The 72,089-nt window shown below is 31.8% G+C and overlaps 2 protein-coding genes across 2 annotated transcripts; one reads left to right on the top strand and one right to left on the bottom strand.

The window, feature by feature from the left end:
• Window positions 1-40,337: 40,337 nt before the first annotated feature.
• LOC132736994 (uncharacterized) lies at window positions 40,338-47,314 on the top strand. The gene is made up of 2 exons (XM_060724225.1): window positions 40,338-40,494; window positions 44,587-47,314. The coding sequence occupies exons 1-2, from the start codon at window positions 40,459-40,461 to the stop codon at window positions 45,844-45,846; spliced, it is 1,296 nt and encodes a 431-aa protein (XP_060580208.1). The 5' UTR covers window positions 40,338-40,458; the 3' UTR covers window positions 45,847-47,314.
• A 6,234-nt stretch (window positions 47,315-53,548) lies between these two features.
• LOC132736998 (enolase-phosphatase E1-like) lies at window positions 53,549-59,815 on the bottom strand. The gene is made up of 5 exons (XM_060724230.1): window positions 59,709-59,815; window positions 56,341-56,889; window positions 54,781-55,329; window positions 54,370-54,682; window positions 53,549-54,271 (listed from the first exon to the last, which is right to left on the bottom strand). The coding sequence occupies exons 1-5, from the start codon at window positions 59,813-59,815 to the stop codon at window positions 53,549-53,551; spliced, it is 2,241 nt and encodes a 746-aa protein (XP_060580213.1).
• Window positions 59,816-72,089: the final 12,274 nt, after the last annotated feature.

Raw genomic sequence — 72,089 nt, 5'->3', positions numbered from 1 at the left:
AATTGTATACAATTGTAAGAAAAAAAACAAGGTGAAAATCGAATTAATATTGTAAGTGTGGGAAAACTAAACAATGTGCTGATGGTACTTGTAGAAGTGACTCGAGGTTGGAGATGCCTGACAGGCCAGGAATGAAACATTTTTATACGATTTCCGAAAAATTAAGGGAGCCAGAAATTGCACTCCCTGGGAAAAACCACTTAAGAAACAGATGATTTTAGTTGACTGGTAAAGTTATGTTAATTTAGTAGTTTGAACTGGAGGTCAAAATACTACTATCACATTCAGCTACTTTTAAGACAAATCAATTGACATTAATCACAACTTTTTCAGGTAATATTTGTCTTATCCTTTTCCATTTAACCAATTCCTTCGCAGCCATTTTACGCTTGCGTAAAACCTAGTTTGTATTTATGGGCAAGACATTTCCTAAGCCTCTGTTGTAATTGTTGCAAATATGGCGTTTGAATGTAAGACATATTTAGCTGCAAATTATTTCCAACAAAAAGTGATACGAAAATAGAAATTGTTATTTGATATTTAGAATCATATTTATAGAAAGGACATTTTAAGCCTCTTATTGTAATTGCAGCATTTTGAATGTAAGACATATTTTGCAGCAAATTATTTACCAACTTTTAATGTAATGAATTAGAGATGTTCACAATCTAGTTAGTATGGTCACGATTTACATTTTATAACCGCCTCCAGATGAGATAAAATATTTTAAGTAAATAAACTTTGAGAAAAAAAAATGTACTTATATTTTAAGACAGTGAAAATATACACAGTTTAAGAATAATTTACACGTTATATGCCATTAATGGCCGTTTTCTACTATTTATTATCCTATCTATTACTAGTATCCTATTTATTATTATTACTGAGGGACTACTAACGTGAGAAGGCCTATTTTTTCATAATTATTCCGACCTATTATTTGTTTGTAATTTTCCATGTTTAAGTGGCATTTGTAATGTTTATATTAATTTCTTCTTTCCCTTGACAATATCTTACTTTAGAAAACATGAAACTAAAGGCATGCTGCTGAAATTAAGCGTCAACTTTTTTCTGGAGAGAAAGAAAACCAAATATTTTATAATCATATTTCATTATTTTTTATTTAAAATTGTAATTATAGATGTATAGCAAAACATGTGCTTATCATATGACGAATGTAACTGAATATCAAATAATTTGTTCCTGAGCTAGACAAGACTAGACAAAGTAGTATTTTACCTAACTGTTTATTACTGAAATAATTCCAAATTGCAAAAAAAATGTGGATACCTTACCAAATTATTCCTACGCACAGGTTATGTTATATTCAGATTAAGTACTATTGAAGATTTTTTCCGAATGTTTTGTAAACCATTTTTTGCATAATTATACTTATCTTATGCACTGTCCATAACTGTCCATCGTTAAAAAGAGGGAAAAAATATTTAATATAAAAAATGCTTTCACTGATGCCTACCTGGTAAGGAAAGTAATTCCATTGAATACAAACAAGACTTGCAAGACTTGTAAATGTTTTGTGACATGACTGTACTGTGTTCTGTTTCAGTAACAGAAGATAGATGATAGAAATATCAAAGTCTGTTATAATTGTTACAAATATACAAATAGTAACAAAAGGGACTATATTATAACATAGTAATATTACATATATATTATTCATGTCAAATTAAAAAAAATGGTTTCTTTCAATACTGAAAGTAGAACACACTCTGGAATGAAAAAATGTGATGAATTTCCAAAAGACCAAATTCAGGATTTTTTTTGTTTGTTATACACGCGTTACATGGTGATACAGTATTTATCAATATAATAGAAGACTGTTACCTGAATTTAAGGTAGGTATGAGGAAATTCACTTATATCATATTCATGCGAGACAAAGATATGAAAGCTATTTGACATTGGTTATATATAAAAAAAAAACTATTGTTAATTAATTTTTAGGGAGATCAATATATATTTTATGTTGAATTGCTTTAAAACCATTCATAAAAAAACATTACACTTCATGTTCAAACTGCAGATGTTTCTGTTTTTGTGATGATATCTATCTATAGCCTATGCTTAAGGTGATTCCGCTTTGTCAGTCATGTTTGTTTTAACTAAAGTCTGTTCAAAGTGAAAGTAGGCCAAAGTTCATATAACAACAAAGCTCTTATTGTAAAATGATGAACCATTTGAAAATACACTTCCAGGTTTATATTTTAAGGACAATTATAAACAAAAATAAAAATGATAAGAATAAGAACATTTACCTTGAATTTGCTACATTTCTGAAGACCAAAAACATTCTGTTGCGAAGTTTTATGCACATTTCATGAATTGCAAAATCCTTTTAAAAGTCTGTTTTAGTGCCAACAAAAGCTTTTTTTTGCAGCACTTAACTCCAAAAAAATCAGTATCTCATGTCCTTCTAAGCACATGGCCTCCATTATTTTTTGTAAAAAGTAGTGCAAGAAAACAATCATCATTTATAGCCTTATGAACTACAATTAAAATGAAAACACAATCAAACTTTAAAATCTAACCTTTTTATGTGTAACAGTGAAGTGTGTCTGTTTGTCATGTACACAAGAAATAGGTAAATGATGTTTATTTTCATGGTACTACTTTTTTACACATGTCATTGAGGCCATGTTTTTTCAAGGTTAGATAAACTACTTTCCTAAGATTTATGTTTTTAAAAGTTTTTGTTTGTATTTTCTGCAAAAAATACCATTTGTTTGCACTAATATAGACTGGATTTTGCCATTCATGAAATGTGCATAAAGATTTGCTACAGAATGTTTTTGGTGTTCAGAAATGTAGCCCATTCAAGGTAAATTTCTTATTGTTATCATTTTTATTTTTGTTTAAAATAGTCTTTAAAACATAGAATTGGAAGTGTACTTGCAAATGGCTCATCATATAACAGTGTGAGCTTTGTTGATAATTATATTAATTTTGGCCTACTCTCACTTTAATCAAACTTTGTGTGACAAAGCGGAATCACCGTAATGAGGGTCCATCCTCTCGAAAAGATACAAAATCCAGCTTTCGCTGTCGAGTCCGGACCCCCGAACATGTCATTATTCATACCTTTATCACAAAGTGGTATGCTGTTTCAATAATGTTAATGAAATGTTAATGAAATGTAACCTAATATACTAAAGTTTAATTATTTCAAAACAACCAATATATCAACATGTTATAATTAAACATTTAATTTCATAAATATAAATTAAAAATTATTATCAAAAGCAAAATTGTTAAAATCTTTTGCCTAAAATCTTCTTTATATTGACAAACTCAATCACTAATAGTATACTTGACTTGTGTGTAAATGTATTTCAAAATGTAACAAATTATAATTGCATGTACTACTAAAAAAGGGAAATAACAAATGTATAACATTTATAGCTATTTACAGCTTTCGAATTTATGTAACAGCAGAACTGCTTTCCGGTTCTCATTCATTAATATGACGTGCTGCGAATCATCGACGGGGAAACCAATATAGAAATCGAAAGGAGTTCTTGAATGCGGATTTACTTTTAGCTGTTAATCGAAAGGATTTATTGCTCAAATCCGGGCCCATGGACAAAAAAAATAGTAAACACAAATAGCTCCGCGCCTGTGGGCGCGGAGCAATAAATATCCATAGAATGATTAGAAGCGTATGTATCACAAGAAAGTTACTTAGACTTCAATGACTGCTTATATTGAATACGTGTCAAATGTGTGGCGATATTCGAAACTTTATATGTACAGTCTTGACGGAGATTCCCCTGGGGATATACTAACAAAATTAGGAAATAAAACACTTAAAAATTATGTTTAATTGTGTCTGATCATGAGAGTTAATGATAGAATCATCATTTCTCACGAACTTTGACAGTATTGAACCTTCAAAGTAAAATACGTGGATAATGTGCATTACAACACAATAATTTTCATTACAACACAATAATGTTCATTACAACACAATAATGTTCATTACAACACAACTATAGACAGAGAATGAAAGTGGCACTACTATCATCTGTCATAAAAACAAACTTATATCAAAATTTGTCCCAGCGTTAGCTAAACTTTACATAGATAAAATGTTTAAACTTGAAATTTTCACTGTTTATATTTTGAATTATTTCCATGAGATAATGTTTTTTGTCGATGAATGTACGTGTTATAATGTTCAAAAGATCACTTTCTGATGTGTTAAAAAATGGTCATAATATTTATATTGTACAACATGTTTTTTGCATGATTTGCTTAAAATAATTTACTTATTTTATAGTGATATAGATAAAAAAGGGTGACAGTCGTATAATTTATTTGTAAAAAAATTTGTTGTTTCAGCATTGGTAATCCGTCACCACTGCAATCATTCCAGGAAATGCAAAGTTTGAACAGACGTCGGTGCTATTTTAATTCAGTAAAGCGTGTTTATTCTGGCATTCCTGCATGCATTTGCCAGACTGTCCGGGATTGTCTCATTTTCTCTTAGATGGTAATTCAATACATAACTGTCTGAAAAAAACTGTTTTAAAATGTACCCCCCCAAATTTGACAACTGAAATTTTTGAAAAAATAGCTTTTTTATCAAAATACCCTTCATTAGGGGTGTTGTAGCATGTTGATTTCAAACGGGAAGTTGTAATAAAAAAATAATGTATTTAGATTGCACTTTTTTAATTCTGATTTTTGTAAAAGAAAACAAAAAAAAACAAAATAGTAATGTATGATTTTTTAAAAGTAGTTTTCCTTCAATCTATTACTTTCTATTGATAGATTTGAAAACCTGATAAATCATTATTTGTGAGGGGTTTCCCTTGTCAAATCTATCTATCTTTTTTGTTTTTGAATTATAAGATATATTCCAGAAGTTTCTTGAGCAATCTTATGACCGCCAATATAGGATATAATTATATTAGATATGTGACATACATCTCACGCACTATGCAAAGACGTGAATAACTCTCATTAGATAATAACTTGTATCATCAGTAAAATAACATGTAAGAGATGAGCTTTGAGCGCCTAGTGGCTGTGGGGTCGAGGCAAAAGAATTGCAGTCACCGTTTATTCCGGCATGATTGTAAGAGGCATCGAAACGCTTTTGAATTACTGGAGTATATGCACTTCCTATCATCAGCAGGCGAGGTTGGTATTACACCCTGGTGTTGCTTTGAAGTTTGTATCACCCGAGGTTAGCCAAAATCATCTCTACTGTTTCAGGCTCATTTGACCTAAACTGTGTTGGTGCGCAATAAAACCAAACACACAAAAAAGAAATTTGAGCATTGAGGACGCACAACAGCTATGTAACTACTTTAAATAAAAATGCAATTAATCAAATCTACACCTATGAAAACTACGTTGTTTTATTTAAACCACAATAAGACAATTGTGAGACAAAAATACTTGTAGTTAAGTATCTATTTGCAGCTTTGGCCTCCTAGACCGTATTATTATATTATAATTGGAATGCATATCATTATTTGCTTATACAAAATACTTTTAAGATGCGTAATATTACCAAAAAAAAATCCATATTTTGATTTGCTTGTGTCAAGTCAGGGTTAATTCTATGGAAGTTCTTATTGCAAAAACTATTAGACTCTGACCTGTTACATTAATATTGACTTTCATTATTTATTGTTTCAATTTTAATATACTGCCAGAAGAAAATCGCTAAGAGATTCAGTTTTTTAAAAAATTTTTTTTGGATAGACAATTTTTAAGCCTTAAAAAAAAAAAAATAAAAAAAAATATTTTGTCCCCTTCGAAATAGCTGTTTTTTAAAAAACATAAAAAACACATGTATATCTCATTTTTTGAAACCAAATAAATGGCCGCGCCGAAAAACCCAAAAAATGGGTTTTTCACCGCATGGGGTCAAGAAGCCCCCCCACTGCCCGCTGATCAGGGTCCAGCTTTCCCATCAGTTTCTTACTTGTTTTTAAAGGGTTTTAACACAGCATGGATCCTGACAGCTGGCGGATGCGCAGGGTGGTCTGGATCATGCTGGTCGCAAACCCATTATGTTGGTTTTGTCATGACGCGGCTCAAATATTATGTATGCCAGAACTGAATTTTATCAAAAAGTTCAAGCAATAACAATCACTGTCATTTTTGCAGGGCAGTAAGTTTCCTTAGAAGAGGCATATCAAATTATAACCTGTCTATCATTAAGCGATGCCCTGCTTATACCAAGAACGATTCACGGGCTAAAATAATATCGAATACTGTGATTTAGATTTAATATAATCTATCTTAAATTAACAAAAGAATATTTGTAAAATAAATGGAAAGAAGCTTACTTGCTTTAATATTGATATTTGTGTTTATGTTTGCCGTCCGTTGTTTCGGCTTTTTTAAAGACATAAAATAAAAGATATCAGGCAACTTCTTAATACTCAAATGAGCCGCGTCATGACAAAACCAACATAATTGGTTTGCGACCAGCATGGATCCAGACAAGCCTGCGCATCCGCGCAGTCTGATCACGATCCATGCTGTTCGCTTACCAATCCTATTACAAGTAGAGAAACTGATAGCGAACAGCATGGATCCTGATCAGTCTGCGCGGATGCGCAGGCTGGTCTGGATCCATCCTGGTCGCAAACGCACTATGTTGGTTTTGTCGTGACGCGGCTCAAATGCTCATTTCCTTTTATATCCGATTAGAAACTATGACGTCCATTACAAAGAACATACACAAATTTTCAACCTGGTGTCTCCTACGGTTTATCGGATTATAAGAGACTTAAATATATTATTAAAGCGGGATAATGACATAAGTTCACAAAGATTACAAAATCCAGTCTTTATTTTAAGATATATTCTGCAATCAACTAAGTCAGTGCCAATGCACTAAGGAATATAAAGTATCAAATTCTTGAAATAGCTGTTAAATGTACTGTAATATTTTGTAATCTTCTATCCACTTACAACCATATTTGAATCTATTTAAAAATTTGATTGATATAATAAAGAGAGCTTATTATAGCTTATTACCAGTATTTATAGAATCCTGATATTATAACGTTCAATCAACGAAGAATTCTTGCGTATTTGCAAAGTATTTGAGCCGCGTCATGACAAAACCAACATAATGGGTTTGCGACCAATATGGATCCAGACCAGCCTGCGCATCCACGCAGTCTGATCAGGATCCATGCTGTTCGCTTACAACTCTATATCAAGTAGAGAAACTGACAGCGAATAGCATGGATCCTGATGAGACTGCGCGGATGCGCAGGCTGGTCTGGATCCATGCTGGTCGCAAACGCATTACGTTGGTTTTGTCATTGCGCGGCTCATTTATTTATTTATAATCATAAGACACTTTTAGGATAGACGTTTATGTCTTCTAGCCAATCTTTATCAGAAATTATTCATATAAACTACATAATTGGCTTAACGCATGTTAGGTTATCATTCTGTAGTATGTCTTATATGAACTTCGTCTCTTTTTCACAACTTTTAAACAAGTGAAAAGCAGAATCCCAAAGAAAGCACAAAATAACAAGTTTAAAAATGTTGTCCGAAAGGCAGAGAGAAGCAAATAAAACTACCGACATAATATATTATCACAACCTTTGAGTAAACATTTTTCATTTCAAAGACAGTTACTAGCGGGTTGTAATAGAATGCGAAATGGACTCCATTTCGCGAAATGAACTTACCGTCTACGAAATGGACATTTGTTTGTTTAACCGCGATGAGTAATATTATTTTTATTAATTTATGTTTAACCTTTGACATAAAACTACAGATTGAACAAATTAATATTACTATTTTCCTATTTTATTGTCATATTTATGAAAATAATCAGGCCTATACGAAATGGAGATTTCGGCCACGAAATGGAGTTTTCGCTTACGGAATGGACATTTGCTTTACAAATTATGGTGTAACTGACATGTCACAAAGGGTATCTTTTCTATTCACTTAAATTTAATCTGGGACGACAAAAAATATTTTTGTCCCAGGTTAAACATATGATATATTACAGAATCTTTCTATTTGAAAGACCATGTATAAAACACTTAACTATATATGTGGCATTATTATACGATTATTTTCAAATGTAAATCTACAAGCATAAATAATGAAAAAATATTATCAAAATTGTTTAAATAGTAATTTTATGTCATATATCACTTGTTCGTTATTAAAAAAGATATTAAATAGTACACTTAAACCAAAATTTAAGAAACAAATGTCCATTTCGTAGTCGAAAAGTTCATTTTGCGAAATGGAGTTCATTTCGCATTCTATTACTAGCTGGGTCAGAACAAGTACAAATCTAATTCAAGTTCAAGGAAAAATCGCATCTTTGGCACATTGTCATTGAATGATAACAAATTGCAACACAGAAATAATTATGTTAAGGAAACGTTAAGACAAATGTGTGTTTAGGAATTGTCATGAATTACAAATAATAATGTTAAGGAAACATTTAGACAAATGTGTGTCTATGAACAATTCAATAATTAGAAATAACCACAGAATAGTTATGTTAAGGAAACATGTGTGTAGAAACAATTCACGAATTACAAATTGCCACAGAATTTATTATGTTAAGGAAACGTTAAGTCTATTGTGTTTCTAGGAACAATTCATCGATTATGAATTGTCAAAGAAGTTATTATACTAGGAAACAAATGTGTTTCTAGAAACTATTTATGGGTACTCTCAGATTGTTACAATCGCTATACCTAAATATTATCAAATTCCATAGACAGGTATTTAGTAGATATCGTTATAACGTTTTTTCTTTATCATTCATTCATACTATCATCCAACTATTAAAATAATTTATTGATCGTTTATTCATTCTTTCTTTCTTTTTTTATTCTTTTTTCACTTTTACGCCACTTATGTTTTTCATTATATTCAACGTTGCTGAATTGGAAACAACAAATATTTCAATGTTGTAAAAACGTCTAATTTAAATTGTTTATAAACATTTATGTTATAAACGGATTCACAATGAGCAGAGAACATTGAACAGTGAGGACTATTTATGAATATATTATTATAGCCGAGCCATTGTCTCCACATAACTAAGTTAATTACTGTGAAAATACGTTGAAGGACGTCATAAAAGCATTTCTGAAGACAAATAATGACAATAAGGCTACTATGGCCAGACAATATAATGAAAAATATGTTCTGAGGTCGCATTATCATCATTATTTCAGCTAAAGTACGTATTAATCTATATGCTTATTAAAATAAAGGTATGGCCTGAAATGCTATAATTCTTAATTAATGTACCTAATATGCGTTTTATGTAAAGACAAATGATTTTGTTTGCAAACAAAAGGTATCATTAAGAAATATAAATCTAATAGCATTCAAAGGTGGTTGCTATAAAAATGTATTCAACATTACTAAGAGTGTAAATTTTTGCAACATATTATGCGCACTTGAACATCGCAAATGTATTTCTTGTTTGTGGTTTAACGTTGCATTAACACATTCAAGGTCTAGGACCGACACACATGTATATCACAGATAAGACGTCAAAAGACAAATTAAAAAAGCAGGCAGCATATCCTAAGGCTGATTCAACATTATTCAAGTAGGAATAATGGAAAAACCCAACTAGAAAAATGCCGAAAGTAAAAACCAAAAGTACCACAATCACAACAATAATAATGTCCTGCTGGACTTAAAGATATCATCACTGATTGAATGTACGGGGCGGGGCGACTTTTTACAGCCTTCACACGGCACAAACAACGCTGATGTGGCGATAAAATAGAGAAAATAAGAATCCCTAAAGAAAGTCCAAACGGCAAAATTGAAAATGTTGCAGGCTAGGTTTGATTGAGGCTGTTCATGGACGATACTGTAAACTACCGTCCACGCCCCTTGGCACTGGCTTAAGCAGAGTTCAACATTTAATCAAGGTAATGGTGAAATTTTGAATTTAGAAACATCCGCAGATGTGTCCATACGGGGGTTATCATAGAACCTTCAATGTGACACTTTCATGCCATTCCATGAAAAGCGGCGTATGGTGCCCAAGTCAAAGAATGAGTGTGTCCTAAGGGTGATTCAACATAATTCAAGTAGGAATAATGGAACCACTCAACTAGAAAAATGTCGAAAATGAAAACTAAAAGTACCAAAAACACAACAAAAAATGTCGATCTTTAAGGAGGAAAAATAACATCTTTGATTGAATGTACGGGGCGACTTTTTACAGCCTCCACACGGCACAAACAACGCTGATGTGGCGAACCCACAGCGGTACAATAACGTAGCACACAAACAAGTATGTGACATCATTTGTGGAAAATGGTGGAATCATTCAAGTAAGTCCGAATTTCATGACGTGTGTGAGGTCGTATTTGGAAATATTATTTATATGGAAACGCATCGTCTGCGTTCTCACCTTTGTCCTCTCGTTTGTTTTGCGTCTCGTTATAATCAGTTGTTTGCTTAAATTTCTATTTAAGTCTTCTATATTGTTGCGTTTCCTATCATAACATTTGTCACAAAAAATGAATAAATAAACTTAAGTTTACTAAAGAAAATGTCTCATTTTTGTTTCTCTCATTCGTCATAAATGCATTATTTATTTGTTCCAATATCAACAGGTAAAACAGAGGCATTGAGATATGTTATGCGGCGAAAAAAAACGATTACTTAACAATTAATTCAAGTTCCGTTACCAACGGTTATATGTCCAGATTTCAATTCAAATCCGTAAATAAACTTTGTTTTTATAGGTTCAAACGTCTATTTAACTTTTAATATGTTTCTACCTGAAAGGAAAGACATTTCAAACTGTTTCAACTTTACTCTTTGAAGAGTTTTTGTCTACCGATTAACTTGTTGACAGAAAAATATCCTATCGTACCTCTAAAGCGGGTTTTAGTCCATTACACTTTGTAGAAATCTCAACATTTTCCACCGGAAGTCGATCATTTGGCTCAGAGCAGCCGTGTCTTTTAGAATTTTGAACAAGACGCATGATTTACTGCGGAATAACACGGTTAATTTTGCGAGTCTTAAATAAAAATCAAAAGTATATAAAACATTCACATTAATCAGCTTTACACATCAGGACTAATTAAAAATTTCTTGCTTTGCTGCAAATCATTTCTATTAACATTTTTTTCAAGTAGACATTTTTTTTATCCCGTTCAAAAAAAGGGCTGTCAAAGTGAGTTTCGAAACCGGCTTAATTTGCATTAAAAACGTTTCGTTCATGAATGAAAAATTAAACTAAAATGGGGAAATGTTTACATGTAAAATGCAGTGGGTTTCATTGGATTTTTAAAAAAACATCTGAATTTTTTTAAAAATATTTTTTTTATTTGAAAACTAGAAAATAATTTTGTTTGAAGAAATTTTTAAAAGTATGTATTTTAAAGTTTTGTATTTTTTCTTTTTTTTAAAAATTTGGATATCTTTGCGGGGTTTCCCAAAATTTTAAAAAAAATAAACATTCTCATATTGGTTTTTTTATTTTGGTTAATTTGGGGAATGGGTATGTCCGTTTTAATTATAATTATGTTTATTCTCAAAATTTATTTTTTTTTAAGTCTTCATTTGGCATATTGAAAGTTAAAATATCGTTTAATTTGGATAAAAATAATTATGTCCAAGGCATTAGGATCAACCTTACAAGCATGACAACTATGTCTATATATAAATAAGATACGTGATGTCGAATTCCTGGCATAATACTACATTGACTAAAGGGTACCCGCCAAGTCACAGTACTACTAGTATGACATAATGAAATTTTCGTTCCATAATGCTTCCCCTCTAATTTCAACAACTGCGCAGATCTAAACAGGTCTATGTAGCAATTTTTTGTTTATTCTAAAAGTATGCAGTGCACAACTGACCATTCCTTTGCAGCCATTTTACACGTAAGTTAAACATCACTTGTCTACTTTTGAAGTTATTGTGGATGTCAACAATTCGTGTAGATTATATGATGTTGCCTTAATAAATGACCAAGTATTATAATTGGACCATTTAAACTGTCATCAGATCAAGATTCAGTGTTGCCATGAGATAAACGATTAAATGCGTCAACTAGTAACGTAACCTAAGGATGTCTGGCTGACAGATTTCATTTCCTGTCCTTGGCAAGCTGTTATTTCCTTGTGTAAGTAAAGTAACACTTATTTCATATTACCAATGGGAACTTATTCGAAAGTATGCCTTTATAAGGTCTGCTCAAACAATGTTTTTAATCAACGTTACGTTGTAGCCTTTGTTTTTGTCATGTCAATTTGTTGCGTATTATCAATTGATTGATCTTGTGGAGATATACTAAATCCATTATTTGGAATGAATGAAAATCGCAGACAATTTTTGACTAAGTCACGACAGATATTAAAAATTGCAGAATTAACACCCCCCCCCCCATAAACCCCTTTTTCCTCCTACTCTTTTAAATGATAAATCTTATATTTGGACCTGACATTAGTTATATAAAATACAGGCAGTACACGAGTAGTGTAACAAATATTGCTTTGTTGAATTTTTGCGATAGTTTTTATTTTTTTTAAGGTTTAAGATTAAAGATCACATGGACATTTGGCGAAAATTATCTTTTTATCACCGTAACCAAATAATGGCCTGCTCATCTGGTTGATTTTCTATTATGAGGTAGCATTTTGAGACTTAATTATATGGAACCAAACTAAAAAGCACAGAAAATGATGGCTTAAATCACGTTGTCTATCTATTTAAAGTCTATTTTGCATTTGACAAAACTGCATCGGCGCAGGGACCGTATATTGTTACAAGTATATTTCAATTGCTTTTAACCCTATCTATTACCCAATCAGACGTATTTTCGAATTTACACTCGAGTAGAAATGATACACAGCGAATAAAGCAATACAACGACGAAACCACTTTGCGACGGACCTGAATTTCGCAATGTGTGAGAACGCCTCCCCTTTAATTAACTCTGGCTACCATTATTTTAAAAATAGATTTTATCCAATCACCACTGCGTCACATCTGCTGACTTTCGACAAGAACACTTTAATTAATACATAATTAATTACCAGCGAAAATTTGCAATATTTAAAGAAATTGTATACATTTGCAAGAAAAAAAAACAAGGTGAAAATTGTGGTGAACTTTTATATTTCCTTTATATTAGACTGAATAATAATAATGCCCATTCCACACTGATATTTTATTTAATACATCTTATTTCCACAGAATAAAAAACTCCAATACCGAAAGTATTTTAATATTTTATTTTAATCATTTAATTCCAAATTTATTTTTTACAAAACTTAATCCATGGTTTAATGTATTTCGTAACAGTCCTTTATCACATACAAGTACAACCTTTATAAACAAGTTTCTATTCCCGCCATAAGCCTAAGAATAAACGTGAAAAGCACAAATGTCGTGGCAAGGAGTTTACAAAATATAAAGAATTTTTCCCGCCATATATCTAAATTGTAAATAACATGAAAATCATGAATCTCATGGCCAGGAGCAAAATACATTAAAAACACAATTCTCGTGATAAGGAGTTTACAGATGATAAAGAATTTTTCCCGTCATATATATTTAAATTGTTAATAACATGAAAATCATGAATTTCATGGCATGGAGCAAACGTAAAATTAAATATTGTCCCGCTTAAATAGTTAATTACCTAATAATATCGTGATTTATTATATACTTATAAATGAAATATTGAGTAATATTGATGAAATAAAATTGTATTTTCAGTTTCCGTATTTTCACTGAAAAAATTTTATTTTTCACTGCAGTGAAACATATTTTCCGTATTTTCACTGGTGTCTTGCCGGACTACTTTCTTTTAAATTCTGCCAGTACACAAAATTTAAGGGAAAGTCTTTCAAATTTTAATGTCAAAATGAGAAAAATGTATATATGTATAATATATATAAATGTAAATGTATATAATAAACAGAAAATTCAAGTTTTTTCCATAAATACATGATGTATTTTCATCTTGTGGCATGAAAATTACCATATTTCACTCGTGGCTACCGCCACTCATGAAATATTTATTTTCATACCACTCGATGAGAATAAATCATGTATTTATAGAAAAAACTTTAATATCCTCTATTTTCACGAAAAACATCGAATTAATATTCTACGTATGAAAAACTGGACACTGTGCTGATGGTTCTTGTAGAAGTGACTCTAGTGTCTAGTTACCGTGACAGGCTATGCATACATTTTTTCAAACGATTTCCGAAAAAATGGGAGACCCGGAAAAATGCACTCGCTTAAAAAAAGAAATACACCATACTTTTCGGATGATTTTAGTTGCGTAGTAAAGTTATGGTAATTTAGTATTTTGAACATGAGGTCAAAATACCACTATCACATTCTGCTACTTTTAAGACAAGTCATTTCAAATTGATCACAACTTTTTCATGCAATATTTGACTTATCCTTTTCCATTTAGCCAGTTCATTCGCAGCCATTTTACTATTGCGTAAAACTTAGTTTGTATTTATAGTTAGGACATTTACTAAGCCTCTGTTGTAATTGCTGCAAATATGGCGTTTGAATAGCTGCAGATTATTTCCAACAAAATTGATACGTAAATAGAAATTGCTATTTGATATTAAGAATCACATGTATAGAAAAGACATTTTAAGCCTCTAATTGTAATTGCAGAATTTTAAATGTAAGACATATTTTGCAGCAATTATTTACCAACTTCTAATGTAATGAATTAGAGATGATTACACTCTAGTTAGTATGGTCACGATTTACATTTTATTAACGCCTACAGATGACATAGGATATTTTAGGTAAATTAACATTGAGAACAAATGTACTTATATTTTTAAGAAGTGAAAATATTTATAGTTTTAGAATAATTAACACGTTTTAGGCCATTAATGACCGATTTTCTACTATTTATTATCCTATATATTATCTACTGAGAGACAACTAACGTGAGAAGGGCTATTTTTTCATATTCTGACCTATTATTTTGTTTGTAACTTTCCCAAGTTTAAGTGGCATTTGCAATGTGTAAGGTAATTTCTTTTTTCCCTTGACAATATCTTACTTTAGAAAACATAAATCTGAAGTTATGCTGCTGAAAGGGTACATTAAGCGGGGAAAAGAAAACCAAAAGTTTTTGGTTTTTTTCATTTTTCATTATTTTACATAGAATTTTAATATAAGATTTAAAACAAAACAGATGCTTATTATATAAAGAATGTAACTGAATATCAAATAATTTGTTGCTGAGCTAGACAAAATTAGACAAAGTAGTATTTTTACCTAAATGTTTATTACTGCATAAATTTCAAATTGCGGGAAAAAAATGGAACAAAGTGGGTGATAAATTTCCATAGAATTAGAAGCGTATTCATCACAAGAAAGGTACTTAAGACTTGATTGATTATATTGAAAACGTGTCAAATGTGTGGCGATATTCGATTTTTATACCATAACAAACTTTATATGTACGATCAGTCTTGACGGAAGTCCCTAGAGAATATACTAACAATATTAGGAAGTAAAAAACTTTAAAATTATGTTTATCACATATAACGCGGTGCGGGAGTGTAATAAAGCCATTTAATAAAAACGATATTACACTAGTGTAATAACACTTTGACGTGACGTCATTTGCGCTATATAGAAACATAGCATTAAAGCGTCACACTATATAGGCGCGTCATTGAAAAATTACCCATTTTTACAGTTTACTGTTTTTATTTTATATATGTGATAAATAGAATATTATATTCGTGTAGATTCAATGCTAAATTTATTAAACTCGTTAAATAAAACAATATTATGCTCGCCAGAGGCTCGCATAATATGCTTTTATTCAACTCGTTCAATAAATTTAGTATTAAACTACACTCATTTAATATCCTCTATTCAATTATGTCTGATCATGAGAGTTAATGATAAAATCATCATTTCTGACGAGCTTTAACGGTATTGAACCCTCAAAGTAAATTACGTGAATAATGTTCATTACAACACAATAATGTTCTTTACAACACAACTATAGACAGAGAATGAAAGTGACGCTACTATTATCGTCATAAAAACAAACTTATGTCAAAGTGTGTCCCGGCGTTAGCAAAATTTTACATAGATTAAACGTTTAAAGATTAATTTTTCATTGTGTATATTTTGAATTATTTTCATGAGAAAATGTTTATAAATGTCGATTAATTTATCGTTATAATGTTCAAAAGATCACTTTCTGATGTGTTAAAAAATGGTCATATATTGTACAACATGTTCTTTGCATGATTTGCTTAAAATGATTTACTTATTCTATAGTGATATAGATATAAAAGGGTTTAAGTCGTATAATTTATTTGCAAATACATTTAGGTTGTTTCAGTATAGGTAATAGTCACCACTGCAATTATTCCAGGAAATGCAAAGTTTTTACATACGACTGTGCTATCTTAATTCAATAAAGCGTGCTTATTCCGGGATTCCCGCATGCATTTGCCAGTCTGTCCGGGCTGTTCGGGATTGTCTCATTTTCTTTTAGATGGTAATTCAATACATAACTGTCTGATAAAAAATGTGTATTGAAATCTAGCGCCCGAAGTGACAACAGTTTCTGCAATGTGAAAAAATAGCTATATTCTTATCGAAATACCCTTCATTATGGTGTGGTTGTACTGCTATGTGTGATTTACAAATCGGGAAGTTGTAATGAAAAATTATATGAAATGTTAAGATTGCATCATTTTCTAATATCGATTTTTGTAAAAGAAAACAAACAAAAACAAATAGTAATGTATGATTTTTTTAAAGTAGTTGAATTACAAGATATATTCCAAAAGATTCTTGAGCATATCTTATAACCGCCAATATAGGATATGGTTAGATAAGTGACATACATCTCACGCACTATGCAAAGACGTGAATAACTCTCATTAGATAATAACTTGTATCATCAGTAAAATAACATGTAAGAGATGAGCTTTGAGCGCCTAGTGGCTGTGGGGTCGATGCAAAAGAATTGCAGTCACCGTTTATTCCGGCATGATTGTAAGAGGCATCTGAACGGTTTTGAATTACTGGAGTTTATGCATCTCCTAACTTTAGCAGGTGAGATTGGTATTACACCCTAGTGTTGCTTTGAAGTTTGTTATACCCAAAGTTAGCCAAAATCATCTCTCCTCTTTCGGGTCCATTTGATGGTGCTCAATGAAACCAAACACCCCCCTTTGAAAACTACGTTGTTTTATTTAAACCACAATAAGACAATTTAGGGACAATTGTGAGATAAAGCACTTGTTGTAGAGTATCTGTTTGCGGCTTTTGCATCCTAAACCATATTATTATATTATAATTGGAATGCATATCATTATTTGCTCATACAAGATGCGTAATATTACCAAAAAAAATAATTTGATACGTTGATTTGCTTATGTCAAATCAGTGTTAATACTTCTAGGGAGGTTCTTATTACAAACACTCTTAGACATAGATATTGACTTTCATTATTTATTGTTTCAATTGTAATATACTTCAGAAGAAAAATCGCTAGGTGATACTAGTTTATTGTAAAAAATTTGTTTGTATATGACACATGAATAAGTAACTAAATAAAAACATATCAAAAGTATATATGTCACGTTCGATAAATAGCTGCTTTTTAAATACATAAATCACACATGTCATAATCCTCATTTTTTAACAAATAAAACTGTACATTACAGAACTGAATTATTATCAAAAGTTCAAGCAATAACATTCACTGTCACTATTGCCACTTAAAAGAGGCATATCAAATTATGACCTATCGTTAAGCAATGCCCTGCTTATACCGAGAACGATTCACTGGCTATTATATAATATCGAATACTGTGTTTAGATTAAATATATTATCTAGACTTAAGTGAACAAATGAAATATTTGTAAAATAAATGGAAAGAAGCTTACTGGCTTTAATGTTGATATTTGTGTTTATGTTTTCCGCCAGTTGTATCAGCTTTTTTTGTAGACATAAAATAAAACATATCAGGCAACTTCTTAATACTCCACTGTTCATTTCCTCGTATATCCGATTAGAAACTAAGACGTACATTACAAAGAGCATACACAAATTTTTTAACCTGGTGTCTCCTACGGTTTATCGGATTAGAAGAGACTTAAATATATTATTAAAGCGGGATAATGACATAAGTTCACAAAGATTACAAAATCCAGTCTTAATTTTAAGATATATTCTGCAATCAACTAAGTCAGTGCCAATGCACTAAGGAATATAAAGTATCAAATTCTTGAAATAGCTGTTAAATGTACTATAATATTCTGTAATCATCTATCCATTTACAACCTGATTTGATTCTTTTTGAAAATTGGGATTGATATAGTAAAGAGAGCTGATTATAGCTTATTACCAGTATTTATAGAAATCTGATATTATAACATAAAATTAACGAAGAATTCTTGCGTGTTTGCATAGTATTTTTTTAATCAGAAGACACTTTCAGGATAGACGCTAATGTCTTCTAGCCAATCTTTATCAGAAATTATTTATAAAAACTATTAACGCATGCTAGATTATTCTCTAGTATGTCTTATATGAACTTAATCTTTTTTCCACAACTTTTAAACATTAACATATAAAATAGTGAAAAGCAGAATAAAAAAAGAACGCACAAAATAACAATTTAAAAAATGTTGTCCGAAAGGCAAGAGAGAAGCAAATAAAACTACTGACATAATAAATTATCAGAACTTTTGAATAATCATTTTTCATTTCGAAGACAGTTACAAGCTGGGTCTGAACAAGTACAAATCTAACTCAAGTTGGTGGAAATCGCATCTTTTGGCACATTGTCTCTGAATGAAAACAAATTGCAACACAGAAAAATATTTTATAAAGGAAACGGTAAGACAAATGTGTGTCTAGAAAATTTCCATGGATTAAAAATGCCACAAAAATAGTTATGTGAAGAGAAGGTTTAGGTAAATTTGTGTTTAGGAAATAGTCATGGATTACAAATAATAATGTGAAGGAAACATTTAGACAAATGTGTATTTATAAACAATTCGAGAATAAAACTAATAGTTATGTTAAGGAAACATGTGTGTAAAAACAATTCACGATCTACAAATTGCCACAGAATTTATTATGTAAAGGAAACGTTAAATCTATGTGTTTTAGCAATTAAGCAATTCATTAATAATAAATTGCCAAAGAAATTATTGTACTAGGAAACAATTCATACAATCATCCAACTATTATAATAATTTATTTATTCTTCTATGTTGTTCATTATATTCAACTTTGCTGAAGTGGAAACAACAAATTTATTAACTGTTGTATAAACGTCTACTTAAAATTGTTTGAGGACTATTTATGAATATATTATTATAGCCGAGCTTTCGCCTCCACAGAACTAAGTTAATTACGGTAAAAAAACGTTGAATGACGTCAAAAAAGCATTTCTGTAGACAAATAATGACAATAAGGCTACCATGGTCGGACAAAAATATGTTCTGAGGTCGCATTCATTTCATTATTTTAGCTAAAATACGTATTAATCTATATGCTTATTAAAATAAAGGTATGGCATGAAATGCTATAACTAAATTAACGTAACGCACCTAATATGCGTTTTTTGTAAAGACATATGATGTTGTTTGCAATTAAAAGGTATCATTAAGAAATATTAATCTAATAGGATTGGAGGCATCGAATAGCATTTAAAAATGGTTGTAATAAAAATGTATTCAACATGGTTATATGTCCAGATTTCAGTTAAGCATTTCAAATCAAATCTGTTATTTTAGGTTCTGACGTCTATATAGCTAATGATATCTTTCTACCTGAAAGGAAACCCATTTCAAAACAGTTTCAACTTTACTCCCTGTTGTATATTGTAAACATAGTTTCATCTTAATAAGATCTGATTGACGGATTAGAAACACATGTACACACTGTACTGAAATCACTACCGATAAGTGATTTAAAATTGCAGGAAATTCAAACAGCAACGCAAAATGATGCTCAGTTACAAACGCTTATTAGTGTCATTTCTAACGGATGGCCTGACGACAGACGAAATTGCCCTACGACTGTATCAGAATACTGGAATCATAGAGACGAATTGGCTTTTGAAGACAATATTGTGTTTAAGGGTCAAAAAATTGTAATACCAAAATCATTAAGGCAGGACATGACTAACGCAGTACATGTGGGTCATTTTGGTGTAGAAAAAACGACAAGACGGGCTAGGGATATAATGTTTTGGCCATCAATGTCAAAACAAATTACAGATTATGTACTTAAGTGCCAGATTTGTTGTAAATATAGAGACTCAAATAAAAAAGAACCATTACATCCTCATGATATACCCCAAAGACCATGGCATTATTTATCATGTGATTTATTTACGTGGAATGGTCAAGATTTTATGGTTCTTGTTGACGCTTACAGTCGATATTTTGAGTTCGACCTATTGACAAGCACTTCTAGTACTTGTATTTTAAGAAAAATTAAGGTACATCTCAGCAGATTTGGTATCTGTGAGAAGTTAAAAACTGACAATGGGACATGCTTTACTAGCGAACAATTTCAGAACTTCCTTAAACAATGGAACATTAAACACGAAACTTCAAGTCCCACACATGCAAGTTCAAATGGACTTAGTGAAGTATATGTTAAAATTGCAAAACGCATTCTTCAGAAAGCTAAGGATGATAATAAAGATCCTTAATTGCCCCTTTTAGAATATAGGAATACACCACTTAAATGTGGATGGTCACCCGCTCAACTTTTAATGGGCAGACGCCTCAAGTCGCTTCTCCCAACAACTAACAATCAGCTTCTGCCACAAACAGTAAATCATTGTGAAGCAAGAAAGAAAATGGAAGAATTACAATTTATTAACAAGAATCATTACGATAAAAATGCGCACAAAATGAAACCTCTAAAAATCGGTGAATCTGTCAGAATTCGAAAAGATAAGTACTGGGAACCAGCCAAGGTTATAACCCAGCATAATGAACACTCATTTCACGTGCAGACCCCTGACGGTGCTGTTTATCGTAGAAATCGCCGTTTCCTAAACAAAGCTCCTGAATTATCTGACCTGTCAAAACAAACACAGCAACCATCTAAAGTCGATGAACACCGGGAATCTATTTTAAGTGAACAAACAAGTCAAAATACCCCTACAGAGTCCCTATCTCTTGCAAATGTGCCAGGTAAATTGAAACCATTCACAATCACTAGGTCAGGTAGAGAGGTGAAACCGAATAAGCTTTACTGTGGAAAAGATTGGACAAAGTGATAACAATATTTCAATGTCATAATTAAAAGATCATTAATTATATTTGATATACTTAAATAATTGTTTTTACAGATTAATTTGAAATATACTAAATGTGCTTATATTTTTAAACAAGGGGAATGTTGTATATTGTAAACATAGTTTCATCTTAATAATATCTTATACTGTAATGTGCATGTCCATTATCTTCCCGCCACTTATATACTTGGAACATTCAGTTATCATTAAACGATAGAACTAGTAACACGTGTCTGTGTTATATATTACAAGTGCACGCTCTGTGTACATATTAATAAATATACCCATAATACAACTTGAAGAGTTACTGTCTACCGGTTAACTTGTTGACAGAAAAATAACCTATCGTACCATTAAAGCGGATTTTAGTCCATTACACTTTGTAGAAATCTCTTTTGTCAACATTTCCCACCGGAAGTCGATCATTTGGCTGCAAAGCAGCCGAGTTTTTTAGAATTTTGAACAAGACGCATGATTTACTGTGGAATAACACGGTTAATTTTGCGAATCGTAAATAAAAAACAAAAGTATATAAAAACATTCACATTCATCAGTTTTACACTTCAGGACCACTTGCTTTGCTGCAAATCATTTTTATTTACATTTTCCTCAAATATACAATGTTTTCTTATCTCCGTATACAAATAATTGACTGTGCAACTATCTGTAGTTTACCGAAACTTAATATCGTGGAACCAGGCTTAAATTAAATCATGCAAAAACACGTTTCGTCTATAAATAGCAAAGGTTAACCTTAAGAGGAACTGTTCCACATGGAACAAAATGCAGTGGTATTGCATTGGATTGTTATAAAACAGCTGCATTTTTCAATTTATCTGTTTGTTTACTTTGAGAAACTAGGAAATAATTTTGTTTTGGAGAAATTTAAATGTATATATTTTAAAGTTTTGTATTTTTTTCTTTTTTAGATGATTTGGATAGTGCTTTGCGACTTCAAAAAATTAAAAAGCCGCCTTCTATATAGTAAAACGATGTCTCATGTGTGTGTTTTTATATTTTGGTTAGATTTGGTAATGGGTCTGATGCTTTTAATGACTAATACATGTATACTATGTTTATTTTCAATTTTGATTTTTTTATTGTTCATTTGCTTAGTAATAGGTTTAGATATCGTTTAACTGGTATAAAAATAATCATGTCCAAGGCATTAGGATAAACCAGCGCTGTCTATATATAAATGAGATACGCGGTGTCGAATTCCTGCTGGCACAATACGACTATGACTTAAGGGTACCCGTCATGTCACAGTACTACTAGTATGACGTAATGAAATTTTCGTTCCATAATGCTTCCCCTCTAATTTCAACAACCGCGCAGACCTTAACAGATATTTGTCTACGTAGCAATTTTTGTTTGTTCTTAAAGTATGCAGTGTACAATTGACCATTCCTTTGCAGCCATTTTACACGTGCGTTAAACATCACTTGTCTACTTTTGACGTTATTGTGGATGTCAACAATTCGTCTAGATTATATCACGTTGCCTTATTAATGATCAAGTGTTATAATTGGAACATTTAAACTGTCTTCAAATCAAGATACAGTGTTGCCATGTGATAACGCGTCAACTAGTAACCTAAGGATGTCTCGCCGACTTATTTCATTTCCCGTCCTTGGCAAGCTGTTATTACCTCGTGAAAGTAAACTAACTCTTATTTCATATTACCAATGGGAACTTATTCGAAAGTGTTCCTTTATAAAGTCTGCTCAAACAATATTTCTAATCAACGTTGTAGCCTTTGTTGTTTTTGTCATGTCAATTTGTTGTGTATTACCAATTGATTGATCTTGTGGAGAGATCCTATATCCATTATTTGGAATGAATGAAAATCGCAGACAATTTTTGACTAAGTCACGACAGATATCAAAAATTGCAGAATTAACCCTCCCCCATAAACCCCTTTTTCCTCCTACTCTTTTTAATGATAAATCTTATATTTTGACTTTACATAAATTATATAATTATCAAATATAGGCAGTACATGAGTAGTGTAACATATATTGCTTTGTTTGATTTTTGCAATAGGTTTTATTTTGTTTAAGGTTTAAGATTGAAGAGATCATTGACTGGACGTTCCTAGGGAGTACTTTAAAAATTGATATCTAAAATTTAAGACAGTCGTATTAAACATACCTTTTGACATCCTTTAACCAAGTAAAATTTTCTGTTCTTTTCAAATGAAAAAATCTAACTGGTATAATATTATTGTTCATTACACAAAGTGTTTAGATCTTTAATCATTACTTTAACAATTTATAGTCTTTAAATTAGGAAACTTCACTAGTCTTATTAACCAAATAAATCGAAATCATGGTGATTTTTTTTCTTTCGTTTTAAAATTGTAAAGCAGTGGGCAATGCTGAAAACAGTGAGTATCTAAAAGTAATTAACTTTTTTAATTAAATGTATTCTTTTTTGCTTCGGGTATAATCGTATGAGTCTTTTATGACGTTTGTTCATATGCCTTTTTAAACTTAAGAAAAAAATGTTATTGCTTAAAACACATTAAGTAATGCTGATACAACTATGTTATAAAGCAATTAAACATTTTGATGATTAATGTAAGGACATGACATGTAAGTCCTTGTTAATGAATCAAAATTTAAAAAGGTAAATAGTATCTTGAGTATGTTTTTCATTAGCATTAAGTTTTGGTCTTCGGTTACAGTGTAGTCTTAATTATAAATCACTAAATGTTTTTGAGTCAATAGGACATTGGGCGAATATTTTGATAGTTCACTTAGACTCAGTCAGCTCGAGTATTGCTTTTGTTTCAATGTGATTTGTTGGATAAGTAATAACATATTCATTTCAACGATTTTTTCTACTTGTATAAATAACTTTTGAGCCCACTCACTAAACTTAACAAGAATGGATGCCAAAGCAATTAAGGGACCTAACTAAAGTAAGGTGATTTCATTTGATGTGTGAAGACTCACAATACAATATATACTGAGAAATAATTTAAAAAGGTTTTAATAAAGTCATACAAACACATGCCTAAATACGATGCTTTAAATACAATGCCTCAAAAACAATACAAAAAGCGTCCATGCAATCTGGCTTTTGAGAAACAAGTTAAAATTTAAATACTAGTATTTATAACATAAATTTATAACTATAACTGGATATGAGTGTTATATTAGTCGTTCGTCTGACATAAATTTTTTAGAAGATGATTCATCCATTTGCAAGCATTTTGATAATATACTGTAAAGGGATACAATTACTGTTTCAAAATTGAAAAGAGGACAAATTACGACTTTTTAAACAATAAATATTCAGTACTAAACATAATTTCTGAGCAATTTAGCCGTAACAAATGAGAGGAAATAATGAGGACACAGTATAATCTTAAGAAAGTCATCAGAAATAGTTACTCATGTAAATGATTTTCTGACAAATGATTGTGAATTAGGGTAGCCGCATGAATTCGGAAATTGTTCAGACAAATCTCTCTATTATAGGCGATAAGATAAAATTGTTCATGTGTTGAATCAATGTTGACGTAAAACTGAATGTACTTGAAATGAAAATGCTTGAAATCAACGTCTTTGCTGTTTCAAATTATCTGAAGTTTAAAGAGAGTTACACAACTTCATAATCAGAAGTTTGAATATGTAGTTAACTTACAAATTATCTTTGAACTTGTACTTTTCACTAGTTTGTCGAAGGACTTATTGTTCAACCTTAAGACTGACTTTATTAGCAATTATTAAAGAATTAATAGAAACAATTCCGTACATTTGCTTCTATACAAGTCTGTGATGTGAATTTATAGTAACAAAATATTGTTGGCATGATTATAAATAAAATTATCTTTCTTTAATTGTTTGCACCAACACAATTTAGTCATATGGTGCCAAAACAGGAAAGAAGACTAACTTAGCTCGTGTCAACATCTGCGGTCCAAATCACCTGACCGAGATATACATTTTCATTTTAAGGAGACAAGGATAAGATACGCAAACCAATTCCAAAATATACCTTAGTATGTGCAATTTCCGTTCCGTTTTTCGGTATCAATCATTTTCATTGTACAAGCAAGGCATGAAGGAAATGAATCCTCAGAATAAAAACCTCTATATTAAACGAATGCAAACAATAACGTATATACGATCTAGGCCATGTCAAGCGATGGTGAGGGAAATAAGTTCCTATAAATCACTTTGGTTCAAAGTACAGTTGGCTTAATGTTAATGTTGTGTTATTTATTTAGCAATTGTTCCTATATACACAGATGGAGTTTTGATTAGGTCATGTTCATGACAACCATACTAATTGATTATTAAGGACAATATTGAAATTGGGTACTGACTGAATTAGCTAACAGTACAGACATATACATCAGTTGATATTGGCTTGCACTATTCAGAGGAGTTTAATCATTTGCCACCAGAAGGCTAATTGTAAAGAATTACATCTTTAAATTTTACAGATACAAAGCCTTGATCTTCTATGATATTTTAATGCCAATAAATGAAATATATTATCGAAGAAATTTTTGTAATGAAACTGTAAAAAAAAAATAAAATTACAGACTTGGTTTGGTGGAGAGGTTTAATAGAGTTTATCAAAAGTATCAGTTTAAAGTAAATGATCTCGAGGAGGAGGAGAACAGGATGAAATCGAATTAAAGAGCACTTAACAATATAAAGACAGCCAAATTATATTGATTTTCAGAAAACTCTCATTTAACAATTATATACAGAGAACACGTCTATCGCCCTTCTTTGTATAAGCATAGGTCTGTTTGTTAATATCAAATATTTTTTTCTTTTATTTATTTTTTTTCTGTTTAATCCTTTGCTTATTGTTGTTTGGGTTTTGTTTGGTGTTTTTTTGTTGTTGGTGGTCGTGGTTATTTATTTATTTATTATTTTTTTTTTTGCTACTGTGACTGCATCTGATATCATCTAATTCAAGAAGACCATTATGTACAAAATGACTGGTTTAAAATAATAGACCAACAGACGGACGGATGGAAATATCTATGTCCATTCCAGAATTAAAATACAACATACGGAAATGCAAAAAATATATATTTAGCCATATGAAGTTCCGGCAGAAGCAAAATCAAAAAGCACAAAAGAAAAGTCTAAAATAAAAAAAAACAATGTCAAACAACAGCTTTACTTTACCGGTTAAAACAATAAATGCAAATGTAAATACTGGGTGATTTATAATAATTGTTACACCTTATCACATTATTTTGATTCTTTTAGTCCTTTAAGTGAGAAACGTTGTTTCGTATTTAAATAAAACATTTAAGAAATTTTAAGACGTACGGATAGTATTGAAAGGAACGTAATTCAAAATGTGTGCAGCAAAAAATTGAAACTGAAAAACAAAACCAAAGAGAATAATCAAAACACAAAAGAAAAATAATTTTATTTCAGATTGGTAACATTGATTTGTTTGGGTTGAATGGTCGGTTGGTTGATTGGTTGGTTGGTTGGTCCACCGAACCGACTTTCCTAGATAAATAACCAGTAAGTACAAATGTTCCAACAAGTGATCGACTGCTACTCTCACGTGGTTTCTCAACAAGAGGTGAGATACATATCACTATCATACTCAATTCCTGAGTTTAATTACACGGATAAAAATTGCACGTGGCCCGAAACCATTGCATGACAAATCCGAGTAATCTTTATTGAGCTAATGCAGATGCACTTTATTATTTAAGCGGAAGCCCAATAGCTGGGTTAATGATTGTACTTCAGAAAATTATTTATGTAAGCATGGGATACGAGTTCACTATATTATATTTTTTACATTTTGAGGTCACGTGCGTAATTTATTGAGATTATGACATGGGCACAAGTATGGTGGCTGATTTGTGCAATTCGTGTTTTCGCCCGCGACCCCACCAAGCGACATTTCGACAATTAACAAAATAGAACAGAACGGAACTTTTATTTCTTTGATTTGTACATAGTACATCATCATATACATCATATAATTTCAGAGTAACAAATACATTTCAGTGCGAGCAATCAATGCAATAATAAAAAGACAAAAATAATGCTAATATTCAAACATAATATGTTGTTAAGCCTCAGTTAAACGAAGACAATTTTTTTGTATTATCATTGAACATAATTTATTATTGAATTTATAATAGTCATAGCTTTTTAATAATAAACGGCTAATTTGCATAGCTCATTTCTATTTTTACTTGTAACAGCGCTATAAATTTAAACATACTTGGATTTACAAAATAGTATCTTTTAACAAGTTAAAATGGCGGCGGCGCTCTAGCGAAAACACGAATTGCACAAAGCAGCCCCAATACACAAGCTTTGTAACACGAATGGTGTACTTTTAACGACAAAGTAATTTAGTGTGATAAAAGTACACTTTAATAATGTTTCACTTTATAAAGGGTCTTGTTTCCTCTGTCGCATTTGTGTGTGGCTGGAAAGAAAAACATGTATGATATTAAAAATACTTTGAAATGAAATCGATTAATACTGCTCACGTTACAGCGTGAAATGAAAATACTTTCCGGACAGTTATTGTTGAAATGACATTTCGATAAGCGATATTTATGAGATATAAACTTGGTATAAAAATTTTCAAGATGATAAGGAATATTTTTTTTTCATTTATTAATCTTTTTCTTCTATTTTTTTTTTATTTTATTTATCTTTTTTATATATACATACTTTTTTTGTTTAATGAAAAGTTTTATTCTATTTATAGAAACAACTTGTATCTTCCACTACTTAATTTACTGAATCACCTGTCTTCCCTGATAAGTTTTAGAAAGTCTAATTGTGGAATACTGAATATGCCAGGCTTTTATTTTTGGAGCTGTCCGTTATCAGTTGTGAGTATCATTACACAAATGAAATTATAAAATGAGTCAACGGTATATACAGAACCGTGTAAGATTGTACGCAAGTGCAGACTGGTGTCATATGAATCAGTCCACAGTTATTTGCCTCTAAGGAAGTAAATCCGCATAAAATAGTACCAATGTTAAATGCCAGATATAAATTGATAATTGAATGAAAGAGATAGAAAAAGGATATTTTTCCAAATAACCGGTTAATGCCAACTTTTATCCAATTTTTATGTGACTAAAAAGTTTTGAATGTTTTTTTCTACAAGACAGAATTCACATGGTTCCGGAGGATTACTGAAAACTGTCAGAACTGAATTGCTGTGCAAATTAGCCGCATGACCCATAGTTTGCTATACCTAGAATAATTTATCTTGGATGATACCACAAGCACTGGTGGTTTTGATTTGCTTGGAGTGTTAATAAATTTTCCACAGGGATTAATGTTTATATAGACCATATAGTGAAAATGAATGAGGTCTGAGGCCATATGGCTCTGAACTTCCAGTTTCTGCAACTATCTGTCGTAAATGCGGGCAGGGAACAAGACTACTTTCTTTAGTAAATGTATGTACGCAGGGAACAAGACTGCTTTCTTTTGAAAATGTATGTACGCAGGAACAAGACACTTTCTTTGGTAAATGTATGCAGGGAACAAGACACTTTCTTTGGTGAATGTAGGCAGGGAACAAGACACTTTCTTTGGTAAATGTAGGCAGGGAGCAATACTACTTTCTTAAGTAAATGAAGACAGGGAACAATACTACTTTCTTTAGTAATTTTAGCAGGGAACCAACCTAGGAAAGGTTAAAATTATCATTATTATTATTATTATTATCATTGTCATCTGTTTCAGAATAGTTGCTTGAATATGTCCTGCTTATATTTGATTTGCATAATGTATTTTGTGTTAAGATCTACAGATTTATTATGTTAGTAATACGCCAATCGTGAGAATACTGTTTTTAATGCCCATTTGATGAAATAAAATTTCATCTTACACACAAACAAACAAATATCCTCTATATGTCCTAGAGTTCTTATGATAACTTTTTACTGCCGATGTGTTTCTTACGCCAAGTTACGGCATGTTTTAGCCTATTTTATTTTCTAATGATTGTGTAAATCATTATGAAATGTAATTAACTCATCCTTAGCACATTAATTGGTTATATAATGTTGGTTTGAACGTATTTTAGTTAAAAAGATATTTTTTTTCTAATTAAATTAATGCGAATTCATATTACATTATAAAACCGTAAGAATGCACCAAATATCGTTTCTGTGTATACCGTTCGACAACTATAGTTTATTTTGAAAAGTTAACGCTGAATTTTTACAGCAACTATAACATTGTTCTTGTGAAGATAGGAATATAGATTCTATAGGCATTTATACTTCGCATAATAGACATGCATATTTATATTATGATGGCAACTTTAAGTTAGTATGAGGTAGGTTGGTGTGTAAATAGAAAATGCAAAAATGTTTAAAAGATTACATTTTTCTCAGTAACACCAGGGTCTTTTTTAATATTCTATTTGAAAGACCCTGGTTACACATGTTTAAAGCAATCGCCTTTCTTAAGCAGACTTCCCTCAAGTAGCGGCTAACTAATTTGTATCATTTTATACCATTAAAAACATGCATACAACCAGGGTAATCTTCTCACCTATGCACCTGAAATATATGGTCTGTTTATACATGAAAAGAAAATCAACCACGGTTGGCTCATACCACCGATCTATTCAACAACGGTTTTGAGCCAAAGTGTTTCCACAACTAGGGTTGTATAGTGGGAATTACCCATCGAACATTGACAGAAGAGCGTGATGCTAAAATTAACTTTGAAAAAGAAAAGAACAAGGTCAATCAACGACTTGAATCTTACGTTGACTCACATCTTTTATCAAAGACTTACTTTTTATTGTCATATCGTTGTCATCCAAATTTCTACATCTGTTTGGCAAAATTTTATACCTTTTATAAATCAAAATATCAGTTGAAAACCTGAAGATGACACCACGTCATTGAATTTAGATAAAGGTAGTGCAAACTATTTCATATTTTGCTGCAAACCATATTTATGTTATTTGCAGACCGTTAGCATAGTTACTTAATGTTCTCTAAAAATGCAAGGAATAATGTCTACATGAAAACATTATGCTTGAGTATTGAATTCAAAGCGTATTTAATCTTGTAAGTCAATGCTCTACATCAAACTTTTTTCAGTCTTCAAAATCTGCGCGAGCAAAAAGTTCTATAAAATGAAAAAACACAAGAAACGGAGCTAAGAAAAAATATCTCTTGAACTGAAATACACCCAAAACCAACATTATATAACCAAATTTTGTGCAAATGATAAGCGTGGTTTCATAATCATTTACACACTTACTGCATTATAAAAAACGTGCCGAAACGCACTTTCAGTAACAAAAGTTATCATAAGAACTCTAGGACATCACTTGAAAAATCGGGTATAAATGAGCCGTGCCATGACAAAACCAACATAATGGGTTTGCGACCAGCATGGATCCAGGCCAGGCTGCGCATCCGCTTAGTCTGATCATGATCCATGATGTTTGCTATCAGTTTCTCTACTTGTTATAGGGTTTGTAAGCGAGCAGCATGGATCCTGTTCAGACTGCGCGGATGCGCAGGCTGGTCTGGATCCAGGTCAGGCTGCGCATCCGCGCAGTCTGATCAGGATCCATGATGTTTGCTATCAGTTTCTCTACTTGTTATAGGGTTTGTAAGCGAACAGCATGGATCCTGATCAGACTGCGCGGACTTACCGAGAAATATCAGATTTTAAACAAGAGGCGATGAAAAATGGACTATAAAGTATTTTTTCCTGACACATAATACAATATGTAGGACAAGCTTAAACATCACATTTTTATTTGGCACCATTCAAAGTTTAAAATGTCATTTATACGTATGTTTCTCCAGTATAAATAAAGTTTTCCGATTTTACAGGAACTCGGTGACAGTTATCATAAAAACTGCTGACAAGTTATCATTAGAACTCCATCTTTCGTGTAACAGTTCCTCCCCCGCGTATAATTCGATTCTTTCATGAAAAACTGAATTATAAAACATGCAAATTGGAGGGAATAATGTGTGAAAAAATGTTTATCATATAACACGTGATAATGCCAGGATATTAATCAAGGGAGACAACATTACAAAACATCGAACAAACATTTTCCATTGATTGTGTACCTTTAAAAAAATCTTAAAACATAATGGTCGTTGTTAATAACGTTTAGATATTCTCCCGCAGCAAGGGATATAAAGTAAAAGTTTTAGCCTTAAAGTGAATTGATCTAAAATAGGCACATTATCAAGACATTTTCTAAATATTGATTTTAAAAAAATGAACCATGCACATACTTTTATAAACTATTCTTTGAAAAATAATGCTGATATAAAGTTCATAGTATTTGATATGAACATTGATATGATAAAAACTAAAAAAAAAAATCCAGAACATTTAATTATCTGCTATATATATATATGTGTGTGTGTGTAATATTTAACGGACAATGCATCTCACTAGCATCAAAATCAATATATATATATATATATATATATATATATATATATATATATATATATATATATATATATATATATATATATATATATATATATATATATATATATATATATATATATATATATATATATATATATATATATAAGAGTAATAATTCAAACTCTTAAAAAGCACTGATTTTGTACACATCGCGCATTTTATTTTATGCTTTTCAGTGGATTACTGATTTATCCGTGAAAATTATATTTGATAATTTCACAGTGAAAATTATCAAAATATAATTTCACACTTTTCAATGACGAAACTACTTTTTTAAGATTTTCCTCAATTTTATTTTTGCTAACAATTCTGACAATATCAGGCTGTTTAAAGAAAACGCAAAGCTGAAATTGATAAATACCTTAAACGTCAAAAGTAATAAAAAGAAGAAAACTTACTTCTATTCATTCAAATTCCAATCACCAAATTTCGTCTCTTAATTTTTCGTTTCATTTTTACAGTCTGACAAATACATTCATTCCACATGCAAACTGCTCTTGATGACATTTGGGCATATTAATGTATCCTACGAGTAATAACTGCCGTATGCTTTATGAAAAATTGAAAAGCAATGACAGCTACATCTCGTAGAACAAGTAAACCACCCAGCGTTCCGAGCAAGTTCCAAGTCTTCTATTTTCAGAGCTGCTTTTTTCAAGTTTTCACATCTGTCAACACTTAAAAGCAATGACAGCCATCACCCAAAGAATAACTAAACAACCCAGCGTTCCTGAGCCAGCCTTAGAAATTTTCCATTTTCTTTGCTGCTTTTTGAATGTTTTCATATCTGTCAACACTTATTTTTTGTCTGTTACAATCCTCAAATAAGTTTTCTTTCTTATAAAAAGATGTATAACTGACAAATCCAAATGATATCCCTCAGAATCAAACACAATTATTTTCCTCCCGTGAAATACTCAACTTTAAAAAATGGCTGCCGCTTACATTTAATAAAGCCAGGTCTAATATAAATTCGCAATAAGGAACAGAAATATGGATGGATGGTTGGACTTTTTTCTCCAATAAGAATTGTTTGTTTTTATTATTATTATTATTATTATTATTATTATTATTATTATTATTATTATTATTATTATTATTATCATCAATATCATCATTATTATTATTATTATAATTATTATTATTGTGTATTTTGTACATATTTTTGTATTGCATTGCATGTCAGCACTTTAAATAGGTCGCGCAACATTCAGATTGCACAGGGAGTCGTGCAGACTGGTTTCCGCAAGTGGGTCGCGCGCCAGTCTACTTTTGTTCTTCACCACGCTAACTGCACGCGCAAACTAAAAGTTACATAAGCTGGGAATTTTCTATTTCTTGGTGTTCTTTGGGTTTATTGGAGTTAAAGAGTTGTTGGTTTTTTAGTTGAGTTAAGTTGTTGCAGTTTTAGTATTTAATTTGCTTTTAGACTGTTCCTAAAATATCATTTTAATGCATAATTTGAGTTTAATTTATTCATTATCATGCTTTCATTTGGACTTCTTATTTATTATACAAGAGCGAAAATATGTTCAGACAAATCTTCAGCAGCTGCAAAAAAACCCTCTTGCAAGCAAACTTGTATATTAAATGCATCGTGCTAGCAGACGATATTTTTACGACAATGAATTCATGTTGCAATGTTGCAAAAATAATAATAATTTCATAAACAGCATGCACAGTCTGGCATTCATTCATTTGGCTTAGCACAAAAGTTTATATCGCATGCACTGATTACAAACATATTCAAAACGGCCCCTTTGATAAATATGGGTCAATCGTTACGCGATAATTTCGTCGTCAATTTAGACACCTCCCGTGTTTTGTTTTTTCTTTTTAAAATACAACGATTCATTTCTTTTAAAAAAGAGTTTAATTTAAAGCAAAGAATTGGATTTAAATGCACACTTGAATAAAAGAAAGATAGACCATTTGAAACATATCCTTTTCGACTTTATGCAATGTTAATATTAATTTTGATAGTCACTCCACAATAAACGAATTATTTTATTCGCATCGGTAGGCTGTGGATACGGCATTTATTTTTATAATATTGGTCATCTATTTGAGTCCCTCGTTATACCAATATAAACAAAGTAATGTTAGAAAATACTTAAAGTGAATTTATTTATTTTATTCTTTTCATTTTTTTATTTTTTATTTTTTTTTGGGGGGGGGGGAGGGAGTTTGCCAAAAATCGGGAAGTTTCTGTCAAAAATCCATCGAATTTATTTGTAACATTCAATTTTTTAAAAAGTGGGGCTAAGACTATAGCTATTTAAATTTTTTCCTGATATCTAAAATTATCTATTATACACAGCTTGAAGGATTTTGTTCTTTCTATTGCATCACACGTATCGTGTTAGTTGGTGACTGGATAAGATAAAAGAAAGCGTCTGTGGATACAAGAAAACGCTTCAGGGGTTACCAGTTCATTTGGCACGCGAGTAGAAAGCATAAAATGCTTGCAAATCACCTGACGATATGGGATACAGAAAACTGCTTCACAACATAATTGAGCCGTAACATGATTTCCAACATATTGCATATTTGACATAATTTACTTTTTTCAAAGATTCTCAAAATGCATTTTTTTCTGAATCATTCAAGAGAAATTTTATCATTTTTGGGCAATGAAACTTGATTTATAACGCTATTGAACAATATTTGGCAAATGTTCTTTGGGCCCCGTTAAAGTTTTTTTTCATTCATACCAAAAGTTACGTCACAGGTTTTTTGCTTGACAATACTCCTAATATATAAGTAAATTTTAGTACAAAAAAGCATAAAAATGTTATTAAAATTTGAAAAGGTAGTCACATTTTAAAGCTTTAAGAAACTTTTTTTAAAGGTCCGTATAAATTTGAAAGCCATCTAATTGGGTTGATCTTATTTGTATGATTTCATAAAAACTTTACAAAAAAAAGTTGAAAATGATAGATATATTTTTTTAAGCTTGGCAACAGACTACGTACAAAAAGGGCGTAAACGTTCAACGTACTATGCGCAAAAAATTTTGGTTATCTTTGCAGTGATTTTTTTAGCAATTATTGTTTTTAAAAAAAAATTGTTTTTAAAGAACAAATACAATACTTTTGGGACATTTACGGAATCATAATAAAAATAATTTGTAAGTGACAAAAAAAGTTCGACAAGCTTTGATCACGACGCAATGAGTTATATACTCGGGGTGATATAAATTTTGTCTCAACCTATAAGAATAAATTATTACAACGACTTTCAAATAACAACGCAAAATATAATATCGCCATGTGTCGTCTGCTTTACTAATGCAGTAGGGGCTATTTTGCCTATTTTGACATCTGTTTGGTAATTTACGTGGATTTTAAGTGCCGTATGCAATGTGTATTTACTTACTTTGTACACTTCACATTGTTTTACTTTAATATACATTTTCAAAATTGTTATGACATTAGGCATGCTGCTTAAATTATGTATAATGATGTAATTTCAAGGACATTATGTTTTCCCCTTAATTAAATATAACACAGGGCGGGATTTCAACAACTTCAGTCGTCTACTACACATGAAATTAGATTTCTAAACTCATAATTTCCTTGATTATTTTTTTTTTGGTACTTAAGAATCACGATTCAGCGAGTGGTTTATATAGGACAGCGTTAGTGTATTTATTCCATCTTGCTTGATGATAATGTGATTTACGTTATGCTTGCTTCCATACATCTTTATGACAATGTTAACCTACGTTTTGCTGAATACAATCATACATTATCGGTACTGAATGTAATTGCAACTTCATGTGTTCCTTTCTGAACCATCCAACTAACATATTTTAATATACTACATCTTTAATTGCATCATTTTTAAGAACAACGTATTTTGTATCCATGCGTAAACATGTTTATTGGAATTATGGCAAAATGGAAACTTATTTTGACTTTCACCTGTTTACTCATTTATACATATCATTAGATGGGCATAATGTTACTTAAAAGAATATGGCATTTTTTTATAAGTTACACAGATTCACATGAATTATTTGTATGTGACTTTATTCAAATAAGACATATTCAGAAAGAATTTTATAGATTTCAATAAATTTCTGTAATAAAAAATAATATATTATTGAAAGATGCGCATAGTATATCTTTAAGCATAAATGTATGTGAATGTGGTGGTGTTTGAGGGGTGTTTGTGACAAAATAAATTGGTGACTTGTAGGGCCATCGGGCCGTTGTACTATAATATACACATTAAAGACCTATTTTAAAAATTTTTTTCGATGTCCAATTCTTCCCTTCCCCTTTCCCTTCCTTTTTTATCTTTCGTTCATTCTTATTTAAATTTAAAAATTTTTCTTTATTAACATTGACTGTGTAACCCACCTATTCGCCCCTATTTTAGTGACTCTGGAATTTTGGGGTTATACGCCAAAAAAATTTGCCTTTTTCAAGCAGCATTCAGCAGGGGTTAAAAACTGGTTATGGGATTAAAAAGACTTGTTTTGAATACACTTGCACTTTGATGAAACTGTCACGTAATATTCCACCCCGCTCATAAGTATCTTTGGCTGAGCGGGTGGGTGCACCCCTTCAAGCCCGGGGCCCCATTAAATAACTTCACGAATATATTTTTTCTATTAGACTGTAAACATATATACAAATATCTTGCATAATCTTTTTCTACTTTCTATAGTCTTTCCTGAGCAATTTATATTTTCAGTGCTTGATACGTATTTATATATACGCAAAAGAATACCGTTGTATGGTCACCGCAGTTGATGTACGGAAAAAACGATGATGGGCGAAATATGGAAAAATTCCGTTGATCTCGAAAACAGAGTTCTCGCCCCTTAACAGTACATACGACCGAGCTTTATTTAGCATTATCGCATGGTTTCGAACTTTTCCTTTGTTCTTACTAGCCCATTATACTCAGTACACTTCAATGAGCATTTAAAAACTGTATTGATATATAACAGTACAGTTTTTTCATTGATTCATATAGGAAAAAACTCGACTGTTATATATCGGTTGAGTTTTTTCGCACCTGTTATATATCAATGCAGTTTTTTTCACAGAGGCTCCAATAGCAAAGAAAAAATGGAATCAATAAAATGAAGCTAAATAAAATAAGTAAATAAATACAATGAAAAATATAAACAAAGATAATTAATGAAATGGAATTTATTTTATTTAATCAAAAAGGTACATCCGCTGAATGAATTATTTCCACTGAAAAAAGCCCTTAATTAAAATGGATCAATATTGGTAACAGTTTACAATTCGCCTCTAACATTGGGTGTCTCTTGTATATCTTTTTTTGTGGTAGCGAAAACAGCTTGAAAAAACTGCCTTATCATGATTTATTTATTTATTTTACTAAAAAAGAAAACATTATGCCATTGCGATAAAACAGTTATAGTATATGAAACTCGTTAGTTACGGGAGTATAACACTGGCTGGGGCGACATCTCGGGATGTTTCTGCAAAATTTTTTTTTAGCAGAAACACCCCTTGATGTCGCCCCAGCCAGTGTTATATCCTCGTAACTAACTCGTTTCATGTACTATAACTATTACTTAACACTGAATAATGGAAATAAGCTAAAAATAACTGTAATCACGACATGTGAGCAATAAATCATATAGGGAACACTTAAACAAAAACCATCGTATATATTTAGGTTTACAAAAGGAAGTAGGGAATAAAAGAATAGTCGATTTTGAATGACTTTTACATAAAGTAATACAAAATAGAACTAAATCGTAAATAGGTTGTAAAGAGCATGAAGAAAGGTAGCTTATGCATAAAGATATATCGTATGACGTTAACATTTTAATATTTCAAAACAGTATGATAGCTTTAATAGTTATCATTCACTGAAAGAATTAGTCGCTACACAAGTTTGAATGAAATAATGCAAAATGGAATCCAGCATAATCATGATAATACAAAGTTTAAATATCATAAAGCAAGATGGAATCAAGCATAATGCAAGTTCCAATGTCATCAAGCAAGATAGAATAAATGCATTAATTCTGTTCCATAGGTTTATTAGCGCAGTTTGTGCAGTAAAAATGAGTCACTTCTACCAATATCTTTAAACTGCAGAAAACCATCATTCTTGTGGTGGAAAAGTTTATTATATAAGTGCAGTAACGAATACATACAACTGATGTGCGCACTGTTTAAAACCTGCACAGTTCGGATTGGAAAAAGCGCGTGTCAAATAATTAAAAAATTTGGCCACAACTTTGACGTAACGTTTCTACGATTACGTTATTTTACCACTATACGTATTGGAAATATCATGTCAAGGCTCAATTATATGTAGATAAAGAGTGATTGTCGGAAAATGTGATTTTTATTTTATATAGAGTGTTAATGATAGGAATCCCTCTTTACCCGATGGTGTTGATAATGATGAATTTTATTCTTGAAAAATATATGTATCTTTGTACATTTTGATATTCTTTATATGAAACAAATAGATTAACATGATTTCAATACATAAATAAACGTAATTTCAATACATCGATAGCTGAATGTGCTTGTTAATGACGTAAACAAATATTACATTTTATTATATATACTTATAAATGAAATATTGAGAAACATTGATGAAATAAAATTCGTATTATTATTTTCTGTATTTCCACTGTAAAATTTTATTTTTCACTACAGTGAAACATTTTCCGTTTTGCCATTACACAAAATTAAAGTAGAAGTTTTAAGAAATGTAAGGTAAAAAGAGAAAAAGTATATAATAAACAGAAAATTCAAGTGTTTTCTTTTCTCTATTACTGTAATAAAGGATTTATTTATTTTCTTTTAAAATGAAAAATTACATGCCACGCGTGAAATATTTATATTCATATCACTCGGAAAAAAAATCCTGAATTTGTAAAAAAAAATATTGAATAACCTCTTTATGTTGAAAATAAAGAAAAGAGTTTAAATGTTTCTTGACTGCAATGAAAATGGCACAATGAAATATTTGTTACCAACTTAAGGGTGCACAATAAACAAATAGATATGCAAACTTTAGATCACGTGAATTTCTTTGTATCACACAGTATTCTTAAAATAGGCGGATGCATCATTTTATAAAGCAGACAACAGGGTAGAACGAAATATAAGTAGGATTTTCATTTGCCATTTCAAAATTACAAACTGAAATCGTGAATCTCATTGGCCATTCTCCCGTAGGAAAAAAGCAACATTGCAGAAAATCAAGGGAGACAGAATATAATATAGTAATAGTCTAAGTCTTAAAGTAAAGTGGTCTCTTCAATAAGCACATTTTCCATACAGTTTCTAAATATTGATAAAAAACAATTAGGTAGATAATAAAGATTTTTCCTAAAACATTATATAATATGTAAGGCAAGCTTAATTATCAAGTTTAATTTAGCACCCCAAACTTTTTAACGATGAAAAATTACCATTTTTGAGGAGTGTTTCTTCGGTATATACAAAAGTTTTCCTACGAACTCCGTGACACTTGTCAGAACTCCTGACAAGTTATCAGAAGATCCTGACAAGTTAAAGAAGGTCCTGACAAGTTAAAGAAGATCCTGACAAGCTATCAGAAGATCCTGACAAGTTAAAGAAGGTCCTGACAAGCTATCAGAAGATCCTGACAAGTTAAAGAAGATCCTGACAAGTTAAAGAAGATCCTGACAAGTTAAAGAAGATCCTGACAAGCTATCAGAAGATCCTGACAAGTTAAAGAAGGTCCTGACAAGCTATCAGAAGATCCTGACAAGTTAAAGAAGATCCTGACAAGTTAAAGAAGATCCTGACAAGTTAAAGAAGATCCTGACAAGTTATCGGAGATCCTGACAAGTTATCAGAAGATCCTGACAAGTTAAAGAAGGTCCTGACAAGTTATCAGAAGATCCTGACAAGTTAAAGAAGGTCCTGACAAGCTATCAGAAGATCCTGACAAATTATCGGAGATTCTGACAAGTCATCAGAAGAACTCTTTTGTAACATATTCAACTAAGAGACCACGCTTTTATGTTACTTAATAAATTATTTTAATCAGTTAGTTGATATTTATAATCATATTTGCTACAATTATATTTAACTTCTATATATACATACATGTAACATCACATATATTAAGAGTTGTTAAACATGTTGATGCATATATAGTATATGTGTTGTTTTTGTTGGAACTGAAGAAAGTACATTTTGACATTTGAATTGTCTATCTAAGCATGATATGTTTCTTGCACTTGGGTGGTATTTGATGTTCATGTATAAGTTGGCTTACATTGTTATTAATTTGATATTTACATTTAATACTTGAAATGTTGTAGTAATTCGGATATCTTATTAAGAATATATCACAACAAATAATCAATCACTGTAAATTTCAATCTATTATTAGTATCATAATTGAAGTATGGTACAAAAGAAATGCAGATGTAGGAAATAACTGAATAATGTCTGGAGTGAGTTTAAGAAATAGACAGTTTTAATTACTAAATAAATTGTTCATAAAACGCAACGCTTAGTATTTTACTTTACTGTACTTTACACGCTATCGTGTAACAGTTCCTCTCCCGTAGTCTGCATTCAACATTTAAACATGAAAGTTCGCAATTCCTCTCAGTAATAACCTGTCCTCTTCTACTTATGTTATATGTAGTCGACACTTCTTCATATTTCAAGCTGGATAATGGTTAATAAAAAACAGTTTTGGACTTTAATTTTGGTATGTTACTTTTTAAACTTTTTATGTGAAACAAATTATTTCATGTGTTTGAATTGTGCCAGAGCAGGTAAGAATTTATTTCTTATTTTATTTATTTGTACATGTACTTAATTAATTATAAATTTGCATTGTTTTTTTATAATTACATTTTGGCCAACTATCATGCGTTAGGCACTTGACATGCTCGATGTTTTTTTTTGGGTTTTTTTGGGTTTTTTTTTTTCAAGTTAACCGGCAATTTTGGCACCATTCATCTAACTAGTAACATTAGTTGCACTGTGCATATAATTTATCAGATAATTTTATTTGCTAGGGCGTGTGTGTTGTGAATGATAACATAATATTCTCATTTCTCGCAAACTGGCCTTTATATATGAGGTTTTTTATTCGTTTTTTTTTCTTTTTTTTCTTTAAGGCAAGAAAGAATTTCGTAATGCTCGTTGTGATGGCATTTCATAAACAAATATATCTTTACATGGTTATTTCTGTATTTTACTAATTAAATATTAAATTTTAAAACGATTGTATTTTTTGGAAGAAATCCTTTTCTTTACACTCTTTCGTGTAACAGGAACAAATGTGGGTTAAGAGTGAGTCTTGATGCAAATAATAATAATAATAATAATATAATTTTTATAGTTATAATAAAAAATAATAACAATAATAATAATTATAATTATAATAACAATAATAACATTTAAATGATAATAATAATGATGATAATAATAATAATAATAATAATTGAAATAATAAAAACAATATCAATTATAATAATAATACAACATATGTAATATATTTATCTAAAGATGGTAACACATGGAGATACAACCTCATAAAACAAATTAAAAAACAAATAGCATGCCTTAATTTTAAATGTGGCCTTCTCAACAATATATGAAAATGCACAAACAAAACAACAACATCCAACAATAACAACTATTCCATTTGTCAATTAAGATGTGGTCCTATAACAAACATAATTTGATTGTTTTGACAAACGCTCTTTTTCTATATTAAAATAACATATATACAATTTTCGTTTACACATAATTAACAAATAAACATGCAGAATAAGTATTTTAACATAATGGCAGAGTTTTGAAGATATTATCTTATCTGCAAGATATGTTTTAAAAGATGTCAGATAATTAGAAAAACGGATATAACATGGTATTCTATTTCAAATCGTTGCACCATTGTATAACAAAAAGACGTTTTACCATAGTTTGTGCGGTGTTTTTCGTATAACAATGTCATTATGTGATTGTGAATTTCTTTGCTGGAAAAAGTCAAAATAAATTATGTATGTCTTGTTAAAAAATTCTAGTGAAGTGACTTTTTTTCCAAGCATGGCTAAGATTTTCAAGCTCCTTTGCAAGCTTTTGCCACTAGTGTAGTCAGGTCACCCTGCACAACCAAGTTCTATAATTTCAAAATTTCATCTTAATATCGTCAAAAAGTGATAATGGACAACTCCATTATTGAAGCAGGGCGAGTCCATTTTGGAGATCGGCAAGTTAGGGTTAAAGATGGAACGTCTCACTATATAATGTTTTTATTTAAAATGTCGTCTGCAAAATCATTTCATTATTGTGGTATCTGGTATCATGAAATAGCTAATATATGATGACGTTTAATTACATTACTATGCTATATAATTGGTATAAATGATATTTTAAATCTAATTTGGGTATTAATTGGTAAGATATGGTGCTCGATTAAGTGTCATGTAGCGCCTTAATATTTTCAGCGTAAATAATCAAACTGATCCAGAACGCAAAGCAGAAAAGACGCCGCAGAAAAGCTTAGTGTCGGTGACAAAAAAATTGTATAGCCGAGGAGCGGGCTGTACTCTTGTCGTAGATTTTTTGATGAATACACCATTTATACATTGTATCATCATCTAACAAAAAAGAAATGTGTTCATAAGTTTGACAAAATTTGCAAATTGACTTATGTGACCTCACTTAAATTACTCAATTTTAAAGGCACAATATGCCTCGATTTTTTTTAAGAAAAGACAAACCTGTGTTCATTAATGTTCTAAAAAATGAATTAGAGTAGAGATGATGTTAAACAACTGGTGAAAGGAGCACTGTACTTACAGTCAAGTGTCGTGAAGGTAGAAAAATGTAAAAAAAAAGATGTACTTTAACTTCCATACAAAATACCAACATTTCTACTGAACCATTTGTCAAAAAAAAAGAAAAGTAAAAAAAAAGATATTTCACCTATGTTCAATTAGTAATTGGGAAACTGTTACAAGATATATATTAAAAAATAGAATAAACAATTAAAAAAGATAAAAATAATAGATAAGTCAGGGGTTAAATATGCCTTTAACGGTATTGGTGGTAAAAAAAAAAATAATGTCAGTAAAAAATATTAAAATCTTTTATAAAAAAAAATATTATCGTCGAGCACTGCTCATTATGTGAGTAGTGCTTAGTGAATAATGTCTTCAAAGTGAGCAGTGATCTATGTTATATGCTCGCAAATAGAGGCATGCTCAGAGAATTATAGCAGTGCTCACTGTTAGATGAATGAAAACAGTTGTGCTTAGTGAATTAATTAAGTTTTTGAAAAAGGGCGCGTGTTCCATGTTATACATTCGCATCCAGCTATGCTCAGAAAATTATTTTTTAAAGTGAGCAGTGTTCGGTGTTGAGTGTTCGCAAACACTTATACTTAATGAGTTAAAATACAAAGTAATATTACGTGAGTTGTGTTGTAAAAGTGATCTCCTAACATTAAGTGAATAATGTGCTCAGTGAATAATATCTATGAAGTTATTGAATATTGTTTAGTCAGAAACGTCCATATTGGTATAGCATAGTGTTATGTTTACTATGTTTTCAAAATGAGTAATTATGTGCAATGAAAATGTCCATTTTGAGTGTTAAATTAAAGAGAATCAAATGAGGGTTTTCGCCATGACGGGACTGGAAATAATTTTTCGAACTTTTTTGACATTTGATGTAGGTCTATACAAATAACTAGTGTGCCAAATTTCAGATCATTCGCTCACTCCCTTTTCCAGAATAATTATTCTAATTGTGAAAAAATAAATTAAATCGAAAAGCATTGTAACCCGAATCTGAGTATATTAGATTTTCTTAATTATCTTTTACATATTTATTCTGTTTCCCCATTTGATATATGTAAGAATTTAAAACTTTATGTTTTTTAGGCTTTTAGGCACTGTGTAGTTCCTTTAATCAAGTGTCACTGAGTAATGTTACCAGATTAAGTGATAATCAATTAATAGAATACTTAACGTGAAAAGCACAACCATGACTATTGTGCATGAAGTATATAATTAAGTTATTTAAGTGGTCGATAAAAATTAATGATGTGATATGTGCTCGCGGTTGTCCAATGACACTCGATGTTGCTAATGTGTTATTCGTGTACATATCATGAAATTGATACCATTCTCAAGCTAGCTGAATATTGTTGTTTTTCCATATCTTGGTAGAAAGGATCAACTCATTGCGACGCATTAAAGCTGCATGCATCCAGATGAACCAAAATAATTCATGAAAATTTAACTTGAGAAAAAATGCACTGAGATTGAAATAAAGGTAAAAATATTCAAGAATCAAGTAAAATTTTACATGTAATGTGCAATTAATGACTGATTTTGTTGTATTTACCACTGTATATCTAATGCGTGACTAACGCAGTACTTAATGGCCAATTGTGCATATTTTGACCTCTTTTTTGTATTTTATAATATAGCCACTAATTGCATTAAGTATGTTCCTTTCTTTGTTCACTTCACAATACATATATTTTACTTTTACAATAACATTATACGCATTTTTTTTTCAAAATTTTCATAAAAATTAGCATGAATCTGGAGGCATGCTGCTTTAATGCTAGTATATGTCAGATAATAATAGTTGAGTGTTACAGTAAACCATTGAGAAATAAAATTAGAATGTAAATAATTTTGTTTATAAAAAAACTGATATGGACAATACTTCGTGAACACCGAATATTGTATATGCAATCTCCTAATAAAGAAAGAACATAATGCAAATCATGCTATGTTGCACAAAGCTCTATTATTATTTAAATGCATTTTAGGTTGCAACATTGTCGACAGGGCTGGCTGCATGGCATCTGATGACTCGAAACAAATTACCAGTGCTCCTGCAAAACTTTGTTGTCATGGTTATAGGATCATCTGACTCTCTACTGAGATGCACGGAATCAGTTCTAGCCTACAGAAATACCACACTCAACAAGAAGGCATCAGCATTCAACCGTTGTCAAAACAACTCAAGCGTGCCTTACCTTGGTCAAAGTAGCAAAGTGGGGACAACAAGTTTAGCTTATTCCGACATCTTGAGGACAATAAAACTCACTAATATCAGTGTCGAAAAGGAAAGCGACTGTCGTTATCACAGATTTATTGTCTATTCGTGTGACAGCTCGAGATTTTGCGGAGGTTTAGGAGATAGGCAAAGGGGAATGGTTTCTGCATTTTTATTGGCAATTGTTACTTCAAGAGTATTTGTTATCAATTTTGATAAACCTTGTAGCATCGAAAATGCTTTAATTCCACATTTGTACAATTGGTCTATTTGTCGAAACTTTGTTAATACCTTCGATAAAAACAAATCAAAATTGTTTGATTTCGTTGATGGGTCTCCATTCTTTGACGGCATTCAACATTTTAATTTTGAATTAGAATGGTCATGGCAGGTGATATTTATGAAAATTAATACAAACCTGATCACACGTTTGCAAAGACGAAGAGACTTTAAAGACCAACACAAATGGCTTCTGACCAAACCGATGCAAACTATATTCTCGTTAATATTACATACACTTTTCAAACCCAAACAGTATATCTTAAATTATATGCACCGTTTTGATATAGATCATGTTTTGGGAAAAACACTTGTGTGTAGCCATATCCGCACGGGTGGAAATCCAACTATACCTAATGATGATATTTTCACAAGACAGCCCAACAAATCTGTTGTTTTCGAATTTTTGAAAAGATTCGCTGACCCAAATAAATATGTTCTCTATTTAGCGTCGGATTCGGATTCCATTAGAAAGGAATTTTACAAAAAGTTTCAAAATAGCATAAAAACAAACGTCTCTGTTGTCCATATTGATCGCTTAGGACCCCTGCAAAGATTTAAAACGCAGGCATGTGAAGGTTTGAAATTTGCTGTCATAGAACAACTTATACTGTCCACGTGTGACACGTTACTCGTTACCAAGAGTGGATTTGGAATTAATGCAGCATATCTGAGGGGCACATCTAACAATCTTTATGTTCTGTACAGAACATCTGAGGATGTGAAAACTGTAAACTTAAATAAATTATAAACGTTTAAAGTCACCGGGTGAATTGTTGCTTTAGAATGGCCTACGTCTCTGAACGTTAATAGTGGCTAACAGTTATACCCCGTGGATGTAACTGCAAACTGTCGGCGGCCCCTTTCTTACTTATGAAACACATGACTGTATAGAACATGGTTGTGAAAATGTTCATTGTTATACATTGAATTGCAATAGGCAAACATATTGTCAGTACATCATGTTTCATTTTGAGGTCATTGTTCTTCTATTATGAAGATTCCTTTATTGTACTAATTTTACTAAGTCAAAATGAATATCTGTATATAAATGCATGCTTAGCCTATATTTGTAAATGTTTATACACATTTATATTCGAATTGATGTTATTTTAGTTATACTATCTTATATGCCACGATTCTGCTGAAGAATTTGGTTCCATATGCATACACACTTTGATCTTCTGATATCTACATCATGGAATAAGAGTTTTTGACCTAAATAGTATTAGTTTCAAAGAATTTTAACAGGTTATAATGTTCTGTTTAAACGGTTGTTTGGAAATGTAGCCCGAGTCACTATTATCCAATGAAATGCGACGTTACAAACGTGCAGTTCTATGAGTGTTGTTAATGTAAGCCGAGGATAACGAGACCTTATTATCAATTATCAAGGCCGAACATGTAAACAAATTTTGTCAAAAAATTTATACATTTGGTAAATGTTATTTTTTGATATTTTTGTATACCACAGTATAAAACAAACACACTGATATCAATATTGTTTTATTTTATTGATTTAAAAAAAAATAGACTGGTTTTACTGAAACATGGTGCTCGGACATTCTTAGCCAATTTGCTGATGGGGGTATAAACTTAAAAATGTTTGTAAAATTCTTAAATGACGGTTAACTTTTCTGAAACTTCACAAACAAGTGTGTTTATGGATGTAGATAATAGAAATAACCACCATTAATCTATACTCAAGCATGCCCATTAGAGTCTAAAATCCTTAAAGTGGCATTATGCTCTTTTTCTCGCTGTCCAGTTTAGCTGAATTAGTAATATATTTCAAAAGATTGACTTTTACAATGGTGACTGACCAATAATTTATCATGGAAAAATTGTTAAAGATAAAAATATAGGAACTACTTGAATTATAAGAAGTGCTATTTTGCTCTGAACTCCTTTTCTATAAAATATAACAAACTATAAAATAGTAAGTTGGTATCTAAAACACTTCAGTGAGTTATTGCCTTTGCAAAATAAGCATGATTTAATTGATGGACAATATTCCCCTGAATGTGAATTCATTTCATATGCGATATTTCTTTTGATGTTTGCACCATTGAAGTTTCGAACAAATATCTTCAATAGTTAACACTCAATAACTTAATAAACTCAACAGTCGTATGTTGGTGATAATAATATTGATTCTTTTGCACAAATATTAACCAATGGTTCAAATATCAACTGTAAGAATTTAAGGTAGCTCGCTACTTTCCGACCGAAATATGACAACATCTCAGATCTTGATGATTTTTGGTATGCAAACATATAATTATAAGAGCTTTACTTCTGCAGTATTATTTTATAAATAAACAGCGTTACTATGACGTCAAAGCGCCCTCTATCGGTGGCGGCGAAATTGCGTCTTTTTATCAATAAACCGGTCTGTTCTTATCAATTTTCATCCGATTTCATTCATTTTAATTTTATAATGTTCAGTAAATGTATGTCTTTGTACTGATGTCTTTCTTTAACATTTGCTTAATAGTCTGCAATTTTACGTCATTTTTCTCAACGTTTTGACGTCCATATTTGATGCAAATATCGCGCGATATCGCAATAAAGATTGTGTGATAAAAGAAATTCAACACGGTGAATTTTGCTATAATTTTCCGAGCGTGTAGTGAGATAGTGAAGGAAAATATTAATGCAATAAAAATATAGGGTCATCGCGTAAGATATTTTGCTATTACTGTTTTAAAATAAAATAAAGTGTGAGTGAAACGTAATGATTTTGGTGACGTTAATAGATGTTGGAGTTCAAAGAATAATACCAAATAACAATTTTCTTACGTCAAACATTACGATAGTAAGTATAAACAACTCAGGGCCTTGATAAAATATATATTTTTTAAATTGTTGATTATTTTCTCATTGAAAGCATGCGCTAGATGAGCACATTTACAATGTTTAAACCGACAATCCCTTTTTAAATACTTTCCTAATTTGCAGGACACAGTCTCATACATCTTTTAATTCTAATTTTATAATGTGATGTTGTTAAAGTGTTATATTATTATATGAATTAACTAGTTTCAGCGCAAAAAATAAGATTCACATTTTGCTGTATGAATGAAGTAAGAATTTTAGGTCGCTTAGCTTATACCCGTAGAATATTTATTCTACTGCACTGGACCACCTAGGGTTATGAGATGAACATATGATCTTATCAGATGACCAATCAGAACGCTAAAAGTATCCTATCAGAGTGGCCGCAGTTAATTTCTCTTAATTTATGAGTTTATGTGTTATTATTAGAATTAGGATTTATTCAATTATTCTTGTTAAATGGAGTAATACAATTACGTAATAACTTTGTAAAATGGATTAAATACCGGATTTGTTTGTAGTTTGATTTAAAGTGACAATGTTTTGGATATAACAATTGTTTGAGGTCCAATATAACTCTGCAACAGAAATTGGAAAGTCTAGAGTTTGCGGACAGTAGGTCCAATATTAACTCTGCAACAGATTAGGAAAATCTGTTTTGTCATCATGGAATGATGGACAACAGTATGAAGCCTTGGCCATCTACAACACAGATGATTGACCTCCCAAGTTTTATGCTACAACTACTACTACAGCAACAAAGACAATATTGCTTTAACTTGAAGTTAACAAGACATAGAATTAATAATATACTGTTTAACAATTTAATTTCTTGAGCCGCGAACATACCAAATTCATGTTTCTTAGGCCAACGACATGCACATGTCACAGCGTATGATTAATAAGACTCTTATTCTATTGGCGAAAAAGATCTGATTTATTAATTTTACGATACATTCAGCCTTTAAACACTTTCATAAAATCACATAAAGGCAGACGAGCCTCGGTGTCAAAACACATCGTAAAAATACAATTAAAATAGATATGCATACAAATGTGCCGATATAAGTGATAAATAATTTCAGAAATAATATTCAAATATGTTAAAGGGTTTTTTGACATGATGGAACTGAAAATATTTTTCCAAATAAATGTACCATTTGATGTAGGTTTAGACCATTAATCTTTGTGCAAAATTTCAGAGCATTCGCGCACTTCTTTTTTCCAGAATAATTATACAAAATGAAAAGCGTTTAAACGCAAATCACCCAAATCGGGCTAACAAAAGCATAAACATTCGTTTTTCAATTTATTTCAAAGTATATTTCTTAACTATCTTCGCATATATTACTGTTTTAAGTGCCCCAGCTCATTTATGTAAGAAATTCAAATGTTATGTGTTTGGCTTTTCAACCTCAGTGGAGTCCCTTTAAGAATATTTAAAAACAAACTGTACAAGAAACAAAAACTTTTATTTTATTTTTATTTTTGCTTACCATTTTTAAGTCTGTGCAATACATAGATTATATATTAATTAATTATAATCTAATTAAAATGTCATGATAATTAGAAAATGAGCACTTGTGTGACAAACTATAAACTATTTTGGAATCAAAATCATACTGAATAAAAAAATATATAAGCATATTCGCAACTGCAGAATCGAATGTACAACACCCAATATAACCATTACTCAACTCGGATTCATTACCGCTTTTTCATTACAGTATAACATAGCGGCCCTCAAAGTATTATTTATTTCTAAAGAGTTCCACTACATTTTACCTCTGTATAGCAACCATTCTAGGCAACAAAGGGCATTTCTCTGTAAAGGTTATACTGTATATTTTAATTAAATACAAAATATAATTATTAAATAACTTGTGCAACTTTTGTTACCACTGTATACGAATAATGTATTATGTTGACGTTATCTTGTTCATTTTCAATACAATATAGTTTGCTTTAAAACAAAAATAAAAAATAAAAACACAAGAAAAAAAATAACCTCAAAACACACACCAAAAACACGTGTTTATGATGTTAGCAATAAAATGGACTTCTCCCTTATTAAGGGAGATCATAATCAGGTTTTTAACTTTTAATATTCTTCTGGTGCCACGTTGTAATCGGTAAAGTGGTCTTACGCTGAATTCGGAAGGCATTGATTCTAGACACTATTGCGTATTGTACTAATAGATTATCCTTTAGAATGGTTTACTGTGTATGAAGTACGTTAAACCCAATATTAAAAAATAAGAAGATATAAAATATAAAATGCATAGTTCATTATTTTCATAGGCTCTACATAGCACTGCATTATGTGCAGACAAAAAACGAGCTTCTCCCACAACCATAATCACACAAATTGAGAATCCTACATAATCGCCTTCAATACAAGGGAATATGTATTTAATATGCAAAATTCCCCGCTTCTGAACATACAAAATAAATCAACGGATCTTTCGCCTCTAATCGAGAAATGATCACGGCTTCAGGTCGCCTCAAACATGCGCTAGTAAACGCATACCGCGAGTCAGCTAGTTTAAAATAAATAAGAATATCTGTAATTATGTGAAATACGTGATAAATTAAAGCCATAGCATGAGAGCGTGATTCCTACTTTAAATCTGAGTCTCACGCTTAGTGCAGGATATTTAGCTGCGAGAGAAAATACAATAACTGATGGCTGTTAATAAATAAAATGTTATACGTGTAGAAAATTTTGAATTAAATGTCTGCTAGATTTTATAATATAATTAAGACTACTATTGAATCATGACTTACGTACAAATCGTTGCTACTTCCAGTTGATCATATATTTTTGAAACGTAAATTTGATTCATTTCCTACCAGAGACATAGATGTTATCTATGTCTCTTTTCCTACTAACTGATTTATAAATTCAAAATTGTTACATATGATAACATGGAAGTTTATGTTGTACCGAGATACACATAACATGATGACATTGCGAATGCACCAGCCTTTTCATTCTTTTTTACTGACATTCTTTGTAAAATTTATGTTTTTATAATTTCAACTTAGGTGGCCTTTTAATTATATCTTTCAATATTCTTTCAGTCCTCGAGGTATTTATATCCATTCGTTGCAGTTTTTCAGAGATTGATAGACAGTTATACCCTGATTTGTTGTACATGTATATAATTGAAGATATTCATCGAAATGCAGGCATCTGACAGGACTTTTAAAAAATCATTTTTACGGAACATGTCTAAATACTATTGTTGTTGATGGTTTTCACACATTTTTATTCTTGTCAGTATGAAATTTATCGAAAAAGTCGTGAAAATTTCCTTGAGAAAAATATTTGACGTCACCAAAATCTTTACGTTTTACTCACCCTTTATTTTATAATCAAATAGTAATAGCAAAATATCTTACGCGTTGACCCTATATTTTTATTGCATAAATATTTTCTTTTATGACTTCACTACATGTTAAAAAAATTATAGCACAATTCACCGTGTTGATTTTTTTTATTATTTCACAATCTTTATTGCGATATCGCGCGATATTTGCATCAAATATGGACGTCAGAACGTAAGGGAAAATAACGTAGAATCGCAGAGTATTAAGCAAATGTTCAAGAAAGACATCGTTACAAAGACATACATTTACTGAACATTACAAAATTAAAATGAAGGAAATCGGATGAAAATTGATAAGAACAGACCGGTTTATTGATAAAGAAGCAATTTCGCCGCCACCGATAGAGGGCGCTTTGACGTCATAGTAACGCTGTTTATTTATAAAATAATGCTGCAGAAGTAAAGCTTACATATCTACATGTCTGTATACCAAAAATCATCAAGATCTGAGATATTGTCAAATTTAGGTCGGAAAGTAGCGAGCTACCTTATAAAGTTAAATAGATAAGCACTCACGTATTTTGTGACAATAACAAAGTCACCAGGTGTAAGCCGCGAGTTCACAACAAGCAATATTGTGTGTTTGACTCATTACTTTTGATAAAACACTGTTATTAACACCACAACATTTATCGAGTGTTCAATTTAATCATGTATGGGCAGAGCGAATGTCATTTTAATTATGTGAACGTATTCTTTTCCATAAAACTTCTGTTCTGTCTGGTACAGTGCGTTATGAGAATACAAACAGTGTGTCACGAGAATACAAACAGTGTTTCACGAGAATACAAACAGTGCGTCACGAACATGCAAACAGTGCGTCACGAGCATACAAACAGTGCGTCACAAGCATACAAACAGTGCGTCACGAGCATACAAACACTGCGTCACGAGCATACAAACAACGTGTCACGAGCATACAAACAACACGTCACGGGCATACAAACAGTGCGTCACGAGAATACAAACAGTGCGTCACGAGTATACAAACAACGCGTCACGAGCATACAACAACAAATCACGAACATACAAACAACACGTCACGGGCATACAAACAACATAATTATCACGAACATACAAACAACGCGTCACGAGCATACAAACAACATATCACGAATATACAAACAACACGTCACGGGCATACAAACAGTGCGTCACCAGAATACAAACAGTGCGTCACGAGTAAATAAAAACAACACGTCACGGGCATACAAACAACATATCACGAACATACAAACAACACGTCACGGGCATACAAACAACATATCACGAACATACAAACAACGCGTCACAAGCATACAAACAACACATCACGAACATACAAACAACACGTCACGGGCATACAAACAACATATCATGAACATACAAACAACGCGTCACGAGCATACAAACAACATATCACGAACATACAAACAACACGTCATGGGCATACAAACAGCATATCACGAACATACAAACAACGCGTCACGAGCATACAAACAACACATCACGAACATACAAACAACACGTCACGGGCATACAAACAACATATCACGAACAAACAAACAATAATACTTATTTATAATTAATACTTAAAGGCCATTATGCCTCGGAAGCGCTGTTTTTTGCTGCTGCTGTTGTTTTGTTTTTGTTGTTTTGTTGTTGTTGTTTTTCCTAAACTTTTAAAAATTTTATTTTTATTTTATTTATTTATTTTTTTTTTTATTTTTATTTTTTTTTTTTTTTTTTTGGTAATTTGTACAGTTACAGTGATTACATTTTGCTACTTTTTGGTAACAAATAATTTCACACAAGTAGTGCTACTTTCATCAGATAATAAATAAAAATCTGTTTTATAATGCTTTTTAAAAAAAAAATTTGAAGTTAAAGAAACTGTTTGCCATTTCTAAAGAAGCAATAATCTATTCCTTTCTGAAGCATAATGTACCTTAAACAGATGTTGTTTATTCTCCATTATGAAAAGAAAGCACGTAACAAATATTCCTAAATTAAACTACAAGGCCATACATGACTTTGATATTTGGCTCTAAAAGTGTCAACTATACAATATTATCAAATGGGTCATGATTGTCAACCACTTTTTAAAGCAAAACCATACACACAACACTACACTACAAACATTTCACTTAAGCCTTTTTTCTAAAAAGAAAGAAAAAATAAATTTTGGTAACTAACACTTAATCAGTGAAATGTATGCATACCTTGTCGATTGAACTGTGAAGTTCACTTGCAGCGTAGATTGACAATATACCAAATGAAGTTTGCCTGGGTTTCTTCGTCATTCTTTGTTTCAATGGAGTTTGCCTGGGTTTCTTCGTCATTCTCTGTTTCAACGGAGTTTGCCTGGGTTTCTTCGTCATTCTTTGTTTCAATAGAGTTTGCCTGGGTTTCTTCGTCATTCTCTGTTTCAACGGAGTTTGCCTGGGTTTCTTCGTCATTCTTTGTTTCAATGAAGTTAGCCTGGGTTTCTTCGTCATTCTCTGTTTTAACGGACTTAGCCTGGGTTTCTTCGTCATTCTTTGTTTCAACGGAGTTTGCCTGGGTTTCTTCGTTATTCTTTGTTTCAACGGACTTTGCCTTGGTTTCTTCGTCATTCTTTGTTTCAATGGAGTTTGACTTGGTATCTTCGTCATTCTCTGTTTCAACGGAGTTTGTCTGGGTTTCCTCGTCATTCTTTGTTTGAACGGAGTTTGCCTGGGTTTCTTCGTCATTATCTGTTTCAACGGAGTTTGCCTGGGTTTCTTCGTCATTCTTTGTTTCAACGGAGTTAGCCTGGGTTTCTTCGTCAATCTTTGTTTCAACGGAGTTTGCCTTGGTTTCATCGTCATTCTTTGTTTGAACGGAGTTTGCCTGGGTTTCTTCGTCATTATCTGTTTCAATGGAGTTTGCCTGGGTTTCTTCGTCATTCTTTGTTTCAACGGAGTTTGCCTGGGTTTCTTCGTCATTCTTTGTTTCAATGGAGTTAGCCTGGGTTTTTCGTCATTCTTTGTTTCAACGGAGTTAGCCTGGGTTTCTTCGTCATTCTTTGTTTCAACGGAGTTTGCCTTAGTTTCTTCGTTATTCTTTGTTTCAACGGACTTTGCCTGGGTTTCTTCGTCATTCTTTGTTTCAATGGAGTTTGCCTTGGTATCTTCGTCATTCTCTGTTTCAACGGAGTTAGCCTGGGTTTCCTCGTCATTCTTTGTTTGAACGGAGTTAGCCTGGGTTTCTTCGTCATTATCTGTTTCAACGGAGTTTGCCTGGGTTTCTTTGTCATTCTTTGGGGTTTCTTCGTCATTCTCTATTTCAACGGAGTTTGCCTTAGAATCCTCTTCATTCTCTGTTTCAACGGAGTTAGCCTGGGTTTCTTCGTCATACCTTATTTTAATAGAGTTTGCCTGGATTTCTTCGTCATTCTTTGTTTCATTTGAGTTAGCCTTGGTTTCTTCGTCATTTTTTGTTTCAACGGTGTTTGCCTGGGTTTCTTCGTCATTCTTTGTTCAACGGAGTTAGCCTGGGTTTCTTCGTCATTATCTGTTTCAACGGAGTTAGCCTGGGTTTCTTTGTCATTCTTTGTTTGAACGGTGTTTGCCTGGGTTTCTTCGTCATTCTTTGTTTCAACGGAGTTTGCCTCGGTTTCTTCCTCATTTTTTGTTTTAATAGAGTTTGCTTGGGTTTTTTCTTCATTCTCTGTTTCAACGGACTTAGTCTGGGTTTCTTCGTCAATCTTTGTTTTAACGGAGTTAGCCTGCGTTCCTTCTTCATTCTTTGTTTCAACGTATTTTGCCTGGGTTTCTTCACCATTCTTTATCATAACGGAGTTAACCCGGGTTTCTTCGTCATTCCTTGTTTCAATGGAGTTAGCCTTGGTTTCTTCATCATTTTCTTTTTCAACGGAGTTAGCTTGCGTTTCTTTTTCATTCTTTGCTTTAACGGAGTTTGCCTGGGTTTTCTCTTCATTCTCTTGGATTTGAGCATTGTCGATGGTTTGGAAATTCTGTTGAGGGTAGGTCAAAGTAAATGACCTTGGTACGAATTACTGTGCATCTGCATTTAAAATAGAAACAACTGGCAATGTGATATGTTGGTGAGTGCTACCAATCCATGGCAACTTCCTGCCTGTTTCTTGCATTCAATTCTTTATCTAGGCTTTTCTTTTCCCGATAGTTCATCCATCATTCCCATTGTTTCTGCGAATATTTTCTTTTTCGCTTTTTCTTTCCAGTTTCATTATTTCCATTGTCGGTCACCTGGGAGACTGGCGTGGTGTGTTTTTCATCATTTATATTCTTTGATTCATCCATATTTTAACACATATCGCTTGAAAATTCTTTGCTGTTTAACTATGAAATTCAATGTCAAACGTGTTGCTGAGACGCAATTACTACGCCGCGTTGTCAATACAAACGTCACGTGGCATCTAGAATAACGAATCAAATTCATCGTAACGTCCTGAGCTTCTTGAAGTCAGCAAACAAAAGTGTATCAAGAAAACAACGAGAACGTCACGTGACGTCTAAAATAACGAATCAAAAGTATCGTAACGTCAAAGCTATTTGAAGTCAGCATACAAAAACATTCGAGAAAAACAACAAAATGTCAATAATGATTATGGCATGTTAAACGTTGCAATATTTGATAAATTAGATTTTTGTTCTATATCCAATATTTATATTGTATAACTCTAATTTATATTCTATATCATAATATATATTTATTCAATCCTGCTGAATGTTTGTTCATCATAACAAATATTTGTGTGCGATAATTTTCTATATTTATGTTCTATATTTGAAAATATATATTGTATAATTAAAATATTTATTGTATAGATCTACTGAAAAATATTTATTCGATAATTTGAATCATGGGATAGAACACTTAGCATACTATAAGCCCCGCCTATAAAGTAAGCACGAAGGTCTGATAAAGCGTTATCATCCTGATTATACAGACTATAGTGTGGTGGAAATGATCAGCGTCCTTGTGAATGTCACTTGTAGATACTGCACATGCTTAATTTCAACGGTGTTTGCCTGGGTTTCTTCGTCATTCTTTGTTCAACGGAGTTAGCCTGGGTTTCTTCGTCATTATCTGTTTCAACGGAGTTAGCCTGGGTTTCTTTGTCATTCTTTGTTTGAACGGTGTTTGCCTGGGTTTCTTCGTCATTCTTTGTTTCAACGGAGTTTGCCTCGGTTTCTTCCTCATTTTTTGTTTTAATAGAGTTTGCTTGGGTTTTTTCTTCATTCTCTGTTTCAACGGACTTAGTCTGGGTTTCTTCGTCAATCTTTGTTTTAACGGAGTTAGCCTGCGTTCCTTCTTCATTCTTTGTTTCAACGTATTTTGCCTGGGTTTCTTCACCATTCTTTATCATAACGGAGTTAACCCGGGTTTCTTCGTCATTCCTTGTTTCAATGGAGTTAGCCTTGGTTTCTTCATCATTTTCTTTTTCAACGGAGTTAGCTTGCGTTTCTTTTTCATTCTTTGCTTTAACGGAGTTTGCCTGGGTTTTCTCTTCATTCTCTTGGATTTGAGCATTGTCGATGGTTTGGAAATTCTGTTGAGGGTAGGTCAAAGTAAATGACCTTGGTACGAATTACTGTGCATCTGCATTTAAAATAGAAACAACTGGCAATGTGATATGTTGGTGAGTGCTACCAATCCATGGCAACTTCCTGCCTGTTTCTTGCATTCAATTCTTTATCTAGGCTTTTCTTTTCCCGATAGTTCATCCATCATTCCCATTGTTTCTGCGAATATTTTCTTTTTCGCTTTTTCTTTCCAGTTTCATTATTTCCATTGTCGGTCACCTGGGAGACTGGCGTGGTGTGTTTTTCATCATTTATATTCTTTGATTCATCCATATTTTAACACATATCGCTTGAAAATTCTTTGCTGTTTAACTATGAAATTCAATGTCAAACGTGTTGCTGAGACGCAATTACTACGCCGCGTTGTCAATACAAACGTCACGTGGCATCTAGAATAACGAATCAAATTCATCCTAACGTCTGGAGCTTCTTGAAGTCAGCAAACAAAAGCGTATCAGGAAAACAACGAGAACGTCACGTGACGTCTAAAATAATCAATCAAAATTATCGTAACGTCAAAGCTATTTGAAGTCAGCATACAAAAACATTCGAGAAAAAAAAAAAAAAAACGTCAATAATGATTATGACATGTTAAACATTGCAATATTCAATAAATTAAATTTTTGTTCTATATCCAATATTTATATTGTACATGTATAACTCTAATTTATATTCTATACCATAATATATATTTATTCAATCCTGCTGAATGTTTGTTCATCATAACAATATTTGTGTGCGATAATTTTCTATATGTATGTTCTATATTTGAAAATATATATTGTATAATTAAAATATTTATTGTATAGATCTGCTGAAAAATATTTATTCGATAATTTGAATCATGGGATAGAACACTTAGCATACTATAAGCCCCGCCTATAAAGTAAGCACGAAGGTCTGATAAAGCGTTATCATCCTGATTATACAGACTATAGTGTGGTGGAAATGATCAGCGTCCTTGTGAATGTCACTTGTAGATACTGCACATGCTTAATCCTCCTTAAAAATGTATATGTATATGTAAAAATGGAAATTGATTTTAAAGTCTTCAGGACATGCAATCGTATAAATAGAGGATATTGAATGAGTGTAGGTTTAATACTAAATTTATTGAACTCGTTGAATAGAACAATATTATACCAGCCTCTATTGACGCGCTAACATTTGCGCTCATTAACGCTATTTTTAATGCAAATAACGTCGCGTCAAAGTGTTATTACACTATGTAGTGTAATATCGTTTTTATTATTAAGTATTCTAACACGACCCGTATTTTTCCCTATTGAACATAGAAGAACCGAAAGTGTGTGTTATTGTGCAACAGAGTCACAGTTTGACGTTCTATATTTAGACATGTGACGTAATCATTATACACTTGACGTACCACCAAAAATCCAACGCGCTGAAAATAGGTACGGAAACAAATCAGGCGCAATTTTGCTTAATATCAGGTACGGCAGCATTTTTTGTTGATTTTGTGTTACAATCGAAATAATATATCCGAATCGGTGATTTTATCGCTTGATAACATCACTGTTTGTCGTTCGGATGCGCATCATTATATCACTCGGGCTACGCCCTCGTGATATAATTCCTCGCATCTGAACGCCAAACAGTGATGTGATTGAGTGATAAAATCACTGTTTGGGATATATCATTTCTTAAATAGAAAGAGCATCGAAACACGAGGCTATCTGGTTTGTACGAGGGGGCGTAGCACCCGAGTATTAATCAGATTGCCGAGTGTTTTGATGTACTTTCTCTTTTGAATCATGGTCAAACATAAAAACACGTTCCCTGTTGTCACAATATGAAACCCCGGAAAAAAATAACCAATGAATGAGCATCTGAATATGATATTTCTGTCGCTTTCAGTTTCTCTGCCGTCACAAGAAGTAAACCCCAGCAAAAATGAACCAATCAATGTGCATGTTCTGGAGTGCGGGTACATGTAACTAATATCTGCACTCCAATAAACGCACTGTGCATGTGTATGTATAACGTCTGACACATTTTCAACAGAAAGGTCCCAAACCTATGATGCAAATGGCTTTATTACACTCCCGCACCGCTGTTTATGTAATAATAATGGTTTTTCATAGGCCTAATAATTTAACCACGATATGAACCTATGTGAGGATATCATGTAAGATGCATTTACATAAAAATACACGGAACATAAATAGGAAAATATCCCCTATATCAAACGAAAAATACCAACAAGAAAATTAACAACTGAAAATTTTATGCCGTTAATGATTATAAATGAGCTCTTGTAATGACGCAAACTTCCGTTCTTTCCTTCTGTAATTTGATTGCTGGAAAATCGCTCATGTAATAAACTATTATATGTCTTATATTAATATAATGTTGCTGCATGATAATGTATCATACATACGAGAAAATAAAAGAATAATACAACTAAGAACAAAATTGTCATTATATAAAAACAGATACAAGAAAAGCATTGATGCAAAGCATCAAAGGCGACGCCAAAAGAAATTGATCAAGTTTTGCACCTACATACTTGACAAAAAATGTGTACTTTATAGCAGTACCATTACATGTGACCTGGAGGCTAGGCCCAGTTTAAGTTGAAACTTAAACCAAAAAGAATAGACTCTGTCTTGCCAAGATGCAAGGACAATTTATAGTCAATTAACCAATCACTTATAAGACTCATGCCATAAGAGAGAATTTCTTCAGATACAAGGATACCTGAGCCATCAGCATACAATAAAAGCTTATTGCTTAGGGTTGCAGACATGCCATTGACATATATTAGTCATAAAAGAGGACTTAAAATGAACCTCAGGGGGACACCATAGGTACTCGGAGCAGTAGAAGAATGAGTACCAGCTACATCCACCAGCTGCTGCCCATCAGAAATAAGACTTGAACCTTGTAAGAATGTCATAACCTATGACAGATGCTTGAAGTTTCATGAAGAAGAAGAAGAAGAAAAAGAAGTACTTCTTCATGTGCAGAATATTATGATCAAATGCCTTTTGTAGATCTTAAAGTATCATGCATACAATACTGCCTTTGTCCATTTCAAATTTAATACAATCTGTTAAATGAACCAAACATGTGTCAGTTGAAAAACTACTTCTAAACCCTGACTGAAACTGCCTGACCATGACTCGAACCCATGACTGTCGGAAGACCAATTGAGCTATCCGGCCGGCTACACATTTTCTAATGAACAATTCTAAACCACAACATATTTTCCCACTATCTTGATTTGTGTCCTTGAATTTCTGATGTTTACAGAGCATAGTGAAGATAACTCAGGGTTATATGCAGTTACAGGATGAGAAAAACTTTCAACTTGACCAGAACTCGAACCTGTGACCCTCGGAATAATGTACCGTGGCTGTAGCGATTGAGCTATCTGGCCGCTTACACATTTTCTCCACTAAATAGTGACCAGCTCTAAACCCTGACAGATACTTTCAAATTTTTTAACTAACAGGTAGTTTAATTCTTAATAAAACAAATAAGAAATAAAAAACTTAATTATTCATAGTCTAAATCAAAATAGCAATTTATATATTGTATAATTATTTTTACTAAAAAAGGGCTTAGACAGTTATTGGTTGTGCCATTATTTATAGCAGGTCAATTTGAAAGTGAACATAACTGTACTAATACATGTACAATATCTAATTTTTCTAACAGATACAAAAACTTACCTTTTTCTATGATAAGAAATTTTATGAAGGCTGATTTGTATTTTGTATCAGGGGGCACGGGGTGAAAACATGAAAATATAACAAACAAACCACTTTGTGGTAGATTGTATTTTCATGTTTTCATTTGGCGCCAATTCACTTTTTTGTATTTTGTTGTTTTCATGTGGCACAAATCACCAACTTTAAAATTTAGTGCACAAATTTATTCAAGTGCAAGTAACAATCTACTCTACAAAAGGTCTGTTGTTCAGTTGCCTCTGGAGACCTGGAGGTTGAGACTTTCCAAATTTCAAACTATGCACATGTTAGAAAAAAATTAGAATAACAATTCAGAATATGATTTTGTGAGACTTTATAAATTATATTGCTCGATCTAAGTTTATAAGGACATTTTGAATCAATACATGCATTATCATTTATAACTTTAAATGAAAGTCTCATCCCTTTGATAATAATGTCACAATTGTAACTCTTTAAATACAGAAATATTTTAAGTCATATCATATCCATATACAAAGATACACATGTATGCATATCTCTTACAGTAACAAATACTGTCCCCCTTTTAACCTTCCATCAGACTTTACTATATAATTAACTGCATATATATCAAGTGTTTAAAATTGATAACTTCACGATGTTATCCTTTCTCTGTTTCAATATATGGACATGAGCACCTATATGCATAGCTTTAATTTTCTACCTTTCATTTTAGTTTTTTATTAACAATTTATATACAAACACATAGAAAATAATAATTAGTTTCACATAGTTTCACATAGTAATTAGAAGATTCCTGTAGCAAAAGAAAACCTGTACTAATTGAACAAACTAGAAAAATCCAGTCTAAGGTATGTAAAGCCAGTAAAAAAATCAATATTACTCCTCAGGGCCTCTATGCCTTTGATGACTTTACAACTGGTAAATTTTATACAACAAAATAGTAAGTAATACCTAAGATAGACTGAAAAGAACAAAAAAATAATAGTAAACATGAGTTACTTCCCCTTAAAATAGAGACTACCTGAAACTCAACAGAACACCCTAAACAGCAAAATTATGAAATGTTGCAGGCTCAGTTTTATTAAGCCATGCAAAGTAATGGTAAAGTATTCATAAAAAGTTAGATGGCCATGTGACAGCAGTAATTGCAGAAAATCGGATAGCTTTCAACATCCGGATACTGGTACACTTTGTTAAAACAATCATTCTGTGCAATAGATAAACGTCATATGGATAAAATCAATAGGGGGCAATACACAGTTTTCAAGGCTTCTCGGCAAACAAGTGACTGCGCCACAATCAAAACCTAACACACAAGTCTGTAATCACACACCTGAAATAAATGCATTTCATATTTAACTTATACATATGTATCTCACAGCAAACAATTAAAATACATGTCCACCTTCTAGTTTTCTGGCACATAGCCCTGTGTTTTTCATTGTTTTGGTCGCGAAAATCAACGACAAAAAGAGCGGATTACCCCTATTTGCAAAATACAACAATATATTAACGTCAAAAAATTAAATCACAAGCTATAATGTTTCTTCCTTCTTGTACAATGCACAATCTGAAAATAACATCGAAACGGGGTGTCACCCACATATTTTTTTCACTATTCTAAGTCTTCTGCATACCCTTTAAATTGAAGAGCTGATTCAACGGCCAGCTCCAAAAACCACACATTCGCATCCGACAGGTACTCTCTCCAAATGCAAGGGTCAACGCCACTAAATTCAATTTTACTAAATAACTGAAACACAATACTAGTCATTGAAACTTGAAATATAGTAACTATAAATATTTAGAACCTCAAATATCCACTTCAATTTCAAAACTGTCTCTTATTTGTATATTTGACCCTGGCCAATTCGAAACTAAACGACCGAAGCTGTTTACTGCCTTCATAGGATAATCGTTTACAACAGTTCCATTACCAATCCTAATACTCATTTGCAGGTGAACGTTCTTCTTGTAGGATAATTTTGAAAATATATAAATGAATGAAAAATTATACGGCATCGATGTAGACCACAACGATATTCGAAATCCGGGTTTTAGTATTGCCAATAAAGATAGGGGACAAGCTATTAAACTGAGCCTGCAATTTCGTGAAAATAATATCACAATGCACATGCTTTTTACATAAAGTTATTAAATACAAATATAAAACATATTTGTTTACTTGATGTTTACGAATCAAAATAAAAGTAATTAACACAACATTACATTTAACTGCTAATAATAACAGCTCCTTCCATAGGCCAAAATACAAAGCATTTCATAAGAGACGACGCCGCTCACCGTCGTCGCCAATAACGCCTAACCAATTTTGAACAGGACTGTTTAATTGTGAAAAAAAAAGATTCACGATAAAACTATTACGAAGAAGAGTAAAAATGATTTATACAATTGTAAACGAAGAACATCATAATCGCCCTGGCCATAGCTTTCGCAGAAGCAGTGGGTCCATCGAAGCCGCGGTGGAAAGTTCGTCGCAGAAGCGTTGGATACAATATGGCCGTTTGCTTTTGACGGTAAGTTTATGACTGAATTTTGCTTTATACTTTAATGTTTGACTGGAAACAACTGGTGAGACTGGAGCCCACATGTGTACTTTTTCAACTTTTTACACGCACACAGTGCAATTCATTGCCATTAAATTTGTGCAATCACTTTTGTACAGTTTGACGAGGGGACGCCACTTTTACCTAATTTTGGTTAAAACACGTACACATGTGTGCAAAACGACCCCCAAATACGCAAACATTACATGGTATGTATGATTAATGCACAAAACAAAAATATTTTGGAATTTTTGAAAATTGTTATTGCCTTTTTATAGAAGAATTGACAAAAATTGTTTAAAACGCAGACGGCGGTCGATTTGATTGCAACGCAGTGCTTTTGTCCCGATACAATAAGTGTCTATTATGAGGGTTTACTTGACATAAGTCATTTTTCAATAGAGTACAACACTTTTCATACTTTGACATCAGAGAAACGTGTTTTTTTAGTTTAATTAAAAATATGATTATTTATGCAAATAGATGTTCGAGTTGCGTTTTCATTTTCCTTCCATTGTAATTCCTTTGGTAGAATAGTTTACGGTTTACGTTCAGACCTTGAGTTCGAAGTTTAACGACAAATATATAAAAGAAATTCCCGTAAAGATTAACAGAACCTGCTTCTTAGATATGAAAAACAGTCTCAGTTTTGAATGTCACTGTGTTATATAACCATACTGAGAACACCAATTCATAGTTGTATCATAGTTTGGGGACCTTTCTGTTGAAAATGTGTTAGAGTTCAATCGTATACGTATACAGTCATAGTGCGTTAACTGGAGTGCAGTTTTACCGGCAGCCAGTGTAAGATTCTTATAATATATAATCATATTGTTTTAAACACTAAAAAAGGGTTGTTCTTAATTGAAAAATGCGTTTTGTCAAGTTAAACCCTCAAAATAGACATAAATGGTATCGGGACCACCGCACTGCATTGAAATCGAATTCACTGTCGTCTGCGCTGTAATCAATTGTTGTCAATTCTTCTATAGAAAGGCAATAACAATTTTCTAACATTCCAAATTATGGTTGTTTTGGTGCAAGTATTATATATATGATGTAATGCCTGTGCATTTAGGGGTCGTTTTGCACACAATTGTACGTGTTTTAACCTAAAATGAGCAAACGTGGCGTCCTTACGTCAAACTGTATGTAAAAGTGTTAGCAAAAATGGCAATGAATTGCACCGTGTGCGTGTAATAAGTTGGAAACGTACATATGTGGGCTCCAGTCTCACTATGTGTTTCCGGTATAACATTAAAATATAAAGTGAAATTCAGTCATAAACTTACCAACAGCAGCAAACGGCCATATTTTATCCACCGCTTCTGCGACGAAATCTCCATCGACACTGCGATGAACCAACCGCTTCTGCAAAAGCTACATGGCCAGTGTGATAATAATTGCATTAATGTGTTGTGGCTACCTTAACCCTACCCTTTTTTCATTATCCCTTTCTATGTTTAAGACAGTTTCTCGGCTTACTATTGACACATTTCTTATTGATCGAATTTCGTGACGTTCCGACGGCATAATTTTAACGTAAGTTTTTCTTTTACAAGTGAATATGAATTGTGATTGCAAAGATAAAGGTTGTTTAAATGACGTCATTTTTCTGACAACGTCAAATATGGCTCATGACGTTGTGTATTTTAAATCTAATGGTGTCATATTGTAAATTCTAACACGACCCGCATTTTCCCCTATTGAACATAGAAGAACCGAAAGTGTGTGTTATTATGCAACAGAGTCACAGTTTGACGTTCTATATTTAGACATGTGACGTCATCATTATACACGTGACGTAACCACCAAAAATCCAACGCGCTGAAAATAAGTACGGAAACAAATCAGGCGCAATTTTGCTTAATATCAGGTACGGCAGCATTTATTTGTTGATGTCGTGTTAGAATCGAAATAATATATCCAAATCGGTGATTTTATCGATTGATAACATCACTGTTTGTCGTTCGGAAGCGCATCATTATATCACTCGGGCTACGCCCTCGTGATATAATTCCTCGCATCCGAACTCCAGTGATGTTATTGAGCGATAAAATCACTGTTTGGGATATATTATTTCTTAAATATACCTTCATAAAGCGCCTATTGTCAGCGATAATGTATGCACTGCGCCGGGTGTGCGTTGTCATGTTTTTTTTTTAATTCGGTGTCACGTACAATCTATTTGCATCATCAAATAAGATTATCAAATAAGATATGGTATAGTTTTCCGATTAATTGTGATAATTCTTCAATTGCAGCCCAAGTCCGGTTTATATTTGATCATCCCTCGTACATGTCGTATGTCCTGAAGACTTTTAAATCCTCTTCCATTTTTAGACATACACATACATTTATAAGGAAGATAAACACGGTAGGGAATCACGTGACTTTTACGGTTACCCGTACAGACAATATGGCGGCCTAAAAACCTCGCTTCACATGTGTTTTTCAGGTAATTCTTTATTATATCCCTTTTACTTACATACGAGACCTGTTGCAGCCTACGCGGAATAAAGAATTGTTGCCGCCTATAACCTTATTTTCCACCCCTGTGCTCATAGCTTTTACAAACACTCAAAAATTCAACCAGAAATTTTCAATGTAAACAATTATATTTCGGGTAACATTCACGCAAAAATTTGTAATTTTTTTATGAATTTGATTAAACTACGTCGAGTTAGCAAAGAAGAAAAATGTTCATAGAATTTCTTTATTTGAAAATGTAAATATTAGGCATGTTAAATGTTTGACTGGTCATTTTCTATTCCATTACACGAGAGAAAAAAATGATTTGGGTAACTCCCACGCATACTTTTTTTATTGTTGATAGCTCCCACGCAATATTTTATGTGCAGGCAATATCTATGCAGGTTATAGCCTAGATATTGATTGAAAAAAATCATGATTGATGCATTTAGCATCAAACTTTCATAGAATTTTTGAATAATATTGAAAAATACCGCAAATAGGTCCTTGATAGAAGTAACCCAGCAGGCACATCAACGGTGAACAACGTTGAAGTATGATCAGAGTTCAACGTTGAAATAACGTTAGATAATTATGTTTCGAATTTGAAAGTTTAAAAAAACGTTTAAGTTCAACGTTGTCACAACGTTGAAGTTTCAATGTCATTTCAACATACTTTAATATAAATATAAAGCAAAGTACTGTACGTAACAGAGTTTAACAAAAAAAATCAAGACACTATTAAATACTTCAGCTATTTTATTTCAAAAAACTACAGTTGTCAAGTGTAGCTAAAATCAAACGATTTAAGAAGTCCTTTTAGTTTAACAATTAAGCTACAATCTGTTCCAATCTACCACTAGTTTTTCTTTTCTAGAGCTCTCTTGGTATGTCTAAAGTGTGTCATGATATAGTGTTTGAATACTTCTACTGTTTCTGCAAATAAAAGCTAAGAAGTTACATGTTAAAATTGACTTGGTCAATCTCAAATTATATATACATTTTGTAATTAATCAACTTAGTGATTTGTTTTATCTTAAAATGCTTTATCTTCTAAGATTTACATAATAAAAACAGCATATAGAAATTAAGATACAAGCTGAAGTTTTCATATTGACAGTAAATTATGTACAAAAACAACAAAAACTTTTTAAAAAGAAGCTATTTAACCCTTAACCTCATATATACGCGAAACAAACGCACTTTCGACCCCCGCCCCCCTTTTTTAGGCCTGAAATAGTGAGAAAATGTTCCTATTTTTCCCCCCAACACATGTTTTCGTTTGAGAAATGTTGTTAAAAAAAAGTGAGCACTTATTTCGGCGCCGCCCCCTGTCCAAAAGATACTTCAGGGGGTTGCCAGAAGGGGGATGTGCCCCCCTTCTTTTTGGGGGGTTTGAAGGGGGGCGGAGTACCCCTGATCGACAAAGAAAATTTTGGACTTGTGAGAGGCTTTAAATGACCCAGGTCGATCATAAGGTAAGGTGTAACCAACGCTGAAAAAGCCTTTGACTCTATCTCAATCCTTTGAGAAGTTGCAGCACTTTGAAGTAAATTTTGATGGAAAAAATCGAGGCAAAAATAGTGGATTTTTGGCAATTTTCAGATGTCCCCTCGTTGCCAGAGATGGTAACAGGAAATTTAACTTGTTAAAAGAGGGGGCTTTTCAGTGAAAATGGCCATTTTTCACAATATTGCTCATGGGTGGAAAGGGTTAACTTAAAAAAATTATAAAATGTTACAAAACAACAATTTTTTCACCAAAATTAGGTTAAAAGACCACATGTTAACATGTAAAAACTAGATTTTGGGTGTTGATTCAAAAGTTTTTCATCATTTTTTTGTTAGGCCTTTACCCCTTCAGTTGCCATGGTAACAGGAAATTTTAAGATCTGAGCATGATACGTTCAAAAGGCAAATCGGTCAGTCATACATTTTGTGACCAAGTTTTATGTTAGAGTAATAATTTGATATGCATTTTCAAATTAAGTTATCACATAGCAATATTGAGTTTACATGGATGTAAGATTTAGGAGGCTTTGTCAGTGAAAATGGCCTTTTCTTCTACTATTCATAATGTTCTCAAAATTGTATTGTAGAGGTGCAAAGTGTGATTAATTAACTGTCCAAAATTCATAATAGATTTACATTTGAACAGTAGCACCATTTATGTCACACACCAAAATTGGGTAAAGAGACCTTACTTATGCTATAACTTATGTTAATCCTCTCAACAACAACACAGAACTATTATGGGTGAAGATCAAGGGAAGAGATTTTCAATGTACAATGAGTAGGTATTGATTATGGAGCGGTATTCAATACCTGCTTGTCACTCATACAGAGTTGCATGGGGATGACTAAAGAGTAATAATTAGCATAAATGAGACTAGATAGCTTATTTGCTATAGTATTTATAAAGTACAAATTAATACGTTCAAATTACGACGTCTCAGTTCATATCATTTGGCACGACATAAGTTTTGATCTCAGTATTGTTTGAAAAGAGTTGGTCTCTCCCATCTAGATTCATAGTCAGTGTTATTGAAACGTATGATAAGAGGATAGAGGCCTTTTTCCAGTGTAAATAGTTGCCATTTTTCATCTAAAGATGGATCCTCTTCATTGGGTGATATTAAGGGTATCACGCTCTGCACCATATATATTGGGATGGAGTAACGCCAATAAATACTTACATCCATTCATGTCTAAACAGGCTCAGCTTATTTTTCACGTCAAAAGAATTGGATGTTCCTTTCCAAGGTTAAATTTATGCGTATATTAGTGAATCAAGAGTAGCCTACAGCATGAAGATACTTTACCTATAAGAATATCTTTAGCCAGGTCATCACGCTGGGATTACTAGAATAGGGATAAATTAAACTTATTATTCCCTATAATTATTAATTCACGCGAGTGAATTTAAAAACTTAAAATATTAAACACACTGTCAAACTTTTATTATGGTATGTAGCTTAGGAGAGTAAATGAGATTATGGAAAATAAATATTCTATATACTATACACATGTAATACATGACCTTTCTATGACTCAAATCAGAAACACATTCACGACATTATTTTATATTACAACTTTTTGATATGAACCTATTGTTAATATAATATTTCGGAAGTTTAGTACAGTACATTAATATAGTCACACGTACCAGGCTGCCATACATAGCAAATAAAATAATTTTTAAACTAAAAACAGAGATGCTAAAACACCCTTTCTGTACCTATGACTTATTGTATATTCTAATTTTGATCAGAGGACCGACCTAGTTAAGAAAATAGTATAATGGATATCGTTACACGCGGAATAACGATATAGTATTTCAGTTTAAAAAGTGGTGCATTATACATGACTGCAAGGATTTGCCCAGTATCTAGGTAGTTTTACTTTGATAACAGTTTCCACGAAGGACCTCAATCCTATATATGGGGCTCACATTGGATTAATAATTATCATTACTAATTAAAAATTGTCCAATAATAGCAATAGATACAAACAAACTACAAACATTAGAAAATATAGCAAATTAATTGAAAACTGAGGAAACATAATGTGTCCATTTTCCGCTAAAACTCATCAGGAAATAATTTTAGTTTTTATCCGTTAACACTGTTTGAGCCATAAAAAGAAAAATAAATGAGATCTAATATCCTAGCTACATCACCTAGTTAGGTGTTTATATTAAATTTACTAACATAACCTTAATACTGTATCCATAGTAAATGGGTACTTGGCACAATCAGAGCTTTTGAAATTTCCTATCTTAATTAAATTGTTATTGATGAGTATGTTTGAAGCTGTAATCGTTTTCCGATTCATTAAAATTGTTGATCTTTTTCGAGATATATAAATGGAGTATACTATTATCTTGTCCCATCAATATCTTCTTGGCACACCTAAATCTATCGTAGTATGCTATGATTATCGAAAGCTCTCGAGTTATTTTTAAAACACTTGTTCAGGCTCGGGTACACAAGAAGAACATGCATAATCAAGGTGACATATGTTATTAGTGCTGAGCCGTGTATAAATATTTTCTAGTCCTAAAATCTAAAACATTTATTAGCTTGCCTATACAAAAACTTAAGACGTGAATTCACCTTTGTAAGAATACAATTAACAATAGATTCACCTGACAAAGAATCATCAAATATTTAAACCTAGATATTTAACAGATTTTGTGGATTCAATAGTATGTCCATTACAAACAATTTGAACTCTTTAACTTGTTTTTAGTTTACGTTTGGAACCAAAAATAAGACATTCAGTCTTTCCTAGATGAAGTGACAATTTGTTATCTACAAGCCAAGATGAACAAGACTCTAGTGTTTGTCCAAGTTTTTTGAGAAATAATACTTGGATTTTTGTGAGCAAAAAGAATTGCACTGTCATCGGGGCATACAGAATAAGTTTACATTCTTGATCTATACTAATTCTCATGTCATTTTACATAGCACAAAAATAAAAGAGGACCCAGGATGCTGCCTGGGGAACCCCACATGTAACAGGCATGTAATCTGATAAAATATTATCAACACTAACAGTTTTGTTTTCTACCTTTAAGATAAGACATAAACCAGTCAGTATTAGAGATACCCATCAATTTCAATTTTCCACATAAAATATCATGGTCAACAGTATCAAATGCTTTTTGTAGATCTAACATTATCATGCCTGTGTATAATCCTTTGGAATTATTGTTTCTTGATATGATCCATAAGATGGATAAGACAAGTGTCAGTGGAATAGGAATTTCTAAAACCTGACTGTAATTCATACAATAAACCATTATCAACTAAAAACTTTTCAAGTTGAGAATACACTGATTTTTCTAAAAATTTTTGAAACAATGCTTAAAATGCTTACAGGTCTATAATTTCCTACTTCAAGATTACTGTTCTTTTTATATAAAGGTTTTAACCCTAGCTACTTTCATGTCATCAGGGACATAATTTTCTGAAATTGACATATTTATGATAAAAGTAATTGGTATTTTCAAAAATGAAGCTGCATCTTTTAAAAATCTAGCAGGAATTTCATCTAAAAAACCAGTACTCTTTGATGAGTTTTAAATTCTTAAGCTCTTTATATACAAATGTCTCAGACACATGTTTTAAGTACATTTTATATTCTTAGTATTTCTATCATTATAAAATCTAACAAAAGCTTGTGAGTCAATGTCAAACTTTTTGCTAGCACAAGGTAACTTATCCACTAGCTTAGAAGCAACAGTAGTAAAAAAAGTTCATTAAAATGATTAGCAATTTTTAAGGATTATGACAATTTTTCAACTATCAATTTTTAAAACAATATTTTCATTCCCTGTTGTTTTGGATTTATACCCCAATTGTTTTAAATGTTTCCATAGGCCTTTTGGATTATTTCTATTTTCAGCAATTTGATCAGTAAAATAAGAAGACTTAGCATGTTTTACTTCTCTTTTGAACAACATTTCTAAATTTACAATAACAAGAAAAATCTTCATGGCAACCATATTTTCTAAACTTGTATAATATAATGATCTCTTGTTTTGATATGGTCTAAAATCTCTGATGACATCCAAGGTTCAGTTCTCTGTTTTAATCTAATTTCTTTAACAGGAGCAATGGCATTCAACACTGACATAAAAATATCTTTAAAAGCTACCCATGAACTGTTTTACATTATCAGAATAAAAACATTTACTCCAGTCTGCTTGACCTAGTTTTTCTATAAACAAATCTCTACTATAATTTTTTTTTTTACACATCTAACTTTAGAGAAATAATGTTTTTAGAGAAACTTTGTTTGCTGATTTTCCTTGTACAAAAAGTCAAAAAGTGGTCACTAAGGCCAATAGAAATAACACCAATTGACTTAGCCTATCTTTTGAATTGGTAATGATATGATCAATTATACTTTTGCTTGATAAAGTAATTCTAGTGGCTTCAGTAATGATCTGTTGTAGATCAAAAAATTTTCAAAATGCTAGTGTAGGATTTAAAAATTGAACTATACTTTTGGAAAAAAACAAATGTTAAAATCTCCAAGAATGTAACATTCACAATCTGATCTAAGACTATATAAAACATTTTCAAAATGTTCAATAAAATTTGATTGTTTTGGAGGTCTATATATAGTACCTACAAGTATTGGTTTGGTTTTTGGTAAAAAGAATTTCAATAAAAATAATTTCATCATTAAAAACATTTAGGTCAGGTCTAGCAGTAAAAGCAATATCATTCCTCACATAGCAACACACTCCTCCTCCATGCCTGTCTCTATCATATCTTATAACTGTATAATTGTCAATATTAATTTCTGAGTCTGTAACAGACTTGTCAAGCCAGGTTTCAGATATACCAATAACAGCTGCTTTAGTTTTTAATGCAATTATTCTTAGTTCAGAAATTTTTAGGCAAAAGAGATCTAACATTTAGGTGTAAAAAATGAAGTCCTTT

The sequence above is a fragment of the Ruditapes philippinarum genome, unplaced genomic scaffold (genome assembly GCF_026571515.1).
Source record: "Ruditapes philippinarum isolate M1 unplaced genomic scaffold, ASM2657151v2 ctg3664_1_1_1_1, whole genome shotgun sequence".
In the NCBI taxonomy this organism is placed as follows: domain Eukaryota; kingdom Metazoa; phylum Mollusca; class Bivalvia; order Venerida; family Veneridae; genus Ruditapes; species Ruditapes philippinarum.
This window is presented reverse-complemented; position numbering and strand designations above follow the sequence as displayed.

Excerpts from the sequence above, each read along its gene's own strand:
- LOC132736998 (XM_060724230.1), bottom strand. The coding sequence starts at position 59,815 with ATGACATTCTTACAAGGTTCAAGTCTTATTTCTGATGGGCAGCAGCTG. Across the intron at positions 55,330-56,340 it reads AGAATGACGAAGAAACCCAG|GTCATTTACTTTGACCTACC; the intron begins GCAAACACCGTT and ends ATTCGTACCAAG. Across the intron at positions 54,272-54,369 it reads AGAATAACGAAGAAACTAAG|AATGACGAAGAAACCCAGGC; the intron begins GCAAACTCCGTT and ends ATTGAAACAAAG.
- LOC132736994 (XM_060724225.1), top strand. The coding sequence starts at position 40,459 with ATGGTTAATAAAAAACAGTTTTGGACTTTAATTTTG. Across the intron at positions 40,495-44,586 it reads AGTTTTGGACTTTAATTTTG|GTTGCAACATTGTCGACAGG; the intron begins GTATGTTACTTT and ends AATGCATTTTAG.